Source organism: Vombatus ursinus, unplaced genomic scaffold (genome assembly GCF_900497805.2).
Source record: "Vombatus ursinus unplaced genomic scaffold, bare-nosed wombat genome assembly UNPS02014789.1, whole genome shotgun sequence".
Lineage (NCBI taxonomy): Eukaryota > Metazoa > Chordata > Mammalia > Diprotodontia > Vombatidae > Vombatus > Vombatus ursinus.
Window position 1 is genome coordinate 18,534,415 of NW_020954567.1, and position 72,089 is coordinate 18,606,503.

General features: G+C 42.0%; 1 protein-coding gene across 2 annotated transcripts; it reads left to right on the forward strand.

Annotated features, from left to right (window-relative positions):
- The first annotated feature begins 19,027 nt into the window (after positions 1-19,027).
- FAM20B (FAM20B, glycosaminoglycan xylosylkinase) lies at positions 19,028-56,471 on the forward strand. 2 transcript variants are annotated; one of them, XM_027868489.1, is made up of 8 exons: positions 19,028-19,105; positions 32,657-33,166; positions 38,613-38,699; positions 39,538-39,647; positions 46,329-46,500; positions 46,726-46,917; positions 49,995-50,054; positions 52,180-56,471. In XM_027868489.1, exons 2-8 carry the CDS (start codon positions 32,790-32,792, stop codon positions 52,409-52,411), a joined length of 1,230 nt encoding a protein of 409 aa, XP_027724290.1. In that variant the 5' UTR covers positions 19,028-19,105; positions 32,657-32,789; the 3' UTR covers positions 52,412-56,471. The 2 variants fall into 2 exon arrangements, with proteins under 2 accessions (XP_027724290.1, XP_027724291.1); XM_027868490.1 differs by lacking the exon at positions 19,028-19,105 and adding an exon at positions 19,705-19,770.
- Positions 56,472-72,089: the final 15,618 nt, after the last annotated feature.

Consider the following 72,089-nt stretch of genomic DNA (forward strand, 5'->3'; position numbering starts at 1 on the left):
GTGAACAGAACTTCTGGGATCTGGGCCTAGTGGCCAAGGGAGAATGGACCTAGCTAGGATTAAGGGTGGGAAATGGCCAGGGGACATAGGGAGGTAAGAAAATGGAGGGGAGATTGGGTGTAGCCACAATGAAAGGCCAGTTGATTATAGCCTCAGGCGAAGGCCAGAGACTTGGCCATGTGGGAAAGTTCAGGGTTTTTCCTTTCTGGGCCCAGATCCCAACCCATCATTTATTTACACTTCATCTTATTAGCTACAGCACAACTTTCTAACCTGTGGAGATCTTCTCAATGCCGATTCTGTCATCCATTGTATTAGCTAATTTTGAGAAGGTGTCAGGTCATTCCATTTAGGTTCAGTGTAAATTGACCTGAATGGCAGATCTTGTGCAGGCCTGTGACTCATCCAGGGTTGCTGAGCCAGCAGGAGAAGGTGTGGCCTTCTGATCAAGAGTGTAAACACCATCCAGGGTGGGGCAAGAATGTCTCAGACATGAAAAGAAGCAATTTGAGTTCAGAAAAGTGTTGGCTACCAACATTTTCCCATCCTAAATTTCTGCTTATTCCCCTGGCTTTTACATTCTCTGGCAACCATCTACCAACTAACCTACTGGATTTAACCCCTTGGATACCATTGCCCAACAGACACTTGAATATCTTTGGATTCATCTGCTCTTGTCTCTTGAGCTTCTTCTCAGTCCTGAAGGAGGATTGTACTTCACCCAGCCTCATATTTCCCTAATTGCTGCATGTAGCCTACATTTTCCCTATCTAGCTACTACTAGGCAGGGCTTTCCAATTCACTTATATATCATTGGGTAGAGTAGCCAGTGTGGTATACTGAATTAAACTTGGAATCAGGAAGACCTGAATTCAAGCTTGGCTTCTGACATATACTAGCTGTATGATCCTGGACAAGTCACTTAGCTCCTACATTTCCAGACTTCTTACCCTTTACTTCCCTACACAAATTCTTACTGAAATGACACTGGCCTCCTGGCTGTTCCACCAGCAAGACACTCTTGGCCGCAGGCATTTTTTCTGGCTGACTGCATACCTAGAATGCTCTCCTTTCTCATTAGCCTACTGGTTTCCATGGCTTCCTTTTAAGTCTTAACTAAAATCCCATCTTCTACAGGAAACCTTTTCCAACCCTTCTAAATTCTAATGCCTTCCCTCTCTTCATTATTTCCAATTTTCCCGTATATAACTTGTTTGTACATATTTGTTTATTGTCTTCTCTATTAGATTGTGAGCTTCTTGAGGGCAGACATTATCTTTGAAATTTTTAGAAACTTTCTAATAGCTTATAATTTTAATTTTTTTGAGCAGCAAGTATTTGTTAGTTGAACTAACTTGTGCCTATTACCCTACCCCGATTAAAATTTTTAAATTTTTAAAAATTTGAAATTTGAAGATTTGAAAAATTTTTAAAAATCTGAAATATAAATCCCTTAATTCTTATCTACATAGTCTGAGAAAACAAATTCCCACAATAGACAAGCCTGAAATGGATGTCTCTTTTTGCTTTTATAAGTTCATCACCTCTATGTATAACACAGCAAGCCAATAGAAATGGGTTAAGTGGTGGTAGAATCCAGGCCTTTACCAGGAGCCCTGAAAAGGAACTGCCATTGGTGAAGGGGAATTCCATTTCTCTGTTTCCCCAGTCCCACAACTGACCAAATAATGATATTGGGAAGTTCAAAAGATTGAAGACCTGGCATTACATCTAGTATCCATAACAATGTTCAGTAGCAATGGCTGGTATCTGTAGTCTGTCTCTTCTCTTTAAGAGACACAGAGGACATGTGGACACATCAAGGAAAGAAGGAAAAGTATTTATTAAGCCCCTACTATGTGCCAGGCACTGTGCTAAATGCTTTACAAATATTATCTCATTTGATGCTCACAATAACCCTAGGAGGGAAGTGCTATAATGATCCCTATTTTATAGTTAAGGAAACTGAGACGAATAGAGATTAAGTGACTTGCCCAGGGTCACACAGCTAGTGAGTGTGAGGAAAGATTTGAACTCAAGTTTTCCTAACTCCAACGTTCTGTCCACTGTACTACCTACAAAAAGAAAAGCTTCAGTTCTCTACAAGGACACTGACCATTGGAGCCCAGCAGAGAAGTAGACCTAAGGAGAACAACTTTATGAGGTCTCCACAAAGGGAGTAAAGACTTTCCAATAACCAGGACGTATAAGTTTGCATTTTTGGCTACATGTGATTGCTAAGTTTGAGCCCACCCTCCCCAGGAAGAGTGTGTATGAAGGGAAAGTATATCCTAGGTTTGGGAAAATGTTTCTGTAACAACTGTCCTCGATATACCTGCATAATAAATATCCTTTGTCTGGCTGATAATAGATGCGGAACATACAAGCTGAAGCTCATGAGGGATAGTACTCAAAATCCCAGGAATCCACATGAGAGTGTAGCAGCTGCCTTCTGGTACCTCAACCCATGAAGGCAAGTCCAGGTTTGGGGAATGAGTCCAAAAGGGGTGATACACTTGGATCACTGTACATAATAGGTGTGCATTTTAAATCTGCAGGTGTCCAAAACTAGGAGGGATAGCTAATACACTGCATGACAGTCAGGATCCAAGATTATCTTCCTGAGGCTAGCATTAAAAGTAGTAAAATGTAATGTAAGAGCACTAGATTTGGAGATTAAAAATGTGGGTACAAATCCCTGAGCTGCTACTGATTACCTTAGTAACTTTGAGCAAGTCATTTACCTCTCTAGGTCTAAACTTCCTCATGCCACAAATGGAAGAGTGGACAAGATGATTCTATGTAAAGTCCCTTCAAGTTTTTAACTTATGAATCTGTCTGCCTAGAAATATTGAGCTGATTACAATATGATGAAATTTATTAGAAATAAATGTAGTGTCATACTTGTGCAGTTGTTTTTTTTAAAAGCCATGCACAACATGAAGGAGGTGTGATTAGATAGAAGTTTATCTGAAAAACAGCTTGGGATTTTAGGGGCCTGCAAGATCACTATGAAGCATCAGTTTGCTAAACCAGCCAAGAAAGCTGATATTGCAATCTTGGCCTTCCTTGAGAGATACAGTGTTCAGAAATAAGGAGGTAATCATTCCATTCACTCTATCTTAGGCAGCACACACGTGAAGAATTGTGTTCAATTCTGGGCATCATATTTTTAGCAAGGACGTTGATAAGCTGGAAAAATATTCAGAAGAAGGCAGCTAGGATGGGATGGGTTCTGAATTCAGCCCTTAGAGATACTAGAGCCTGGAGAAGAAAAGATTTAGGGAAAACACGGTAACTGTCTTCAAGCATATGAAGGATTCAGACACTTCAATCATATCAGAGAGTAAAACTAAGAGAAATCCATAAAAGTTGCAAAAAATGCAAATTTGATTTTGATGGAAAGAGAAGTTTCCTAGCAATCAGAGCAGCACAAAAGTGCAGTGAGCTAGGTAGTGGGTTGCCCTTCAATGGAGAGCCTAAAATAAAGACAAGGTGACCACTTGTTGGCTGTTATAAAGAAGATTCTCAGTCTGGTTAAACTAGGTAGATCACTTCTGAATCTGAGATTTGGAGAAGCTTACAATAATGCTATCCTGTATACATCCAGCCAATGAATTTTTCAAATACTACCCACAAAAGAGAAGGGGAGAAAATGTTCTAACCACTGTACCACCTATGTTCCTCTAAGGAATTTAAGTTTCAATTCTCTACAAAGGCACTGACTGTTGGAGCCTAGCAGAGAACTAGACCCGAGGAGAGCAACTTTTGCTAAAGATGAATGGAATAAAGTGAGATCTTGCCTATCTATGGGATTATTTATCTTGGGTTTTGTTTTATGCCATTCTGTCATCAGGGATTAAACAGTTAACTTGAATTGACAGAACGCTAATGGGAAGGGTTAAATACGGGATGTTCCATTGTAGCTTAACAAAAGGGGGAGCGGTGGGAGAACAGTAGGTGGGGGCCACTCGGTGAGTGCTGGGATTCCTGTTAGCAAAATGAAAGGAAGTCGTTTGTACAGCTGAGAAAGACACGCAGAGGGAGCTGTCAGCAGAGAGCTTGATGCAGGCAGGAAAACAGACGCTGAGCAGACACAGAACAAGGCCTCCTGGCTGCGAAGAGAGGGATAGTGTGTTCTTTCACTCACTTAACCCCTGTGGCCATCCCCACACACTTCTCAAGCACCTAATACTGGAGTGCAGTGAAATACAGGACGTGCCTTCGTGGCAAACCTCCTAAACTTGCTCAAGTGTAGAATTAACTTAAGAGCCTCAGCGGAGGCTACCATGTGGGTGTGTTCATTGTGTTAAAAGCAGCTCTTTGTGTTTACAGGAACCATGGCTAATAATCTTCCCCTTATACTTGTCAGATTCTTACTAGAGTCCTTGTACTCCACAGCTAAATAGGGACAGGGAGAATTTGAAGTGGGTTCAGAAAGAGTCTATAAATAACCTCCCAAGGGCTGGGAACCCCCCCCCCCAAAGAGCCCTTATTCTCCAACTTTGCCAGACCAACAGATCTAAACTGTTCTCATGCTATTCCTCCGCTACGACACCTCCCCACCTCCTACAAGACAAAATCTGGACTTGTCTTGAAGTTGTCTAGGTGGGCTTCCCCTGATCTGTGCCCACCTCACCTTAAATCCCCACCCTCCCCATCACAAGCCTCGGGCTCTAGCAAGACTGGCCTCTTCATTATCACACTCTACAGGAGGTGTTCTGACAGTGAATGGTCCTGAAGACACACAAGGATCCATTGAAGAAAATGGGAATGTTTAGCCTGGAAAAGAAGAGATGATTCTATGAAGCTTAAAATGGCAGTCAGTCCTTGCTATATCTTTTTATGTAACTGAGGACTAGCCAAAGAGAGCCCAACCCTTAGGAGCATGTTTAGCACAGTTAGCATGATGCAATCCCCATATGCAATCCCCCATAAAAAAAATTGTTTATTCATTTTAAACTTAAATACAAAAAGACAAAAAAGTAACATTTCCATGTACACGGCACAATACAAAGAGAGAATTCAATATAAAACCATGAATTTCCATTTCAGACTTTATTTTAAAAAAAACTAGTAATAAATACTACACATTGTTTTCAAAGCTGACCTGCTTTTCTGTGCTCCCTTCTAAGTTTTCTTTTGTTCTCTGCTGTGCACTTTTTATTTTCCCCCCTCCCTCTCCACCCTGTTCTAGAGAAGACAAACACAAATATATGCATGTATATATGTATACATGTATGTGTGTGTATGTATAATACACCATACTATACATACTTCTAGTTATCAGTTCTTTCTCTGGGAGTGAATAGTGTCTTCCTTGTTAAGTCTTTTGTATTTGGTTTGAGTATGATACTCAAGATGAATTAGTCATTCAAAGTTGTTCTTAGGACAAAATTTCTGTTACTATGTATGACATTCACTTGGTACTGTTCATTTCACTTTTCATAATTTCATGCAAGTCTTTCCATGTTTTTCTAAACTCAACCAGCTCATCATTTCTTATAGCACAGTAGTATTCTATCACAATTATTTATCACAACTTGTTTAGTCATTCCCCAATTGAAGGGCAGCTATCATTTTAGCCAATCTGATAGGTGTAAGATGATATCTCAAAGTTTTTTTAATTTGCATTTCTCTACTCAGTAATGATTTAGAGCATTTTTTCATATGACTATACATAGTTTTGATTTCTTCATTGAAAAACTACCTGTTCATATCCTTTGATGATTTATCAATAGGGAAATCACTCATATTCTTATAAATTTGACAAAGTTCTTTATATATTTGAGAAATGAGACCTTTATCTAAGAGACTGTCAGTATAGCCTTCAGAATCAAGCTGCTTGACCAAATTCAGCAATAACTCAACCCAGCAAAGAAGTAACTTCAGAGGCAGCTGGTGGCACAATGGATAAAGCACTGATGTGGAATCAGGAACAGCTGAATTCAAATCTAGCCTCAGTTACTCATTACCCGTGTGTCTCTGGGCAAGTCCTTTAATCTCTGCCTCAGGAAAAAATGGAGATACTATAGCACCTATATCACCGGCATGTTATGAGGATCAACTGAGATATTTTTTTTAAGTGCCTGACAAATAGGAGGTGCTATATAAATGCTTATTCATTTCTCTTCCCTTCCCCCTTATGTTGTCCTCAGAAATGAACTCGAGAGGAACAAATGCTATGTAGCAACTACATTAAGTTTCAACTCCCTCTCCTGAGGGACAAAAGTAATATAGTGGAGAGTGTGCCCTGGAAATGTGTTTTATACTTCTGTTCTCAGTAAATGTCCCTTTGTAAAAGCTAATATATAGGAGCAGTTAGGTGGCACAGTGGATAGAGCACCGGCCCTGGATTCAGGAGGACCTGAGTTCAAATCCAGCCTCAGACACATAACACTTACTAGCTGTGTGACCCTGGGTAAGTCTCCTAACCCCATTGCCTAGCCAAAAAAAAAAAAAAAAGAGCTAATTTGTGTCCATTGATACTGATATGTTGGGAGTAAGTTAATCAATGATATTAGAGAGTGGGCTAACTGTAACTGGTGAATGATATTAAGGAAAACACACTGAAATAGAAGCTTGAACTGATAGTATAAGAAAGATACCCCCAAACCCTCAGGGAGCATCCCTAGAATCCTGAGCAGAAGATGTGACACCCAACTGGCAGTGAGAGTGAGATTTGGGATAAAGACCCCCAGGTCTTATAAAGGCTGCATATGAATCCAACTAAGAAATTATAAAATATTTTCCACAAAATAGAAAAGAGGGAAATATTAGGGCAAACGATGAAGGGGTGATAATGACTCTTTTTTACACATTTGAAGGTAGTAATGGGTGGAAGTTATAGGAAGATGAAATTTGACTTGATATAAAGAAAAATGTCCTAACAGACAAGATGTCTGAAATTGAAATGGATGTAAGTAGTAGTAGTGAAGTTAAGCAGTGAGTTCCCCTTCACTGGGTACCTTCAAATGGAAGTTATGTCCACTTGTTGGGAATGTTGTAGAGGGGATTCCTATTTGGGTAGGCATTGGACTAGATAATTTCTGAAGTCTATCCTAATGCTAAGACTGTGATTCCATTATTCCAAATAACTCCATTATTTTCATTCCTTTCCAAGCTTTTGTACTTACTATTCCTCTATATCCTCTGCCTAAGTCCTACTAATACTGTTGAGGTTTAGAGGTTTAGAGGTTTAGAGGTGCTGGGACCCCAAAATCATAACACACTGGTCCTGCCCAAATGAATTCAACCCACCCCTTCTTTTAGCCAAAGACAAGGTTTATTATTGGCCAGACTCTCAAGGAATCTAAGCATTTGTATGCTAATACAAGTGGGCCAGATCTTAAGAATCTGAACCCTTGGCTAGGTTCTTAAGGAATCTGAGCACCTTAATGGAGATAAGATGGACCTTATAACAGAAAGACTGTGGGAGGGATCTAGGAGGGGGCAAGTAGTTTGGGGTGACTAGAAGAGGGGTCTAAGGAGGATCTGAATAGGAGTGGTAAACTGGGGTGAACAGAACAGAGAACTGGACCATTTGGCCAAGGGGAAATGGAGTCTAGATAGGATTAAGGGTGAGAAGTGGCCCAGGGCAATTCGGAAGTAACTCACAGAACACAATCTATATTGGATAAACTAAACTCCCTATACTTACTCCTCTTGGGGATCTGTGGTCTCCATCACCTCTCCTCTCATGCTCTACTGGAGTTGTATTATACCCTTTCAGAAAGAGGGTAAGACTGGCAAAAGCTTTTCTACTCCTACTTCTTCAGGTCTTTAATACTGAGGCTTACCAGTTCCCAAGCAAGAAGCAGAAAGACCCAGATCATCCAAGAATTAACCAAGCATTTCCTTCTTACAACTATTCCCTGTTCAAGGTTGGGTCCTCTCAGCGTGAGAACTCACCTAAACTTATGGTGACTATCTAGTACATTTCTCAAATCTTCATCTCTTCAGATTAGGCTATAAACAGGCAATAGCCACTTGACCAATGGTCACAAAATAGTTCTAGAATTCAGGTTCCCTGGTTTTGTTTGTTTGGTTGTTGCTGTTGTAACTCTGAGGTTCTCCATTAGATCAATGCAAATTAGTGACTGAGTAAAAGGTACTAAGGCAATATTTATATTGGAAGTGAATTAGTTTTCACATGCAAATGAGCTACTCATTCCACAAATCCTTTATCAGATACAGAACGATCCACTCTTATCTGAAAGGTTCTCACCCTCCACTAAATGCAAATGCAGCCTGGGTGGGATGTTCAAATGGGGCTAACAATCACTATCTCAGAAAGATGCACCTTTATATCTCATTGTCTCTGTAATTTGCCTCCTTACAATCTAAAAATTTGCTGAAGCCTGAAAAAGGCATACACCTTTACATAACAGCAGTCACCTAAGGAACCTGTGATCTGCTCTAAAGCTGTTTGAGAGTAAATAAATAGCTTGAGCTATCTCTATGGTTGAAAGCAATGCAAAAAACTAGGTGAACTCCTCAGGTTCCTTCAAGGCCTGTGACCCCCCTGAATAAGGTCAGATAGTCACTCAGTCAGTAAGCATTTATTAGGTGCCTTCTATGTTCCAGTCACACAGTGAATTCACATCCTCTGTCCCTCTCAGAGTTAGGGAGAGGTGAGATTTTGTTTAGAATAGAGTAGAAACTTTTTTGCCTTTCATTTTTATGGTATCTCATATGGGAGAGAAAATGTCAGTTAGCTGTTTGCAAGTAAATATAGGTAGCACCTATGGGCTCTGGGCTCAGAAGTTCCGAGAGAATTTCTCTCAGTCCACCCTCCAAATAGCAGGTTGAGTTCCCAGAGCAAAGCTACTACTTCTCCCCCTCAGGGATCTAGAGATAACCTCAAGGATTTGGGGATGCCTTTTTCAAATCACTCATAAATCCCCAACTAGTGTTTTCCTCAAAACTAACCAACCAGTTAACATCTCCCTGACTTGGGATCTGGGTCCCAGAAAGGAAAAACCTTGGACTTTCCCACATGGCCAAATCTCTGGCGTTCCCCTGAGATTATAATCCCATCAACTGGTCTTTCATTGTGGACCTCCCGATGGCCCCAGGCCATTTCTCCATTTTCCCTTGGCCATCTGGTACAGGTCCCTGGAATTCTATTACCTCATAGACTACTTGGCCACTCCTAGATCCCTCCCATAGTCTTTCTGTATATAAGGTCCATCTTATCTCCATTAAAATGCTCTGATTCTTATAATCTAGCCACTGCTCAGATTCCTAAAATCTAGCCACTGCTCAGATTTTTATAATCTAGCCACTGCTGGGATTCTTAAAATCTAGCCACTGGTCAGATTCTTATAATCCAGCCAATAGTTTACTAATGTTCTGACTCCTTAAGAGTCTGCCCAATATCTTGGATGTTCTAATAAACCTTGTCTTTGGCTGAAAGAAGGCTTGGGTCGAATTCTTTCAGGCAGGACCCGCGTGTTGTGATTTTGGGGTCCCAGCACCTCTGAGCCCCTAAACTGCATCATCCCCAGTATCATTTTGATTAGTTACCATCATCCCCCATATCAATTGACAATCGATTTCTCCTCAATATCTCCTCACCATTAACCTGATTAATATCACAGCAATTGTCACCATCCTTCATTATCAACGAACCAAGGAACATCTATTAGCTTTTACAAAGGGATTGAGAAGCTATACCAAGAACCAAAGTACAAACCCTCTGAAAGTGGGAATACACTCTCAACTACTGCCTCAGTCCCTGAGGAGAAGGGGCTCAAAAGTCGAGTGGTGGCTACAAACCTTTCTTCCATTAGGTTCACTACTATGAAATAAACTTAAGTAAGTCCACGGTAGAGTAGCTGCCTTGCTTGGAGGAAATGGTGTTGGTTCCTGTTGGTGAAACTCTGCTGGTTTTTCCTACCCTTGAAAACTCACAAGGTTGTGACCTGATTTCTGATAATTATCTGCTTAAAATCAGGAAGAGGTGGCATAAAGAGGCAAAGATACAAGGGCTCCAAATGTCCACAGCCACACGGTGGCCTGGGTGGAGAAAGCCTCCACCAAGAAGGCCTCAGCAGTTCTTCCTCTTTCAAAATAGCTAACATTTATATGGCAAAGCCAAATACTACCTAGGAAGAGGGAGGTTTCTGTTTGTTTACTTTTTTGTGTACACACTTAGTTCCAGCTTGTAAGCCAATTTAAAGGCTTTTCATCACCACTCAGTAAGCCAACAGGAAACATTCAGAGAATACCCACACAGAGAGATAAAAGCTTCCTTTAGTCTCCCACTTCCTGAAGCAGGCTCACCCGAGGATTGATACCAGGCAGAATATAAATGTGTATGCTCTAAGGACTTGACTCTCACAGACTAGTCTCCTGCCCACCCCTCCCCATCCACCCCCACCATTATATATACATTTCCAGGAATAGACATACAGCAGAATCTTATTGTGATATGGCTCATTTTTATATTTTGAAGGATATATGATTTTATCTGTATGACTATTCCTTCCACTAAGACAGATTAATGCATACTTTCTCATTCTTTGTTGGGTTTTGCCCATGTTTTTGCTTTTTCTTCTTTTTCTTTATTAATTTATTTTGATTTATCAACAATCATTTCCATAAACTTTTGAGTTTAAAATTTTTCTTCCTCCTCCCTCCCCAAGACAGTGCACAATCTGATATAGGCTATATATTTATATATACATTCTTATTAAATGTATTTTCACATTAGTAATGCTGTGAGGAAGAATTAGAACCAATAGGAGGAACCACCAGAAAGAGGAAACAAAACAAAACAAAACAAAACAAAAAAAGATAGCAAATAGCATGCTTTGATTCGCATTCAAACTCTATAGTTCTTTCTTTGGATGTGGATAGCATTTTCCATCATGAGACCTTTGGAGATGTTTTAGATCCTTGCATTGCTGAGAGGGGCTAAGTCTATGAAAGTTAGTCATGGCACAACTTGGCTCTCACTGTGTACAATGTTCTCCTGGTTCTGCTCACTTCACTTAGCATCAGTTCATATAAGTCTTTCTAGGTTTTTCTGAAGTCTGCCTACTCATCATTTCGTATAGCACAATAGTATTCCATTACATTAATATACCACAACTTGTTTTTGTCCGTGTTTTTTCCATAGATAGTGGATCCACCCAATGCATTGGAAGCCTTCCATCAGTTATCATTTTAATATCTTGGAGGTACCAATACAGTACTCAACCCACCCATTTGTTGTCTCTCATTCTAAAACTCAGTATGTGCCAAATGTAACTCATTATCTTTTCCCCCAAAACCATTCTCCCTATTTCTGTTAAGGTCACCAGTATTCTTCCAGTCAATAAAGGTTTTCAATCTTATTGTTATCCTTGACTCCTTACTCACCCTCACTGGGTATATCCAGTCAATGAGCAAATCTTGTCATTCAATCTCTTTCATACATTTCCTTCTCTCTACTTATGTGGCTACCATTCTCTTCTGGTCCTTATCATCTCTCAAAAGGACTATTGGAATTGTCCTCTAATTGGTCTCCTTGCCTCGTCATTCTACTCTCCAATCCATCCTCCACATAGTGTGAAAGTAATTTTATTTTTAAAGCACAGTTCTGACTAGATCATTCTCCCACTCAATAAATTCTGCTAGCTCACTATGGCCTCCAGGATCAAATACAGATTTCTCTGCCTAGTTTTTAAAGCTTATCCCAACCTGCCCCAAACCTACCTCTCCAACTTACTAAGTTACTCCCTTCCAAACACTTAACAATCCTGCCAAACTGGTCTTTTTGCTGTTTCTTCATCTCCCATCTCTGTCTTTTCATTGGCTATCTTCTATGCTTAGAATGCTCTCTCTTCTTGCCTCTGATCCTTAGTTTCCTTCAGAACTCTGCTTGCTCAAGCAACACCTTCTCCATAAAGCCTATTCTGATTCCCACCCTAGGTACTTGGGTCATATTTCTTCTTGTTCCTCCCCCATCCACCATTTACCTTAAACTTAGTTTATATATACATATATATTATATATATTTATATTTGTATACTTATATATTTAGAGAATCTACCCCAAATATTCACATAGACTATTTGTGCCTGGCCTGTGGTACAGCATTCTGAGCTCGTACTGGTCTTATCAGCCACATTCAGACCCATTGTAAATTGACTCTAACATAGTGATGTCATTTTGGTCCTCTTTGAGAATAAAGGACAAAAACCAACCAACCAGTTTATGTACATACTTACAAACTATGTATATGTTATCTCCCTGATTGAATGCAGGTTCTTCAAGGGCAGGGATTGTTTCATTTTTGTCCCTATAACCCCAGTGCCCAGCACGGTACCTGGGACACAGTAGGTGCTTAATGAATATTTGTGGATTGATTGATTGATTGATGCTACATGGATGACCCCACCTTCTTTTCCATTCAGATATATATCCTCAGCAAAGTTGTCTATACTTCAATTCCAAAAGCATTTCTTATACCCTATAAAGTGACAGGCTTCAGATAAAGTGATTTGCCCAGGGTCACACAGCTAGTAAATATCAAGTGATTGAGTCTGGATTTGAACTCAGCAAGGCCGGAGCTTTATCCACTTCACCACCTAGCTGCCCTCAAGATTTTGACAAAGTTAAAACAGTGCTTCACCTCCTGGGGGTTTATCTTCTACCTAGGGAACTGTTGTTCAGATTAGTATTTTCATTCCTGTAGGGAACTCCTGGTGAGGAAACTCTTCATAAATACAGATCAACAAGGGTTTCTCAATTCCCAATTCTGAAAACTGTTTCCCACTGAGAGGCTTTCTTAGGGGTACAAGGCCAGTTTATATCAACTGACCAATCAAAAAAGGTATTTATTAAACACCTACCATGTGCTAAACATATGCCACACATGGGGGGAGGGCAGATACATAGAAAAATTGAAAATAGTCCCTGCCCTCAAGGAGTTACATTCTAATGGAGTGGACAATATGTACATAAATCAGTATATACAAGATAAAGAGATAGCAGAGCAAAGTGACTACCTTAGAGGGAAAACACCTGCAGCTGGGTAGGGACCAGGAAAGGCTGGCTATGGAAGGTGGCATTTGAACTGAGTCTTAAAGGAAACCAGGGATTCTTCAAGTCTGATGTGAGGAGGGAGAGCATTCCAGGTGCGGAGGTCTGCCAGCATAAAAGTAGGTGTCTTGTCCAAGGCACTGGCTGGATTCTAGAGAGCACGGAAGAGAGTAATGTGTAAGAAGACTGGGAAGATGGGAAAGGGCCAGGGCATGACACTTTAAAAGGCAAACAGAAGACTTTATATTTGATTCTAGAAGTAAGAGATTTCTTCTTGTTGTTGTTACTGTTGCTGTTGTCCTTTCTTCTTGAAGAGGACCAATGACATCACAAGAGTCTCATCTCTTGATGTCTTGATTTCCTGGTGATTTGGATTTAAGTGAGAGAGAGCTGTGCAGTCATCAGCCTCACTCTATCCTCCAGTCATCTAAGTCCAGTGGCAAGACATAAGTCAAGACGATTGGCAGTGGCCAGGGATATAGTGGGTGACCTTAGCCTTTCTAAATTAAGTCTTTCCCAGGCCTCAGTTTATCTGAGTTTATCTTCCAGTGACTCAGGTCTAGGTTGGTCTCATGAGTAAAAGGGTGAGAATAATCTGATCAGACCTGGACTTTAAGAAACATTTCTTTGGCAACTGCCGAAATAATATGGAGGATGGGAAGTAGGAAGAGTCTTGAGGGCAGGAAGACCAAATAGGAGGGTATTGCAATAGTCCAGGTGGGAGGTGATGAGGGCCTGCACTAAGTGGTAGCTGTGTGAGTGGAAAGAAGGGGAATTTATACAAGAAATGTTATGAAGTTAGAAACGAGATTCAGCAATGTACTGAATATGTGAGATAAGGGAGAGCGAAGAGTTGAGAGTGACACTGAAGGTGACATGTGAACATGTGAGATTGAAAGATCTGATGCCCTCAACAACAGGGAAAAGGCAGGTCTTGAATTCAGGTCTTCCTGATTCCAAAGTCAGCCTTCTATCTCCTCTGCCACACTGCCTTACACTGGAGGAGTTGGTTCACAGAAACAACTAAGTTAATACAAAGTTATTTGAGGGGAGAGCTTCAGGAAAGGCTTCAAGGTCCTGGAACTGAGCCTTTATTCTGAAAGGTGGCAGTGAGGAGGTAACAATTCTAGGTATCCAAAGGGACAGCTTGTGCAAATACATGGGTGGAGCTGGGTGGTGGAATCTTGAAGTCTAGAAATGTCTGGAATGGCTAATTCATCTGAACGCCGAGTGCAAACATAGAGATGCAATGGAAGATAAGGCTGGAAAGACAAATTGGAGTCAGATTTTTGAGTCTTAAGTGCTAGGCAGAGGCATTTGCATTTTATTCTAAAGGCCATAGGAAGCCACTGAAGATTCGGGAGCAGGGGAGTGACTCAGTCAGATCTTTGATTTAGGAAGATTATTTGGGCATCTTTGTGGAAGACAGATTAGAGAATGAAGGGGACTGGAGGCAGGCAGGAAGCCTTGGTCTCCCGGTCTCCAGAGAGGCCATTCTGTTAGTTCAGGTAAAGAAGACTGATTCACAGTCAAGTAGCATGCTATGAGGTCATTTGTGTTTAAGAGGCAGACTTTTGTGGCACTGAGACATTTAACAGCACTCCAGCACCCAGTAAGTGCTTAATAAATGCTTGTTGATGGATAGATAAAATCATCTACTATCCACTATGCCACATTACTATATAATTGGTGATTCCCAAATGCCAGCCATTCTCACATCTACAGAATTCTGACCTCAGCTTATTATTTATTTTCTACAGCACCTGTCCAAAATCATAGAATCATAGATTTAGACCTGGATGGGAAATAGAGGTCATCATTTCCAACCTCCTTTTTTTCTAGATGAAGAAATCAAGGTCCAGGGAAGTCAAGTTACTTGTCCCACAGATGGTAAGCGGCAGAACTGGGATTCAAATCCAAGCCTTCTGAATCTAATTCTAGTCCTTTCCCCACTGTACCATATTGCTGTTTCTAAATAAATATATTTATACTGAAGAATCAATTCCTTGACCTCTCTCTCCAACTTCATGTCATATTCTGTACAATGTATATTTTTCATCCACTTTGTTTTTCTAGTGTGGCTAATCAGACTAAGCACTTTTGAATTGCTGTCGATATCAGTAAGGGAACTTTGTAGAGTTCTTCTAAGTATCATTCATTTTATGTCATCCATTGGAAGGAAGAAAATTAGCATTTATGAAGTGCCAGACTCTGTGCCAGACACTGCTAAGATTTTTACAAATATGATCTCATTTGATCCTTACATCAGCTCTGTAAAGCAGGTGTTATTATTATCCCTATTTTACAGCTGAGGAAACTGAAGCAGACACAAGTTAAGTGACTTGGTCAAGGCCTCACAGCTAGTAAGTATCTGAGGCTGGATTTGAATTCAGGTTTTATTATCTACAAAAACTTTATAACTATACATAGTAAAACTATTGCTTACATCACTTGTTTTTAGATAGATCTTTGGCATTTAATCATATACTGGCCTGTTATGTTATTACTATTGAATGTGAGAAGTCTTAGGTTATGATTGTACCATTTTTGGGAGCACTCAGATCAGTGAGATCACAGAGCTATTGAAATGTTAAAATATATTCATGTTCTGTTTCTTAACTATATTGTAAGCTTCTTAAATACAAGGACCTGGTTTCATATAGAATTTTTTAAAATACCCCTTCAGCGCTCAGGTTGATGCTGGGCATATAATGCACGATTAATGATGTATGGAAAGCCTTTTCTAAATGAAAGTGATCACTCTCTGTTCTGAAATCTTGGAGTATGCTGTACCTTTCTAATCTCTTTTCCATAGTCTCATTTACAGAGCTGTAATTAGGAATTCTTGTACCTGAGGCAAATTCTGGTAGAAGGCTGGGGAAGATGTGAGTGGAGAGTGGTATGCAGAGACCAGTCTGACCATAAGTGCAATCATGTCCTCTACGGCTTGTGTGAGAGCAGTCCAGCTCCGTGAAAGGGGTGCCATAGCAGCATAACCCTGGTAGTGGCAGTCTAGGGGTCATTGCTTAGCATAGCAACACAGACCACAGAAAGACTGAGAGGTGAGATGCAAGAAACGTGGCTGCTGTGGAGGGAATCAACTTCTCCCATGTCAACAGAGTGGGAAAAAGCCCCATTTACCCCATGACTGTTACCATTTTTTTTTGGTAATATGATTATTAGTGTATTTGGCTCCCAGTAAGGGGTTGGTGATAGACTGCATGCATATAACCTGAGTTCCAGACTCCCTAAATCTAGAGAAGTTTATTGACATATTGGCCACAGATGGAAGATAAAATGTCAAGCTGGAAAGGGTGGTCAATAGAACTAAACTCTACAGAGAAGTCCAGAAGTCTTCTCTGCCAAAAGGCCCTAGAATTACTGGTAACTTTGGGGTTGTTTCAATTGAGAGGTGAGGTTGGGAACCAGATTGCAAGGACCTGAGAAATCTGTGGGAGGATAGGAAATGGAAAGCAGAAACCCTAGATAGCCTTTTCTAGGAATTCAACTGTGAAAGAGAAGGATGTTGGAAAAATAGCTCGAGGAGATGGGTGGATTAATTCAAGGGTTTATTTTATTTTGTTTTTTAAAAGATGGGGAGATCTAGGTATGTTTGCAGGTAGTGGGCAGGAGCCAATAGCTAGGGAAAGATTAAAGATAGGAGAGACAGAGAGAAAGAAGGGGGGTATGGGGTGGGGGAGAGAAAGAAGGAAGAGGAGGAAAAAAGAGAAAGAGGAAGAGAGAGAGATGGAAGGGAAGAGAGATAGGAGAGGGACAAAGAGAGATGGAAAAGAAAGAAAAGGGGAAAGAAAGGGGGAGGGAGAGGGAAAGAGGAAGAGAGATATAGAAGGGAAGAGACAGAGATGGAAGAGAAAGGGACAGAGAAAAGAAGAGAGAAAGGGAGGGAGGGAGAGGGAAAGAGGAAGAGAGATATCTAGAAGAGAGACAAAGAGATGGAAGAGAAAGGGAGAGAGAAAAGAGGAAAGAGGGGGAGGAGACAGAGAGAAAGAGAAAGAGAGAGAGAGAGACAGACAGACAGACAGATAGACAGAGATAGACAGACAGATCAAAAGTTGGAGCTGGAGGTTTTTCCCTGGAGCAAATTCTCAGAAGAGACAGAAGAGGACGGGATCAAGTACACAAGTGGATGGGTTAGCCTTGGTTGGCAAGAAAAAGGGCCACCTGTTCATCACATACTGGAGCAAAGGAGAGGATGTGGGATGAGGAAGAAAAGGAAGCTCAGGTAAGTAGATTGCCTCTCATAAATCCTACCCAAGTGGTCACTCCAGGTACTGGAGGCCTTCCTCTTACCCTCTAAGCATTCATTAGGTACCAACAGTATACCCTACACCACCCTGTCCACCACTTTTTCTGCACCTACATTTATCTGGTAATATCTTTTTTGTTGTTTATCCTACAGGAGAGGCAGTTTAGCTGATACAAAGACTCCTTGGAGTCAGGAAGAACTGGGTTCAGATGCTGCTTCTAAAGCTTAACTGGTTGTCACTTCACTTTTCAGTGCCCAAGGCGTCTTCCTAAGACTATAAATTACAGATGAGTTGCTGAAAACTCACACATTACCTTTCAAATCCCCCTCCCCCCATGTCAGTTCCATGCTCACCATGTATTTCAATCAATAAACATGCGTTAATCACCTACTGTGTACTGGGTACACTGGTCTTTGAGTAACACAGGATTGTGTAGTAGTCTTCATTGATTCCCAATCACCCTCTACCCTTCCTATACACTCTACATGTGTGGTCAGCCCAGGCCACAAGCTGCATGGGGGACGAAAGAGGCAGTCACTTGTAGTGGAAATACCTCAGAAAGTCCTTTCAAAAGTCAGAAAGTCCTGCGTTGAAATCCCACCCCTAACTGGCTGTGCCACCAGAGACTGGTTGCTGTACCTTCCTGAGTCTCAGCTTCCCCATCTGTAAAATGGTGATAACACCTACCCCAACCCACAGGGCTGGGCATGAGATCTGGAAAGTGCCCCATAAATGCCAAATTTACTATAATAACGTCAATAACATTATTACTAATATAACAATATTATTCTTACTATTCCTAAGGCTGCAAAGTTCATGAAATATGGAAAGTGCTCCATAAATGCCAAACGTTACTATTAAAATACCAACAATAAAATTACTAATATAACAGTATTATTATTACAATCATTAAGGCTTCAAAGTGCACGACATCTGGAAAGTGCTCCATAAATGCCAAATGTTACTATGATAATGTCAGTAATAGAATGACTACTGTAACTATTATTATTACAATTACTAAGGCTGCAAAGCGCATGAAATCTGGAAAGAGCCCCATAAATACCAGGTGTTACCATGATAATGTCAATAAAGAATTATTATTAAAATTATATTATTATTACTACGGAGGCAGAAGTGGAAGGGCCTGCTAAGGTACCGCCTGGGTGCCGGGGATAACTGGAGATCGAAGGCTGGACCAGGGTGGGGGCAGGCGGGCGCGGGTGCCCAGCGCGCTGTTCAAGACACTCAGGAGAACGTGGCCTGAGACTCGCGGGACTCGCGCGGGGCAGAGGGAGGTGAAGAAGTAGTGCCACGCAGCGGAGGGAAGGCCCACGAGGATTCCACCAGGGAGGCCGGAGCCGAGAAGGTTAAGCGCGGCTCGGCGCGGAAGAGAAGGAGTTAATGGTTAATGAGCAGCGGGGGCGGGGCTCTGGGGGAGGAGCCTGGGAGCCGTTGGGAGATCAAGCGGCCCCGCCCACGGGAGGCCTAGATGGGGAGGGGGCCGGGGGAGGAGAAGGGGCGACACCGGCTCTCTCTGATTGGCTTCGAGAGAGGCGTGACGCTAGGACGCTACCATCGCCGGGCCCGCGGAGGGGGAGGGAGGGACGGTGTGGGGACGGCGGGCGCGGGGACCAGGGGGCCGGGGATGGCCCGGCTGGGGCTGAGCACGAGCGGCGGCCGCGGCCGCGGGCGCAGAGGGCGGTGAGCGCGGGCGGCCGGCGAGCGCGGGCGGGCCCTCTCCGAGAAGGCGAGGCCGCGCCGGGCGGGCGGCCATGGATCGGGACTAGGGCCGGCGGGGCAGGCAGGTGAGCCGGGGCGGGGTGGGAGGGACCGGGGCCGGGGCCGTGGGGCGCCGCGACCCCTGCGGCCCTGCCTCGGGACGGGACCCAGGCTGAGAGCCCTACCCCGCTCCCGGGGCTGCGCTGGCTGCGTGGCCGCCGTCCCGCCGGGGCGCCATCCCGGACTCCCGGGCGCCCGGGGCAGCCCCCGGCCTTGACCTCGCCGGGGAGCGGGTGCCCGCCGTGCCCCGGCCCGAGCAGGTCCTGGCGGGAGAGGCTCAGGCTGGCATGCGTGCTGGGACCCGCGCCGGGGACCGACGCGTGCCGCTGCCCGGCCAGCCGCGGCTCTGGTCAGTTACGAGGAGGGTGTGCTCGGCCCAGCGGGGGGTGCGGGGTGGGGGATGCGCCCGGGCTGCTGGAGGTGGGCCGCACCTGAGGATGCGCCCGTGCGCCTTGCGAATGACAGAGCCGCTCTTTTTATTTTAGTGGGTTCAGGTTTTTTTACTTCCCATTGCCCCTAGAGGCTTCCTGCGCCCCACAGCCCCCCCGCCCCACCTCCCCACTTTCCACTAGAGCATCTTACTGTCGTTTTCGCTGGAGGATTTTTTGGTCCCAACTCATCTATCCTGTCACTGTGCCGCTTTGCCCCATCTGGCCGTGGGGCATTAGCTGGAAGCACCTAAAGGCCTGTGGTAAGGATTATTTTGCAGTCGCATTCCTTTGGTCTGTTTTTTTGTCATGCCGATAGTTTTCAGAGTTAGGCAGAACTTAAAAAAGGAAGGATATAGTAGATGCAAGCACGCATTGCATTTAGGGCGTCCTTTCTGGGTGTGATGGACCAGTCCCTGTTAGAATAGAAGCAAAAGGTTGCTGCTAAAGATGAATGTAAGGATTTGTCAAGGCAGGGACTGTCTTTTGCCTCTTTTTGTATCCCCAACACTTAGCACAGTGCCTGGTACATAGCAGGTGTTTACTAAGTGCTTTTTATTGATCAGTTGACACAAATTGGCCCTGTGACCCTGGGAAAGCCTCTCAGTGCCCCCCTCAGGCAACTCTTTAAGACTATAAATTGGAAAACTATGCTCTTACTAAATGTTTATTGCATTGAATAGCCTAGATATAGTTTGGTACATAAATAAATTTCAGGATGGTGACAAAGGGCAGCATCAAGTCATGAGATTATTTAAAAGATAATGCTTGCTATAGCCGAGCCAGCCACATCATTCATTGGATGGGTGAAGAATTTGTAATTTGTGGACATTTAAAAAGATGATTACCATTCTTTTGTAATTCTTAGCTATTGCTCCATAAAGCAGCAGTGACTTCCCTAAGCCTGATAGACTGCAAGTTGGACTTTAAGGCTTACAAAATGCTTTAAAATACATTGTCTAATTTATCTTCACTACAACCCTCTGGAGAAGGAGCTATAGATGACCTCTCATCTTTTTTTCAGAGAAGGAAACAGAGGTTTGCCCACAGTCACATATCTAGTAAGTGTGGCAGCTGGAATTTGAATCCCAGCTTCACCGGCAACTTCCACTGTAGGAGGCTGCATCTAAGCAGCGTAATCTTGGAAAATTCATTTAAACTCTGAGCTTCAGTTCATTTGTCTGACAAGATGAACTAACTGTGAGGCTTTGTCTACCTCAAAAATAATCTTTGAATCTAACCTGAACTGAAATTCCCTTTGTTTCCTTTGCTCTTAGAACATAGACTTCCTATATTTTGTCGATTTCTTTTCGCTTGTATAAAGCCAAAGCCAGTCTTCAGATCTTGGCTTGCGCTTCCTCTTTTTCTTTTTCTTTTTCTTTAAATAGTTAATTACAATGGTTGTCTTAGTTGATTATTGTCTCAGACTAGGAACAAGGCAAAGGCATTTGTAGCCTAAAGTTCTAGTTATTAATAACAAAATGGGACAGATGCTATTGAAGTGGGATACACTCTCCTAACGCTGGAAGTCAGGTCACCTAGTCTTAGAGCCAAGTAGTTTTAAAAGATTGAGAAGAGCAAGGCAGCAAGATATATATTCTTGGATTTTTATACTAATAAACTTGTATCCTTTTTATAACTTACATAAACCACAGCCACATTTGCCTCTGCAAAATAGGATACAGGAAGGCAGACTAGGTGTGTCTGTCAAAATAACAAATGGATATATTTTCTATACCTACCATGGGAAGTTTATTGCCAGAGTTTGTGTTTTTACAGAGTTTTTGATGTTGCTGCTATATCATTGTTAACAAACCTAGCCTAGAGATTTGGTAGCAGTCTTGGTAGACCTCCTAGGGTGGCTGAGTATCTTCTGGTACTAGATAGATGGGTCCCTTTCAACCCTTCCCCATTCCCACACGAGATCTCAGAGTTAAGGGACTCCAGAGGTCATCTAGTTCAATCCAGACAGGAAACTACAGAATATCTTGACAATTGATCATTTGAAGATCTTAGTGAAACTGCTACTTTCTAAGGTAGCATACTCTACTTTTAGATAGCTCAGATTATTAGGATTTTCTTTGCATATGAGGCAGTACTATTCTTCTTTGCAGCTTTTATTCATCGTTTCTACTTCTGCCTCCTGGGGCCAAGTAGGACAAATATAATCTTGCTTCCACCTTACAGCCCTTAAGATATTTAAATCCAGCTGTCTTGACATCTTTCACCCCCCTCCCCCAAGTCTTCTCTTTTTCAGGCTAAATATCCCCAAATACTTAAACAAAGCTCTAAGGACATGAGTCACCTAAATCTCAGACTGGATAGAGCCCTGGGCCTGGAGTCAGGAAGACCTGAGTTCAAATTCAGCCTCAGACACTTACTAGCTGTGTGACCTTGGGCAAATCTTTTAACCATTGTTTGCCTCAGTTTCCTCAACTGTAGAGTGAGGATAATAACAGCATCTACCTCGAAGGGTTATTGTGAGGATCAAGTGAGATAATTCTTGTAAAGCATTTAGCATAATTCCTGGCACATAGTAAGTAGTATAGAAATGCTAGCTATGATTACCTAATATTATTGAGACCCTTTACCCTCCTTTGGTTGCTCTCCAACTCGAGTTCTTCCTCAAGTGGGAGGCCCGGAACTGAACACGATACCTTCAGATGGGGCAAGAATACAGCAGAACTCTTAGCTCCCTGGACTTTTAATGCAGTATAAGATTTGCTTTCATTTTCTTAGCTATCAAAATCGCATAGTCAGCTTCTATTGATCGTATTGCCAGCTGAAACACCCAGATTTTTTTCAGACAAACTGCAATCTAGCCATGCCTTCCCCATTTTGTACTTGGGAAGTTTTATTTTTTGAACCCACATAAGATTATTAATTCCTAATTATCCTTCTACATCATTTCTTCCAGAGAAGCAGAATGGTATACTCGAAAAATCACCGGATTTGGTGTTAGGGGAGGCCTGGGCTCAAATTTAGCCTCTTGACACTAGCAGTGCAAATCTTAAAGCTCTATATAAATGCTAGCTAGCTGCTATACACTCCATTAATATTGCCTAAAATCTCATCTACAGTCGTATCATACTATTGGTTCATAGAATTTGTCTGTTGAAATACCCAGTAACTTATTTTTACATGTATCTAGATTTACCTTTCCCATATTATGCTTGTATAATGTATTTGTTTAACCTCAGTTCAGAACTTTAAATTTATTCCCATTAAATTTCATTTTGTTAGATTTGGCTCATCATTCTAGCCTGTCAAGATGTTTGGGGGCTAGGGGAAGGTTTTGATTCTGTCAGCTAATAGATTCTTCCCAAGTTCCTGCATCCACAAACTGTGATAAGTGTATCAACGTCTTCTTCAGAATCATCGATAAGAGTGTTGAACAGAATAGGGCCAAGTTAGTCCTGGCCTATTAGATTTGGAAGAAACCACAGAAACAGCTTTTCCCAATTCCAGGAGAGCAGCAAGCACCTATCCTTACTCTGGATCTGCTTCCATGATTAATTCTTGATCTACCAAACTAGACAAAGATATTATGAGAAGCTTTGTCAAGTGCCTTACTGAACACCAAATACATTGTGTCTATGTTCGCCTGCTCTACCAGACATAATCTTGTCCAAAAAAAAAAAGAAATAAGGTTCAACTGTCTTGACTTGTTTTTAGAGCACTTAAACTGACTTCTAGTGACCACCATATCTTTTTCAAAGTGTTTAGAAAATCAGCTATTTAATAATTCATTGTAGAATTTTATACAGAATCAATGTCAAGCTCATTGGACTGTAGTTTGCAAAATACCTTTCTCCCAGCCTTTAAAAACTGGAAGTTTTTTCTTGTTTCCGGTCTTCTATCATCTCTTCCTTTTCTTGCAGTTTCTCAATGATCACCAACAGATATCATCTCAGTTCAATTCAGCAAACATTTTTAAATGCCTTCTACATGTAAGACTCTCTATTAGGCTCAGGTTCTTTCAACATCCTGGGGTGCAGTTCAGCTAGGTCCACATACTCAGCTCATTTAGAGTTGCTGTGTGTTCCCCTACTTAGTATGGTTTCAGCCTACATTTCTTTATCTTATGCTACTCTTCTTCATGCACTCTGCATTCCAGAAAAACAGGTTTACTCACTATTCTCTGGTCTCATCCTCCCAATTTCAACTTCCTCACCTCCATGCACACTGCCCCCTTTGTCTGGTGTACTATTCCCCTCTTCCCCTGCACACATCTCTACCAACTGAAATTGTTCTCTTCCTTCAGTGCTCATCTCTGATGCTACATTGTCCTTGATTCTCACTATGTTATCTGGCCCTTAAATCTTTCATGCCAGACTTCTGTTTTAGTTATGTGGCTTTGTCTTCTCTACCTTCTGGTTCCCCTCAACTGTACCGAACGTTTCTCAAAGATAGAGGCTGTATCTTATTTCATTTTGTATCCTCTGGTGCCTAGCGTTGTACCTTGGGTCTAGTAGGGGTTTAAGAAGCTTTTGTTGCATTGATTTCTAGTGAATAGTTCCCTAGGGAAGGTGTGTATAAGGATGACTCATCCTTAGTGCAGTGAAACAGGTGTAGCCTATAAATGGTCTAAGGGAAATGTGTCAGTTGTTCATTGGGGCCAGTGTCAGTTATTTTAGTTCTACAATAGTTTAGGAGTCAGATGAATCATGATACAATGGAAATGACCTTGGATTTTGAGTCAAAGAACTTGGATTTGAACTCTGGCTGTCTGCCACTCACTCACTCTGTGACTTTAGGCAAGTCACGTCGGACTTCAGTATCTTCATCTGGAACATGAGGGGGTTGGAATAGCCAGTGAGTCAGTGAAAATTTGTTAAATGGCTACCTGCTAGCTCTCAAGGAGCTCATGCTAGATCAAGGGTTCTTAACCTCAGTTTAACTTGGTTTTTTAAAAATAATGTTTGGTAATTATATTTCAATATAATTGGTTTCCTTTCTGATCCTATGTATTGTATTTTATGTATTTTAAAACATCATTCTGAGAAGGGGTCTGCCAAAGGAGCCCATGACACCAAAAGGTTAAGCACCCCTGGACTAAATGAGGCTTAAAGTTCTATCCAGTTCTAACTCAGTAATCCTATGAGTCCCAAAAAGAGACTTCGTGCCAAGTCTACCGGTCATTCAGTCAGTAAACATGAAGTACCTACTATGTGCCAGGCACTGTGCTGGGTCTTTAGTGAGCCTGTGTAGCCAGCAAAACTTAAAGATAAAGGAAGCAGTTGTAGGGGCCTTAAAGACCTGAACCCTCAGTGAGGACTCATTTGACAGCTCTGCGTTCTTGAATGTTTTCCTTTCTCCAGGGCCTGCAAATATTTAAAAACTGAACCATTGAGTTCAAAAGAAATCCCTGCCCAGGTCTCTTCCCCACCTTTGCTAACCCACAGCTGGAACCACACATCTTGAGCCGTTCACACCTGCCCCCAGGATAATCACTCTTGTGCCTCCTATTTTTGAAGGTCACAGAATCATAGAATCCAAAGAGACCTCGGAAACTATGTAATCCAGCCCATCCCTTGACAAAAATTCCTTCCGCAGCATTTACTGGCGGTCATTTAGCTTTTGCTTTAAGATTACTAGTAAGAGGGAACCCATCCACTACCACTTCCTCCTAAGGTAGCCCATTCCTCTTTGCAATAGCTCTGATTGTTAGGGAGGTGGTTTCCCCCCCCCACTTCCTAATTCCTAACAATGTCTAATTTTTCTTTGTAACTTCTCAGTATTCCTAGTAGGATCAGATTAAGCTACATGAAGTATATAAATGATCTTTTTTCTTTCTTTTTTTTTTTTTTGGACCCCAACTGTGATGTGGTAAGGAACTCTATGGGTGGAGATTAAAATCTACTATGCAAAAGCAGGTTAAGCAGACAGCCAGTATATGTCAGAGACAGGATTTGGACTCTAGTCTTCCCAACTCTGAGGCAGCTAGATAGCTCAGTGGATAGAGCACTGGGCCTGAAGTCAGGAAGACTGTTCAAGTGTGACCTCAGACTCTTAACTTTGTGACCCTGGGCAAGTCATTTAGCCTCTTTTTGCCTTAATCCACTGGAGAAGGAAATGGCCAACCACTTCAGTATCTTTGCCAAGAAAACCCCATGGACCACATAGTATGGGGATGGGGTCATGAAGAGTCAGACACAACTAAACAACTGAACAACCACAACAATTTCCCACTTCCAATCCAGCTGTTTCCGTTATATCATACTGTCCCTCAAAGATGACGATATTTGGCTCCAACAGTAAATTTGGCAGTTCCTGTAATTTTACAAATATAAATTATTGTACTTGTTTATGCACTAAATACCACTTTCATACCTTTCCGAGGGTTATGAGATCAGAAAGTGCTTTGTAATCCTGAGTGTTTTGTAAGTGAAAAGGTCTATTTCCATACTATCCCAGAATAACATTATAAAATAAAACTTTTAAGAAGAAATGGTTACATTCTAACAGTAAAATGAATAAAACAGAAATCTTCACTATCTGGACCATTTAAAGGAGAATGCTGCTTCTGGAGCATGCTTTTAGATGACTGAAACCCATCCACAGTGGATTTTTAGCAGACCTTACAGCAGCAACAAGTTTTATTTCCAACCCCCCACCCACCCACCTTCCCACACCCCCCAGTAAGCCCCAGGAAGAAAGCCTTCTTCCTTGATTCCTGTCTAGTCTAAAAGTGGATTTATATGGTCAGGAAAATTGAGCACTTTTAAAAACGGGACACTTAGAGATTCCTTTATTCTCTTCCTTCTACTTCTACCTAAGGGACCAGAATATCTTCCATTGAGGCCTCAGTAACCAGTTCTGCTAAGCTCTCCTAACATTGTGATTATTACCATGTTTCCTGGACAGTTCTCTGGAGTTTAATATGCAGTTTCCATTTCTTTCTTACTCCAGAGCTTACAGGCTCAATCTGAGTAAATGTTTGAATGAAGGGGAAGACAGCAGGGAAGGTTTAACCCTGGGACCAGTCTGGGTGGGTGCCTGGGAGAATCTGACATTTTGTTCCAATAACTGCAGATGTGGTGCTATTCCCAAGGCATGTTAAAAAGCTTTACATTGAAAAGCCTATTTATGTTACAGTGGGAGAGGGGATGTCCAAGCTTGTCATTTAGAATACAGATCAATTCTTTTGAAGACTGGTGGACTGACTTAGATTTCTGCCCATCCACTTGCTATGGAGTAAGTCCTTGCTTCCCAAGTACTTCAGGCAATAATAGAGGTAAGAGAACAGGCCTGGGCACAGGGAGGGGGGAGCAGGCTAGGCAGGATGTGGTCCTAAGGCTCTGCCTTCCTGTTTGGAAGGAGCCCATCCTAAGACTACCTCTCTAGGGAGGTAATGCTGATAACAGTATTATTTACCTATAATCTTCATTTGGGAAGGGGAGAGAGTGAACATTTATAAAGTGCCTACAATGTGCCAAGCACTTTACAAATATTATCGCATTTGACCCTCACAACAACTCTTGAGGTTGCTGCTGTTACTATCCCCAGTTTACAATGGAAGAAACTAAAGTAGAGGTTGAGTGACTTGCCCAGTCACACTGCTAGTAAGTATCTGAGACTGATTTTGAATTCAGATCTTCCTCACTTCAGACCCAACACTCTATTCACTCTGCACTACTATGAATCATAGTGTATCAATTTCTATCACATAGAAAAGGAAGTTTTTGTTCACATTTCCAGAAAGATTTTCAATGTATGCATAAATTCAGCTCACTTACTTATTTTCTCTAGTTAATACATTGAAGTGCTGAGACTTGGGTTGGGGGAGTGGTCTAGTGGGGGCAAGAAACAAGAAAAACTCTAAGGGGTGCTTAGACTGGTTGTCTTACTCAGGTCGTAGTGGTTCCTCTCCCTCCCCCATCACCATTGAAGGTTTCTAATCTTAAGCCTTTGCCCTCAAAAATGGTGCTGGTATGGCAGGGAGCATGTTATAATGGGAGAAGGTAATATGTATGTATTAGGGACTGATAGAGGCAATAAACATTAAGGCTATTTGGTATTATTAACTTGGAAACACAACAAAAGCCCAGTCTCATATAGCTCCTAATTCTATCATTTTTAGTTGCTGCGAGGGTAGAAATTAGACTTCACCTGAGGAATGTCTTTAGTAATGTTGGAGGTATAATTGGAAGTCCCTTGATGAAACCCGTGGCCCAGGCTAATAATAATAAAAGAAGGTCAGAATTCATGCTCAAGAGAACACTGCTGTTGATGCTTCTCAGGAGACATCTGTGCGGTCGGCAACCCAGGCTGTAGGTGACCAATAGGACCTCAAGTTACTGTTCTTGTGTTACCTTTTCTCCCTTTAATCACCAACCTATATTGCTTCTATATAGCCATCGACTTAGGATTTCAGAAGGAAAAACTGATCACAGGCCCACTTTGCAGAGCTTCAACCTGGGAGTAAAAATGCCTTATTTTCTACTGTTTCTAAAGTTACCATTTGTTCCAACTTTTATATTAAAATCTTTTAATAAAATTGCTTTATCACCGCAAGTCCTAGTTTCCCTTTGAGTTGAAACTTTGTCCTGAATGCCACAAAGGTGAAAAGTCTAGAACATTACTGGCCTGTGTTAATTTCAAGAGTTTTTAGAAGGAAGAAGAGAGCTAGTACACTTGAATTCCATTCACACCTCTGCTGATTACTGCCTGTGTGACTTTGGCAAGCCCCTTAGCCTCCCTGGGCCAGAGGAGGGGGCTCGGCTAGATGACCCCTAAAGTACCTGCCAGTTCTAGATCTGTGGGTCTAGAGAGTGGTACATGAAGGAGATCAAGCAGATTCCTCTGGAAAGAAGGGGATGGGCAACAGTGGCTGCCCTGCTTTAATTTACTTTGAGCCTGATATGAGAGGTGGCAATAGAAGTCTTTTCTAGAATTTGTGAAATACTTCTGCTCTGAAATAAGAATATCTTGTACCCCTAAAAGGGTCCAAAATAGTGAGAAACATGGTGCCTTTCTGTTTACGCTAACTAGAACGTGCTTAGATAATGAAATCAATGCACAACTAGCGTTCTAAGCTCCTTATTGGATATCCCTACAACCTTACTCACTTGGTGCACGAAATTCACCACCACTAATCCGGTTACCATTAGTTCCTCCAAATATTTTGGCTTGCCTTTCTCTCTGAGGGAGCAGCTGCTACTCTACTAGAAGAAAATATCTTCTGGAACTCATGTCTATATTTCCTTCAAGAAGAGATGCTCATCTCATTCCATTTTGTCAGAACAGGCATTTGGAGGATGGTGGAAGGGGCTCAATTGAGCCAGCACTTGGAAGCAGTTCAGATTGCATTTTTAATCCTTTATTAAATACTGACAAGAGGCAGCAGAGTGTAGTTGATGGAGAGCTGGCCTTGGAACCAAGGAAAATCTGGGTTCAAGTCCCCACCCCTACCCCAAACACACAACCGGCAATCACTTTACCTTTCAATGCTCAAGGCCACAGGGATCAAACATGCAGCCCTTGAAAGCTGCCAGTATAATTATGTACATTGTAAAGTGCAGAAAAATTTCAGTTTTTAAAATGGCTGAAGTTGGTTGAGTAGGACAGTGATGGGGTCAGACCTGTGTTTAGGAAAATTGCTTTAGCAAGTTGTGCAAAACAGCACCCAGTGTGGCCCAAACCAGATGGAAATGTTATGGGAAATAAGTAGCAAAATAAATAAAAATACAATAAAACATAGATAACATTACTTTTAAAGTTAAGTCAACTTATGGCCCACAGGGACTCTTTTGTATGTATTAGTGGCCCTTATTTCTATCCAAGTTTTGAGTTTGACATATCTGATGTGAAGGATAGCTCAGAGAGAAGAGGTTTGTGGCAGGGAGAAGCAAAGAGGAGGCAGTCGTACTAGTCCAGGTGAGGTGATCCTGGCTTGATCTGGTGCGATGTCCATGTGACCTATGTAAGAGCTTTTGTGGAAGAAGAAATAACAAGATTTAGCACCTGATTGGCTATGCAGAGGGAGGAGGTGAGGCTGGGAACTTGGGTAAGTAGAAATATGGTGTCTTCGCCAAAAATAGGGCAGTTCAAAAGAGGGCTGGGCAGAATAATATGATGAAAGCTGCAGTCGGTCACAACCCTCCACGCCTGCTAATCCTGTGGGACTCATGTGTGTCCCAGTGAAAATGCAAAGGGGATAGGCAGAGCTCTTTCCTGTCACTATCCTCAGTCACTATTCCAGAGTACTAGGCCTGCTCTGAGGGTGCCTACCCCACCATGGGATGTTCTGGAGGATGGTGAAGTAGCTATGCCAAGAGGAGCAGAAATTTCCCAGTAGCACCTGTGCAGTTGCCATGGGTGCCCATAGAGTGGTTGAAGTTATAATTTCTGAGGGACCCATATCGCCTGATAGGCAGAGGGATGAGTGGTGTGGGTGAAGTTTGGACGATATGGATAGGTGTGGTCGTGTTGGAGACGAGCCTTACAGTTGTCTCTCATGGAGTGGGTGGGGTGTGACCCATTTTCACACCCTTTGATTTACTGATCACATCAGACTATAGTCCCAACTAGTGAGATCCCAACTCAGTAGTATGACCTTGAGCCCCCGCCTTCTGGGCACACTCACCGCTTTGTCATTGGCTGCCCTAAATGGGCGCCCAGAACAGCACAGTAGTCCTCCAGCTGAGAGCTGATCAGGGGTAGCCCGTGGAATTGAATCAGACCAGGAATTAAGATCCTATAGTTACTGTCGTTGACTGAGATGGTTTCAGTACCCAAAAGTGGAGTCTGTGTCTGTCATCTGGCTTTAAACATGCTAAGATTAATAACAAATTAACATGAAAACAATGTTTAATCATCAGTACTTTGTACTTGCCCTCTCTCCAGCTAAATCCTGAAATGACTAAAACCAGCAGTCATTTAAAATCATATGATGTGCATTCTTATCACAGTTTAGTGGCTGTTTACAATGCCAAATAGATCGAGTGCATTCATTTATGAAAGGTCTTATGTATTTTTAAAAACAAGCAAAGGTACTATTATAATTCAGTGTTCTTGATTTGTAGTCTTCTAAGGAAATGGTTTTCAGTGACAATGTAATATATCTCTTCCTATTGTTCCTTTTTGCATTGGAAAGAATCTTAACATATGTTATAGGTATTTCATTACTGGAGAATGATATCCTTAAATAGTGTTATTTCCTTTATTTATAAAGTTAGCCAAATGAAGAATGTTTTTGTATTAATCGTACTTCAGAAAATATTGAAGGATTAAACTAAATACATTCTTCCTTCTTCCTTCTTTCTTCACTTCCCCATCCCCACAGTGGAAACAAGGCAAACTTTACAGGTCCTCTTGTGCCCATGTTACCTATCTTTGTTCCAGAGGACCCCAGGCCAAATCTGTGAGTGCTCAAGATACAGTAGCAGCAGGTTTGGTTCTGAAACTTCTAGAGGTGCTTTGTGCTGATGTGATTTCAAGAGTTGTTTTGCAAATAATTGAACTGTTAAAATTGTTCAAGATGGTGATGGAACCAGCAGAAAAACCTTTCTGAAATCTGGTCTCCGTGGCATTGCCTTGATCTTTCTTCTGTCAGTAATCACAGGCAGCTCATTTTATTGGATTTCACACTAAACTTGTTATAGTCACAGTCACATTTTAGATGTACTTGAATTGCCTTTGACTGTTTCAGCTAATAGTGTCATACACTTTCTGTGTAATGGTGAAGAAACAAAACAGGTGGCTGGGGATAATTAGAATTGGAATTTAGCTCTCACCTTCAGTTCTCCTGACTTAAAAAAAGAAAGAGGAAAGGAAGAGTGTGTTAATCACTGAATAACCTGCACAGCTGCTAGCTCACCAGTTGTGTTCCTGCTTAGAATTAAGGGAGCAGTCCCAAACTTTGGGCTGGAGTGACTTTATTTGAACAGTTTATCACTCTCCTTTGTATTGTGTTCACTTTCTTTGATGGATGGTCTTAACTATTAAATGTGCTTGGACAGAGTTTGTGATCTGTGCTCCGATTCTGCAGCAGAACCAATGGCAGATTATGATTGCTTTTCCATATCCAGTTAGAATGGAAAGAAATTTGACTAAGTATTAGGATGAAATTGATTCATAAGCTTTTGATTCTGTTGTGAGCTCTTAAATATAAAAGGTTCACGTAATGATTCCTGCTCAGAATATTATTTTCAATCCAAAGAAAAAAATATTTCATTATATGACAGTTTTGTCTGTTATTTTTATCACCAGTTCATACCAATGGCCCGATGGTGCTGTCTTACCAGTTAGCATTAGCTTTCTGGTCATGTTCTGCCAATAGCCAGATGGTGTAGGAATATGTTTTTCTTTCACCTAATTTAAATGGAGTTGATTATCCATATATTACAGGGACTTTAGTTTTGGAGAATAATTAGTAGAGACTGATTAGGGAGATATATCTGGGAATCTTGTTTAAATACATGAGCATTGATCGTGGCATGTGTGGAATTGTTTACAATTTGGATTTTTGGTTGAGATGCTGTTCTCCTTTCTTACCTTATTTGATTTTTGTTAGTTTACACTAAACTCTTGGCTGTCTGGGGCATTTAGAAGGTATTTGTAGAATTCATAAGGTAAAAAAAGTGTTGATGAGTTTCACTTTACCTCTTAATGATAGATTTCAAGTCTTGCCTCTCATACATACTTACTGTGTGACTGGATCACTTAAGCTCTCAGTGACCCAGGCAATTCCCTAAAACAAAGTTACAGAGGAATAGTCAATCTGTATTAGAGGACAGAGTTTCTACACCAATGAAATCACACTGCAGGTTCCTGTCTCCCCTCACCACCACCCACAATGATATTCTTTGGTCTAATAACTTTCTTCTTCCTGCCACTATTTTGATTTTCAACTTTATTATGTATTTGTAGAAGATCAGTAACTGTATTATGCGTACATGTAATATTACAAATACTGAATTATTCATTTTTAAGCATTTTAAGCATAAATCTGTACATAAAAAGGTAAAGATTAGAATTTTTACTAATTAGAACCATCTAAGCCAAATACTTAACCAATGAGACAAATTCATTTAAAATAATTGCCTTTCTGAAGATTGGAGTAAATAATTTGCCTGAAGTTATACCAGAAATAGATGCAGGTCTGCCAATTAACTTTAACCAAAGGTTTTGTATTTTGACTTGCAGGAATCCTAGGAGATGCTTTAGTGATGGGATGGACTAGTTCAAATGATAGTTATGCACTCTCCACATTAATTGCCACGTCCTCACCCTGACCAAAGAGAGAGCCTGGGCTGGGGGAGAAGGGAAGACGGTCGCCATGAAGCTGAAACAGCGAGCTGTCCTACTGGTCATCCTCCTTGTCATCTTTATCTTTACAAAAGTTTTCCTTATTGACAACTTGGACACTTCAGCTGCTAACCGTGAGGACCAGCGGGCCTTTCACCGAATGATGGCCAGCCTGCAGGTGGAGCTGGATCCTCGCCTGGAGCACACATTGCAGTCTCCTTGGGAGATTGCTGCTCAGTGGGTAGTTCCCCGGGAAGTGTACCCAGAAGAGACCCCTGAGCTGGGGGCCATCATGCATGCTATGGCCACCAAGAAGATTGTTAAGGCTGATGTGGGTTACAAGGGAACTCAGCTCAAAGCCTTATTGATACTCGAAGGGGGACAGAAAGTTGTCTTCAAACCTAAGCGGTGAGTCTTTGTCAAGGCAACACGTGGAACCCAGTTGTTGCACCTTCTGTAAGCCATGCATCTGTGGATGTAGCAAGCTCTCTTTACCTCATTTTCTTTATTTCTAAAAGGAAAGCTTTGGACTAGGTGACCTAAGACCCCTTCTAAGCTTTTAAAACTCAAGGGTCCTGGGGTTTTATCTCCCATTTTAAGGAAAAAAGCTAAGCCATGCAGCTAGCACCCAAATGACTTACTAAGCTATGGGATAAAACTAAGATAAATAAAAACATAAATAATAAATATGACAATATAAATATTAAAATAAGTATAAGATAAAACTAAGATAAAAATTGAGACGTGGAATGGTTGACAGTGACACCTTCTGGCTTATGTTGGGAATAGCAAGAATGATTTCCAAGGACGTTTATGGCTTTATTAGCCAAAGCTTAGGGCCTTGTCATAAAATAGTATACAGTTAAAGGGGACATATTTGTCACTATGTGTGAACTTGAACTATGGCTAGTTCCTAATTGGTATGAATCATGAACCTCCTATAGTGGTTGAATGTATTTGATTTCACACTAGTCAAAGATAATGATGTAAAATATGGTCTTTGGTTCCAACCTAGTGGAAAGCTACAGTTCAAACAATGGGACTGCGGTAGGGAATTCATTATTCCCAGTAATAGGGACCTAGCTGTAATATGGACTGCTAGGGTATGTATGTGCTTTTTTACCAGTAAGACCAATGAAATCCCTCAAAATCTATGGTATCCTCAGAGTACTTTCTCATATTGAGGACACTTTCCAATCCCATGGTGCTAGCTTTTGAGAGAAGTGTGATGTATTTTGCAGTTTGAAAGGACAAGATATGGGAGCAAAGGAACATTAAGGAGCATTAAACCTGATCCCTGTGGCAGACAGACACAATGCAGCTGAAGGGCCTGATGGAGCCTGAGGCAGAGGGGGGACACCTGCCCCTCCAACAGCTGGGGAGTGCAGAGTACAGTAAGGAAGTAACTGAGAGGTGAAGGGATGTCAGCTGGCATTTAAAGTTTTGTGTTTGGCAGCTAGTGAGGGTGCAAAGGAAAATGACACAGAACTAAGAAACTTTGGAGCTGGAAGGAAGCTTAGAGATCATCTGATACAATCTTCTCATTTTATAGATGAGTAAACCAAGACCCAGAGAAACCCAGTTAGTTCCCTTTCTACTCGACTATGCAGGAAATATATCTATTAAATTTGTTTTTCTCTCTAATATAGGAATTCCTCCAAAGGTACTAAGCAGGTACTTTGCAAAGCCAGTGGGAATTGTATAGAATCAGTTCTACTCCCTGACAGTCTGAGAGACTGTGCTGAAGGAGGGTCTACAAAAAGTGAAATTATGTGTGTGGAGGAAAGGAAACAAGTGGATTGCATACATTCAGACAAGAGGGGATGGCCAAGTGGAAGACTTTGTGTCTTGCCACGTCTTGTGTAGATTTTGAGAGTAAGATGCAGTATGAGTGAAGACTTGCAATAATTAGATGTGAATTTACCTGAGAGGAGAAAACAAATTAGTGATTAGGAGAGATAGCAGTAGGTTTAACATGCACTGGTGGGCCAAAACCAAAGACTGGCCAAGACCCTGCCTTCTTGTGATCTTTTAAATGCCCAAGTCAAGACATATAGCACACCTTTGGACCCTAACTACAGCAGCACTCCTATTTCAACTAATCCTTCCTACATGTTATAGTCAAAATAATCCTCCCCAAACACAAACTAATCTCTCTACTGCCCCTACTCAGAAAATTTCAGTGACTCTGGTTAATCAGAGCAGCTAAGTGATAATGGATAGAGTACTGAACCTGCAGTCAGGAAAACCTGAATTAAAATCCAGCCTCAGAAACAAGTCACTTAACCTCTGTTTGCCTAAGTTTCCTCATCTGTAAACTGGAAATAATAATAGTACCTACTTTCAGGGTTGTTGTGAGAATCAAATGAGATAATATTTGTAAATTGCTTAGCACAGAGCCTGGTATATTTTAGGCATTATATAAATGCTAGTTGTTATTCATTTCTGAACAGACTACAATCTAGTCCCACCTCATCCAACTTTTATTTTTTTCCTCTGAACGTAGTGGGTCTGCTCCCACTTCTAAACCTCTGCCTTCCTATACAATCAGGATGGTTTGCTACTAACTTGGAAAACTGAGCACCAGTTGGCTCTTAATTAGGTGGGTCTCCATATGCAGGAGATTTGGTGAACTAAGGAAAGTGGAGGCTTGTGAAGTACTTATAGACTTTGGTTGCTCTCCTTGAACGGCCAGTAAATTGTCATTCTGACGCCTAGTGCTTCAGAAACTGGTTCATCCCTGGTGTGAGAGCAGATTAATGACCTGAATTAGGCTCTGACGTTCTTTCCCAGAAGAATGAGGGTAATATAGTGGCAGTTATGGGATGAACTCTGCTGTTCTGTCAGTGACTTAAGATGAATAACTCTGTGCTGAGAGGATTGGGGCCCTCAGCACCATCACACAAAGAAGCCTGTCTCTCTTCAGGTCACCAGTGATGTTGCTTTATAACTCTATTTGGAGGGCCAGGTTCCTGATTTCCTGATGTTCTAGCAGTAGAGTCTGTTTGTTAAAGGCAAAATGTCAAAACACAGCCCCCTTTTTTTCCTCAGGCATTGCCTTAACTATAGAGGAGCTTTCTGAGTCTCTGAATCCACAGCAGGGAAGCAGTGATTCTCTGTAAGCACTAATGGTAGCCATGGAAGGTAGTGTGGTGTAATGGATGGGGAGCTGGAATGAAAGCAAAAAGGCCAAAGTTCAAGTCCTGCCTTTGATATACACCCTGCCTGAGTGACCCGGAACAAGTCACTTAGTCATGGTCAGTGCTCAAGGCAATTCTTGAAGATGAGAAGGTGCTGGCCTGCACTGGTAAGGGGAGTTTCCTGACCTGAGACGTAGACCTGCCAATGGAATCACAGGCCCAGTCCTGATTCCTGTCCCATAATTGTAGCTATACTATAGAAGGAAGACACTAAAAGGTGGCTCAGAATTGGGCTGTGGTCTGTGTTTGAGGCAAAGAGAGAAAATGTCACAATATTTGGTTGCTTCCATCCTTCCCACCCAAGCCCACCCAAGTGGATTTCTAGTAAGAGTTTACACTTCAGGCAACTTTAGAGCAGTCAGAGGGCTCTCTGATCTTTCATCAAAAGAAATGCACTGTAGCTCTCAGCATGCCTTCCTGTGGTTGGTTAGAGCTCTGCTCAGTGAAGTATTCAGGCTCTGGCCCCTCTCCCCCAGGCAGAGCAGGCTGCCCTTCAGGTGGGGTGGGTGTGGGTACTGCCTAACCAGATGCACTGTCTGCTCTGAACTCTGTTCTTCCTGAGAGGAATTGATCCCTAACTCCAAGGCAGTGCATGCTTTTTTTGTTTCTGTGCTTGTTTTTTGTTTTTTGTTTTTTTTTTTGACTAGGCAGTAGGGTTAAGTGACTTGCCCAGGGTCATACAGCTAGTAAGTGTTATGTGTCTGAGGCTAGATTTGAACTCAGATCCTCCAGACTTCAGGGCCGGTGCTTTATCCACTGCACCACCTGGCGCCCCTTGTGTGCTTGTTTTGAAGCATAAATGTTTAACTACTTTGCCTTGAAGGTGGGCTTTGGTGTCTGTTTTTGCACTGTATATACCACATCTATGCCAGTTACAAGAATCTGCTTTCGTGGTCCTCTGTGCACCTCATCTCTCTGCTTCCCCACAGTTGTCTCTGCATTGGAGGTGAGAGGGTACGAAGGGGAGCCGTGGCAGCTTACTTCTGTCTCAGTGTTTCTTTGTTTCCCAGTTCCTAAGTGAGGCCTTCAAAGTCCACTTCCAATTTAGGAAATGTGGGGAAGGTGAGCAGTAAAGATGGTAGGCAGTTACAGATTTCCATTATACTTCTCTTGTACTAGGGAGAAGGGAGTGTACAGAATGTCTCTTCTCTCTGTTTATTTAGTTCCATTCATAGGATGCCTCTGTCAAGATGACCGTAAGAACCCAGGATCAGAGAACCAAAGAACTAGAAAATGCTTTAAAAATCATTTAGCCCAACCCCCACGTTTTACAGATGAAGAAACTGAAGCACAGGAAATTTACAGTTTCTCCAAGTTGACATAATTAGGTAGTGGCAGAGCCAGGATGGGAATCCAGGACTCCTAACTCTGGTCCAGCATCCCTACTACTAGACAACATTTCCTGGAGTAGGTCTGAGAGAGGGAGAGAGCAAAAAAAAGCAAGTTTACTGCCAGGCATCTGAGAGTAAATTGAGGAGACTCTGTGCTACATTTACTCCATAAATTTTGTCTTCTTAGAAACCTGGGCAGTGGGGTATTTGTACTAGATAGGCAAAACTTTGCCTTACCAGCATAATCACTAATGGCAGTCCCTTATAGGAAATAAAGGCGTCATTAGTTCTCCAGTTAATAAATGGCCAAAGGATATGAACAATCTTCAGAAATATTGCAAACTATAAATGACTGCAAAAAGACACGCCCCCCAACTCCCTAATAGTAAAACAAATTCAAATTAAAATAACTCGGGAAGTTTCATCTCATACCATTTGCAAATTGGCAAAGATGGCAAAAAATAGAAACAGTCAGTGTTACAGGGACTCTGGAAAAACAGGCAGACTAGTGGATTGCTGGTGGAGCTCTAAATTAGACATTAATTTGGAACTACACAAGAGAAATGAGTAGCCTGTCCATACCTTTGACCTAATAATTCCACTACTGGGCCAATACCTCCAAGGAAGTAAAAGATGGAAACAAAGGTCCAACATATACAAAAATATCAGTGGCAGCACTCTTTATGGTAACATAAAACTAGAATCAATTGGGAAATGACTGAAAATCTATGCTATATGAATGTAATGTAATACTATTGTACCGATATTAGGATTTCAAGAGGTATAGGAAGATTTGTCTTAACAGATAGAAAATTAAATAAACAGAGCCAAGACAGCAATATCAGCAATAACTGCCAGAGTAGGAATGAAAACATCACTAAAAGGAAGCTGAAGTCTGGGTAATCAGAAAACCAGTGAAGGTCCCAAAGAGCAGATAATGGAACATAACTTCCCTCACATGAAAGAGACAAGGCAAATGACTTGCGACAAAGTATCGTTTTTATTTCCAATGAGGTCACTGGATTGGATATTTTTCTTAATTGTTTTTCTTTGTCACAAGAGAGTTTCCCTAGGTGGTTGAGGAGGAGGGCTGAAACGACTTTGATGTAAATACTAATGGCCTTAATAAAATGTAATTTAAAAAGAAATAAGATGTCTTATCCTGGGGAGTGACTGTGGAGGCCTTCTCTGATGCTGCCATCCTGTAGCAATGCATGAAGATCCTGAATTGTTCCAAGGGTTGACCAAAGCACAGTCTATGGGACAAATCTGGACTGGATGGGATTCACCTCCTGCCTCTCTGCTTGGGCCTGTCTTTTGCAGGTATAGCCGAGACTACGTGGTCGAAGGGGAGCCATATGCTGGTTATGACAGGCACAATGCAGAAGTTGCAGCCTTTCACTTGGACAGGTAAATGACTAGGTTTTTACATACGCTTGGGATTTTTTCTTTTAATCTTTCTCTCTTAGAAAGCAGTTGCAGAAGTTTTCCTGAAGCATGTTACTCCAATAATTTTGGCTTAATTCTCAGTTCATTCTAAATGAATAGGATCCTATTGATTTTGCATTGTTCACATCTGCATGACAACATTGGTTTCCAAGTGAATATTCTGACTCATGTGAACCGTTTCAGTTCCTGGTAAGGCCTTTGTTGATTATCAAGAAATTATGATATATAATTGCTAGATTTATTTATAAGAACTAGATACTGACCAAGGAAGGTTTTCCTTTCCAGATAACGGCCCAGCAAAATCGGAAGTCCAAGGTTAAGCCAAAATAGCATATTTGAGCTAGTTATTAAATGAAAATATAACATTGCAGATTTCTAGCTTGAAGGTCCTGTTTTTTGGTATTAGAACAAGTAATAATGGCTTTACTCCATGTTTCGAAACATAAATTGTGACACGTTTATGAGTCTCTGACATCTCAACAAAAAATCCTAAGCTGGATTGAAACTAAGAAGAGTGCATTTGCTATATTGCCAGTCTTGGAAAAAATAAATTAACAGTCTTCAGTCTTTTCAACCAAAGAGTAATGGCTCCATTGCCATTAGAGAAAAATCCCTTTTCAAATATTAGGAGACTTGAAGTGAGTTGTTCTTTGGGATTTTAGTTTCAGGCAAACTTACTGTAATTTTTACTTAGTGAAATAGCCCTCACTGGAAGTTTTGTACACATGTTTGTGAATCTAAAAGTGTCCTTCAAAATACTTTACTAACGGCTTGCTTTTTCTTCTTTCTTTCTTGATAGAATCTTAGGTTTCCGCCGTGCCCCCTTAGTGGTTGGGAGATTTGTGAATCTTCGAACTGAGATCAAGCCTGTTGCTACAGAGCAGTTACTGAGCACATTCTTAATTCTTGGTAAGGAAATTCAAAGAAATATTTAAATAGGGGAGTATTTAACTTAGTGACTAGGAATGGAATAGACTAGATCATTCCTCTTATCAATCTAACAGTAAGGAGTGGGCCCTCTGTGCTTATAGACCACATCTGGATGATGACGTTCATTTCTGGGCATCACATCTGAAAAGCAATTGTCAAAATAGGTTATGGCCAGGTGAGAATGATGAGGATGGTGATGAATCACAAAATTTTAGAGTTGGAAGGAATTACCAGAAAGAATCCCCCCTCTTCATACCTGCCAAATGATCATCCAGCCTTTGTTTGAAGCCCTCCAGTGACATGGGATTCACCACCTCCAAACACAGTACATGTTACTTAAGGAGTCTGGACTCTGTCGTGTGAGGAATAGTTGAAGGAGCTGGGTATCCCTACCTAACCCTGAGAAGAGACGACTAAAAGTAGATGTGAGAGCTGTCTTCAAAGGCACGAAGCGCCGTTTGTTTTGTTGTTCAGTCAGCAGAAAGTGCAAAGAGGCCATTTTACATCAGCATAAGGATTTTGTAATGACGCCGTCTGATACATGTAATGAGCTTCGGTCAGAAGTCCTGAGCTCCTGTTCAGCCCTTGAGACATTCAGGTAGAGTTTAGGTTCCCATTTGAGAGAGGAGGGGAAGTGTGGGAAGGTGTGGGAAGGTGAACCAGATTATCTCTAAGCTTCCCTTGAGCTCAACTTTATAAGGCTCTAACCTTAATTTACTTCTTTCTAAATTGTTTTATCCAAAAACCCACCAGATTTCCTTTTAACTGTGTTTTCTGTTGTCCAGTTAAAGTGTTCCTCTTGCTGTTCCTCATACGCACAGCTCCCTCCTACCTCCCCGTGTTTGCACTGGCATTTTTCCACGCTCACACTGCCCCTCTATTTCTTAGATTCCCTTGTTTCTCTCAAAACTATGCTCAAGCAATTTCTACATGAAACCCGTCCTGATTACCCAGCAGCCGATGCCCTTGCCCTAAAATGTATCTTATACGTCTTTTGTGTGTACGTGGCATCTCCCCCAAATAAGGTCTGATCCTTCAAGGCAGGGACTATTTCATTTTTATCTTTGGATCTCCAGCATCTAGGACAGTGCCTGGCACAAAGTCAACATTTACTAAATGCTTATTGCTTGATTGTGTATTCTACGTGTAACCAAAAGCACACAGCGTCACTGACTTGTCTCAGACATTTTGTTCTACTTAGTTGGTAGTAACAAGATTGCTAACCTCAATCCAGGTATTTCTAATGCCTATATAGGAATAACAGGTAGAGGTTTAGACATGCAGTCGGGAGGATCTGGGTTCAAGTCGAGCCGCTGACATCTGGCTTTGTGACCATGGGAGTTATTTCACCACTCGATCCCTCTGTCAACTCTAATGTTGTAAATTACTGATCTATCTAACACTGTTAAGTTATAGAGGAGTTGCTGATCTGCATCTGTGAAAGGACTGTCCACACCTGGATTTCCCAAAACTGATGGAAGTCACGAGTCTGGACCAAAAAAATGCTATGAATAATTCTGCAAAATGGACTTTTTTAGGGAAGTAATCGTTCAAGCCAAGGGCAGAAGTATTATCCAAGTGCGGTGTCACACAAAGAATTTGTTCCCTGAATGAAGCATTGAGTTGATCAGTCTCTCCCAGAGATTTGTTGTTTTCTCAGGCATCAGTAAGTGATCTTGTGTCTTAAAGCCTGGGGTCTGGTGGGGTAGAATGCCCTTTTATTTCTATAATCCCAAACTATTTCTTCTGCTCTTTGGATAGTAATGCAGCCCTCTAAGAATGTATATATTTTCATAGCATCCTCAGTCTTCTGATTGAAGCCTTATTGTAAAGTTTCCTTTGGGGAATTTCTAATTCTTAAATGATGGAATAATTGAAGACCATTGGCAATTGATTAACTCTTTTGTTAAACAGAAGGTTTATGCAGAGCACTGAGAGGTGAGAATAAGGACAAGTAAAAACACTGTTTCTGCCCTTAAGCAGCTTGAAATCTAGAGGGGAGATATAAGACACCCACTAATAATGACAGTACAAGGTGGTTTGTGCTAAGAGTAGGTGTTAAGAGTAGGAGCTCACATTTATCTGGTGCTTTCAGGTTTTCAAAGAGGAGTATATTGTATGAAAGGGGTCCAGAGGAATAAGAAATAACTTTTACTTTTGGTGTTCAAGGAAGGCTTCATGGAGGAGGTGGCATCTGAACTAAGCCTTGAAATAGAAGTAGGAGTTTCCTAGGCAGAGATGGAAGAGAGGCAGGGTGATCTAGGCAGAAGATTTAGAATAAGCACAGGGATGGGAAAGGGCAAAATGTTTTCAGGAAATGGCCTGGAGTCCAGTCTGACTAAATTGTGGAGTCTGAGCGAATAGTAGGAGAAAAGGCTTGGAAGATAGGATTGTGGAGGATGCTGAACACCAGGTCAAGCACACTGTACTTCAATCTGTAAGTAGTAAAGGCCATTGAAGGTTTTTGATCAAGGGAGTAAGAGATTCAGAGTATACTGTGTGAAGAGAAATATGGTGGCGATGGCATTGGCAATGCCATTGGCAGGCTGGATTGGATTGAGGAAAATAAGTCAAAAAGCTATTTTAATGGTTCGGGCATGAAGTAATCCCAGAACCTTGGGGGATGGGAGCAGGAGGAGCTAGCAAAAGAATCACAAAAAGAAAGTGTTCAGAGAAGTTGCTGGTCGACGAGGAGTCGACAGGAGCATTCATTGTCACAGAGCTTTAGAAGTGGAGCGGTGATGATCAACAGTGTCGAGCTGTGCAAGGCATTTATGCTGTGTGCCAAGGCTACAGAGAAGGTAAAAGACCAGATCTCACCGCTCAAGAAGTAGGTAGTCTAGGCAGAGAGAGGACACATACATGATAGACAGGCATGTACCGTATAACATTGCCCCAGCCAATGCCATTTAAATTTTTAAAAACTTATCATTTTTATCATTTATCTTTTTTATAACACCTTCGTTTCTAAATATGCTTCTCTCCCTTCCACTACCCAGAAAACCATCTTTTGTAACAAAGAATTTTTAAAAGTTTTTTTTTAAGGCAATTGGGGTTAAGTGACTTGCCCAGGGTCACACAGCTAGTAAGTGTCAAGTGTTTGGTCTGAGGCCGTATTTGAACTCGGGTCCTCCTGACTTCAGAGCCGGTGCTGTATCCACTGTGCCACCTAGCTGCCCCAAAAGTTATTTTTAACAAGCCCTTATTGTCTCTCCTATCCCCCTCTATGAAAATGTTTTATAGTAAGAAATATAGACAACCCAGCAAAACCTATTTCCACATTGGCCATGTTCAAAAATCTATGTTTCATTCTGCATTTTAAGTCTAGTAACCTCTGGCAGGAAGTGGGTAGCTTGCTTCATCTTCGGTCCTCTGGCCTCACGGTTTGCCATTAAGTTGATTAGAGTTTTAATGTCTTTCAAAGTTCTTTTCCTCTGTAATGTTGTTATTATTGCATAGATTTTTTTTTTTTGCCTAGTTCTGCTCACTTCACTGCATCACATAGAGGTCTTCCCTATTTCATCATTTCTTTTGGTACAATAATATTCTGTTCTATTCGTATACCACAGTTTGTTTAGCTGTTTCCCAAAAGATGGACACTGCCCCCCCCCCCCCTTAGTTTCCAGTTTGGGACCACTATGGAAAGTATTCTATAAATATTTTTGTGCATACGTCCTTTTCTTCATTCTCTGATTACTTTGGGGCAGAAGCGTAGTAGTAATTTACCTGGGATTTACACACTTTAGCTTCCCTACACCCCTGGCCAGTATGAGCATAGTTCCAAAGTGCTTTTCAGAATGCCTGGACCAGTTCACAGCTCAGCCAATAGTGCATCAATGCGCCTGTTTCCCCATAGCTCCTCCAGCATTTGTCATTTTCCTCTTCTTTGCCAATTTGATGAGTGTGAAGTACATTTACTTAGTAATTAATGATTTGAAACATTTTATCGTGTGATTATTTAATAGTTTTGATTTCTTCTTTTGAAAAATTTGTGTTCATATCCTTTGGTAATTTATCAGTTAGGAAATGGCTTGTGGTGTTATAAATGTGAGTTAATTCCTTATATATCATGAATAGGAGACCTTTATCAGAGAAATTTGCTGCAAAGGTTTTTCCTAATTACCTGTTTCCCTTCTAATTTTAACTGTATTAGATTTGTTTGTGCAAAAACTTTTCCCTTTTATATAATCAAAATTGCCATTCTATCTTCTTTGGTTTTCACTATTGTTTAGTTGTGAACTCTTCCCCTGACTAATGATCTCAAAGGTAATTTCCTTACCCTTCCAATTTGCTAATGATGTTGCCTTTCATGTCTAAATTATGTATTCATTTGAAGTTTATCTTGTTACATAGGGTGTTGGCCTATATCTAATTTATACTGAATTGCTTTCCACTTTTCAAAAAAAAAATTAGTTCAGCAAAACTAAGCAACATATCATTTGATTCTGATAGTGTATGAAATATTCCACATCCATAGTCTGCTACCTCTGCAAAGAAAGGAGAGAGATGTATTTTGTAAACTCTTCTAGGGCCATACTTCTTGGTCATTATAATTACATAGCATAGAGCCTGGGTTTTGTTTTTTGTTTTTTGTCCTTTTCATTCACATTATTTTAGTTTCTGTATATATTATTTTCCTGTTTTTGCCTAATTTGCCCTGCATCAGTTCACATAGGTCTTCCTATACTTTTCTGAACTCTTCATATTCATCATTTCTCATGGCATAGTTTCCGTTTATATTCCTATGCCACAAATTGTCAATTTGTTTGGTTCTTCCCTAATCACTGGGCACCTACTTTGTTTTTTAGCTCTTTGCTACTACTAAAAGTATTACTGTAAACACTTTGATGTATACAAAAAAGCTATATACTTCCTTTTTTTTTTTTAATTTGTTTTTTGTATACTTCCTTTCATTGGCCTCCTTGGAGTGGATGCCTATCAGTGGGATCTTGCTCTGGACATTTTAATTGCTTTTTTTTTTTTTTTTTTTCAAATCGAATTCCAAGTTGTTTTCTAGAATGGGCAGGACCAGCTCATATTTCCATCAAGACTGTAGTGTGTATTAGTCTTTTCACAGCTCCTCCAGCATCGACAAGCATAGTTCCATTTTTTGTCATCTTTTGCTAGTTTGGTAGGGATGAGGGAAAACCTCAAGTTGTTGTAATATGTATTTTATCATTGATTTGGAATAATCTTCAATATTATTAATCATTAACAGTTTGCAAATCCTTTTGAGAATTGTTTGTTTATAACTTTTTTTTCTTTTGTCCATTGAGTAATAATAACCAATGTTATTTTGCATGAAATTCCCACTGGAAAATCAATCTAAAGAGGAGAGGAAATTCAAAGACAAGAAACTCCTTTTCTTTTTCGTCTTCTCTTTATACTTTTTCTTTAAAGATCTCTTCTATTCCCATGGTTTCAACTATTGCCTTTGTATAGGTCACACCCAAATCTCTGTCTTTATCAGTCCCACATATTTACATTTGCATGTCCATTTGATATTTCATACTCAGTTTACCTAAAATCAAATTAAGCTTCCCCACCCACAACACCTTTTCCTGAATAACCTGTTTCTGTTAATTTCATATTATTTTCCAGATAGTAGGCTTTGAAAACTTTACTGTCATCTCTATCTTCTCCCTCTCCCTCTGTTTTCACATTCTATCGATAGCTCAGTCATGACAGCTCTTAGAAATTGCCTATCTCCATTCCTTATGGGCCTCTTAATGTAGGTCTTTTTAAAAAAGACCCTTTCCTCTTCTTATTCTTTAATCTCTATTGTCCAAAGTAGGAAATGGTCTGAAGTAGAATTTTCTTCCTTATTTCTTCCTTTTCTTTTCTCTCCTTTCCCTCTTTTCCCTTCCCTTTTCCCCTTTCTTCCCTCTTTCTTTACTTCTTCCTTTCCTCCCTTCCCTTCTTTCCTTTTTCTGTTCCTCTCTCTTCCCTCCTTTCCTTTTCCCTTCCATCTCCCTCCATCTCCATCTCATTGGTGAGAGGTAGTGTTATACAATGGAAAGAGCATTAAGCTGGAAGTCTAAAGGAAGATTTTTCTCTCTCTCTTTCATCCCTTCTTCCCTGGCTAGTACTGTTCCCAAAACTTACTGCCACCTGTAATACTGTTTGTTCTACCAGGGATGGGGGAACCTGTAGCCTTGAGGCCATGTGTGGCCTCTAGGTCCTCAAGTGCTGCCCTTTGACTGAATCCGAACTTCACAGAATAGATCCCCTTAGTAAAAGGATTTATTCTGCAAAACTTGGACTCAGTCAAAAGGCCGCACCCAAGGACCTAGAAGGCCACATGTGGCTTTGAGGCCGCAGGTTCCCCACCCCTGACCTAACCTGTATGTTCATTTGTTTTGTGAAATCAATTGACAGCGTATATTTGTATTTTATAATATACGATGGTTAAGTAAGCCTTTGAAGTACATTTTCAACAGACATTGAACTCCTGCTCTGTACATGGCAGTGGGTTTGATATTTGACCTATTTGGCAGTCATGTATTATGAAAAGGACAAAGTTTATTTGTCTTTAAACCAAATGAAAGGAGTTCAGGACCTCTGTTCATATCACGGAGCTATCTTATGATGTTTTTTGTGGGGTGACTTTGAGGTTTTTCATTTCTCCCACATTATATTTGGCCTTTTTCTCTCTCTAAGGTAACAACACTTGCTTTTACGGGAAGTGTTATTATTGCCGAGAAACAGAGCCCGCCTGTGCGGATGGAGACCTAATGGAGGGGTCTGTTACCCTGTGGCTTCCAGATGTCTGGCCTCTGCAGAAGCACCGACACCCATGGGGCAGGACTTACAGGGAGGGGAAGCTTGCCAGGTAAAATGACTAGAGCTTGGGGGCAGGCTGCTAATTAATTCCATCTTGGGGCTTAGTCTGGTACCCTGCTGCCTTGTAAGCTTCTGGTGTTGAGAGGCTCAGAAGGGCTGTGGCAGCCAGGTGTGAGCCTGCCGGGCAGGGACTCTGGCTTCTCTTTGTTTTGAACAGTGCCAAGCACAGTGTTGACGCTCAGTAAATAACCCTGGTGATGCTGCCTGCCTCCAGGTGGGAGTACGACGATAGCTACTGTGACGCTGTGAAGAAGACGTCTCCCTATGACTCCGGCCCCCGACTCCTGGATATTGTGGACACTGCTGTCTTTGATTATCTGATCGGCAACGCTGACCGTCATCACTATGAGAGCTTTCAGGATGATGAGGGCGCTAGCATGCTTATTCTCTTGGATAATGCCAAAAGGTACGTATGGGTCATGGTACCGTGTTTATGAGAGAGTGGCTCATGTGCCCAAGAAAGGAACCTAGACCAGAAAGGTCAAACACATGGCAACAAAATTTTATTGGGAAATGTTTAACAAAATAAGTAAAAATGCATAGATGATGTTAATTTGTGGTTTTCTAAGCCAATTTGCAGCCCACAAGGATGGTTTAGTGGCCCCATTTCTCTTTGAGTTTGGCACCACTGCCCTAGAGTTCTCTTTGTTTCTTTGTGTTTCACAGCAATATAATCATCTTAATGTCGTTTGAGTTAGGGCAGTCAGGGAAGATGGAAATAGGTGAGGTCTCCTTGGGAGTGCTAGGTAGAAGGGGACAGCAAAACCAGGAAAGCCCACTGGGTTTTTATAGTTTCTTCTCTGGGTCAAGTAGGATCAGACATTGGAGGACAGAGCAGGGGGCCTGGATCTGGTACTCAGTGGTGCTGATTCCTGCTGAGGGGAGTTCCTGAGGAATTGATGATATTCAGACTCCCTGCCGGTAGGAAAAGGGGCTTTTGACCATTACCACAAGCCTTTAGGGGTTTGAGCTTCTTCGAGATTTTCTGTTTAGTGGGACAGAGAGACTACTGAGGTCCTTACAGCAATGGGATGCTTTGAGCAATACAGAGGTCCTTTTCAACCCTGGAAATATTTAAGGGGAGTTTACTATATCTGTTGCTGTGATTTCAGATAGAGCCCCAAGTCCAAAAATCTCCAAACAGTAGATTGGGTTACTGGAAGATCTCAAGACTTTGCCTAGTAGAGTCTTTCCAGGTCTTAGGTTGGTGTTGCCGTGGACAGTGTGCTGGGCCTGCAGTGAGGGAATTCTGGGTTCAAATCTACTACTTGCCAGCTGTGTAACTCTGACAAGTCATTTAATCTCTCTCTGCCTCAGCTCCTGCAACTGAAAATGGTGATAATAACAGCACCTATCTCCCAGGGTTCTTGTGAGGCTCAAATGAGATCATGTTTGTAAAGTGTTTAGCACAGTGCCTGGAGCATAGTAGGGGCTTAATAAATCTTCCCTTCCTCCCACTTCCCTCCCTCACTCCCTCCCTTCCTTCTGTCCTCTTCTACTTTTCTTCTTTCCTTCCTTTTTCCTTCCCTCCTTTCTTTCCTTCCACTTTCTTCTTTCCTCCCTCCCTTCCTTCTTTCCTACCAAATGAGAGAATTCCCCTCGATGCAGGTCCCTTCCACTCTCGACCTGTGATCTTGTCCGCTCTAAGCTGCTTGCTGCTGCCGTATTCCCCTAGCCACCCCTCTCTATGGCAGGGGAAGTAAAACTGGAGGTAGTGTTCCCCATCTCACCCTGTCAGCACCCCTTCCTTCTCCCTGCTTACGTTCAGAAATGGCCTGCCATCTTTGCCCTTTCCAAACACTCAGACTCTCAGTGAAATGCGCAATAGCTCTTCCAAAGTTTGGGGGGCCTGCTTCTTCTCTTGACAGTGGGTCCAGGGCCATGCCAGGGGCGCTGGACAAGTTTGCAAAACTGAGGGTGCACTGGGCACTGACACTTCTTCAACCTCAGATTTCATTGTCCAAAGGTACAAATAATTTAACACCTGAGTTGTTCTCCATTTGGCTCTTGTCATGGCCTTCTTCATAGCCCTCTGGCAATCAGGAGAAGAAGGAAGACTGAGCCATGAGTATTTAACAGAAAAGCTGTTTCCATCCCTTTCTTTGGCTAGGAGATCTTTAGGGATAAAGAGAAGCTTGTTCTTACCCCCTTTTTTTTTTTTTTTTTTTTTTTTTTTGAAAGATTTGGGAGCGGAGCTGAGCCGTGTCTCCCACCGTTTCTGGGGCAGGGCCTCACATTTGGTGGTGGCAGCAATGAGATGTTTGGCACTCAGAACATAGCAGGTGCTACGTCACTGCTGCTGCTGGGGATACAGTGAAGCTGCTCCTTAAGAATGAATGCACAGCATTTGCCCACAGTGCCACCATCTTGTACAGAACACCAGGTGCCCTGCGCTCTGTGAAAGATGGTGGCAGCAGCCTAGAGTGGGGCTCACCAGCACTGCACAGTCAAGCCGGGCTAGAGTGGCCATATCCCTTGAAGCTTTCTGATACTTGCTTGGACCCTAATTATTTAGAGCAGAATTTTGCCTTGGAATCATCACTGTAGCCATTTTCTCCTTTTAAGACACAGATTATGCTGAGCACTGGTACAATGTGACCAGGGGCTTGTTCCATTTCCAGAGTGGAATGTGGAGAATGTTTCTAATGTGGTCACTCATTTCTGTCTTTAAGTTACCTGCCAAGACCATTTTAACACAAATGCTTGATGGGCAGTGAATCAGGGTCTCCTGTGCCTCTGTGAAACAGGGAGAACGCCAGTTTGGGAGAGGGAGTACACTAGCACGCAACAGGAGGGCTTTCCCATGTGTCATTTTGGTGGACAGTGAGGCAATCCTTTTTTTTTTTCCACTTAATAGTAACGTATAGATAGTTTTCAGTATTCACTTTTTACAAGATTTTGAATTCCAGATTTTTTTCTCTCTCCCCCCTTCCCTCCCTCCTCCCTAAGACAGCATGTACAATCATATTAAATGCATTTCCACATTAGTCACGTTGTGAAAGAAGAATTGGAACAAAAGGGAAAAACCGAGGCAATCCTTTGGAAACATGCTTGATTGTGAAACAGTCTGGAGGGAGCCTTTACTTTTCTCCTCCCCTTTCTTGGTAACTCCTTCGAACAACTGAAATTGAACCCCTCTCTCCCTCTCCTTTTTTTTTTTTTTTTTTTTTTTAACCCTCACCACTGTTTTAGAGTTATATCAGTCAATTACCTTGGTGCCTGAGCATCTTGGGAGATCTTGACAGGGTAAGGGAGCCTAGAAAGGGATTGTCATTTTTGTTTGTCAGATGCTCCAGAACTGGCCACTGGGGATCATGTGTCTGATTGGTCATGCCCTGTTTGTTTTTTAATTTAAGTGATTGGACCTGGTGTAGCATGAAATTATCTGGTACCAGTCTGGGGATTCTTTATAGAACTTGCAAAGGTTGGAAGGAGTGCAGGCTCTTCTGAAGCTAATTCACTGGGTTATAATTTATTTTTCAGCTTTGGAAACCCTACGCTGGATGAGAGAAGCATCCTCGCCCCTCTCTACCAGTGTTGCATGTGAGTTAAACATCCCTAAGATGAGGAGTGGCATTTCACACCCCTGGCACATTGACCCAGGCGGGACATAAGCCTCCTGAGCCACACTTCTGTGAGTCGCAGAAGTTTTAAGGCAAAGCTGAAGGCAATTTTACTTTCATAGTTTTCATGTTTGATATTTTTTTAAAGCATATTCATATTAGATCCTAAAAGAAAGTGGGTTGCTGGCTATAAAACCTTTTCCTAATTTGTCATTGCTAATTTGAATATTCAAGAGTATCTAGTAAGATTTCATTCGATAGAGGAGAATAATAATAATAATGATAGCTAACATTTCCATAGCATTTTAAGATTTGCAAAACATTTCATGTGTGTCACTGCATTTGATCCTAACAGAACCTGGGAAGCAGGTGCTCATGTGACCCCATTTTACAGATGAGGAAACTAGGCCCACGAGAGGTTCAGTGTCTTGCTCAGGGTCTCAGAGCTCGCTGGGACATGTCTGAAGCAGGATTGGGATTGAGTTTTTCCTGACTATAAACCCCACGTCCTCTCTATTGTACCGCCGGATGCCTCCCAGGGCAGACTCAGGAGTGTTACTGATGGTCAGCCTACTCCCTAAAACTCCCACAATCCACAGGACTGGATGCAGTAAGCAAGAAATCTTGTTTTTCTCCTTTAGATCAGGTTCATTAGCAGTTGACAGTGGAGTGTAGTTGGCTCTGGGTTTTCTGCAGATTGACCAAAGCAGAGACACAGACTAGCCCTGAAGTTATATTTGACTTTAGCAAACTGTTTCTCTACTCACTATTCAAACGTGTTTTTTCTCACGGTGTGGGAAGGCTGCTTTGCCCATGTGTCAATGACTGAAAAGGGATGCCTCGGCCGGGTGGCCTGGGGACCATAGGGACTGCAGCTCCCTCACTGATTCTGTCACTTAGAATTTCCTGCCCTTTTCCCCGCAAGGGAAAAGGTAAAATTTTGTGGGTTGGTTTCAGAACCCAGTCACCATTTATGACGTGGTTTGTGCACTTGGAGTTCTAAAATATTTTTAGAGTTCCAGCCTGGCTTACAGAATGCATTTTTGGAGCACACTCCATTTATAAGTTGAAGTCTCCCTGTATGCTGACTAAAACCATACCTTAAAGGTTTTGCTTTAGCTCAGTCAGCAAGTGTTCATGAAGCACCTGGGCACTGTGCTACACTGAGGATACAAAGACAGAAATGATTTATAGTCCTTGCCTTCAAGGAACTTACATTCTTTCATTGAGGCTGAAGTGTTGGGGCTAGGGAGAGTGATAGAGTAGATGGAGAGATAGATAGGCAGATGAATGGATAGATAGATAGATAGGTGTACGTGTAAGTGTAGGTATGTACAGAATAAATCCAAGGTATTTGTGGGTGAAAGAAGGCATTAGCAGCTGGGGTTCTGGAAAGGCTTTTAGTTGCTGCTTGAGCTGAGTCTTGAAAGAAACAAGAGATCTAAAGAGGCAGAGGTGAGGCATAGGAGAGAGCCAGTTAAGAGGCACACACCAACATAGGAGATGGAGGGTCATGGGTGAGGAAGCCATTTTGACTCGGCTATAGAGTATGGGAGGCATAGTAACGTAGAATAAGACTGGAAAGGTCCATTGGAGCCAGCTTGCAAAGGGCTGTAGATGCCAAATAGGGGATGTTGGAGGCAGTGGGGAGCCCTTAGAGTTCCTTACCTGGCCCTGGGCTCCCTTCTCCTCTGTGGGACCCCTGAGACTAATAGAAAGGACTGTCCTTGAGCAGATCCACACTTTTCCTTCAAACTTGGCTGGATTTTGGCTTAAAAGGCCTGTGCTCTTGCTAGTCTTAGATTAAATAAAAGATCTCCTTAGTCAACAAGCATTTATCAAGAGCCTATTATGGACCAGAAGAAAAGCAAAAGTATGTCCCTACCCTCAAGGAGCTCATCTCCTAATGGGGACTTGTTTGTGTCAGTGAAACAATAAAAAAGGGAACGGTGACAGTTGAAATGGAAAAGCAAGCTTTGTCCCTGACGAAGAGCTGAAAGGAAGGCAGAAACAGCTATTAGAAACATACATAGTTCAAGCAGGCTGCTGAGTCTTATTGGCCACAGAGAGTTGCCAGTGACCTGTGCTCATCTGTTGTTTTCCAGAATTCGGGTCTCCACCTGGAACAGGCTGAACTACCTAAAGAATGGTGTGCTTAAGTCTGCCTTAAAATCGGCTATGGCTCATGACCCCATCTCCCCTGTGCTCTCTGACTCCCACCTGGACGCTATGGACCAGCGGCTCCTGAGTATCTTGGCCACCGTAAAGCAGTGCACCGATCAGTTTGGGACAGATACTGTCTTGGTGGAGGATAGGATGACTCTCTCCCACTTGTAATTTTAGTGGGAAACAATTGAAACTTCTTTTTACAAATGATAGAAAAACAGCACAATTGATTCCAAACGGATGGATGGGAAAAGACTGAAAACAACCAACAGAGCTCTCTGGTCATAGGGAATGGGGTGCCTTTGGGTATCTGGTGTTTTTCCCTATGAGAAGCTAAAGCACCAACTAAAAGCTGTAGACCGTTGAGAGGTCCCTGCACAGCCTCCCGACATCCTTGGCACTGTTCTTTTTTTGTTTGTCCATTTCTAGTAATGGGCATCACACTCGGAAAAGCTGGATTTCCAGTTGCACAGGACTAAAGAAGCATGGAATTTGAGTGTGAATACCAGAATGGTTCTGGAGTGTGTGTGCGTGTGCGTGTTTCAGTTGAACCTTCCCGTCCTTCTTCCATCCTTTGCCCTCTGTGCCCAATCTTCCCTCCCATTTATCATCGAAAGAGACTTTAATCGTTTCAGGTGCAGTTTAAGCAGCTTCGTTCTTATTGGAGAAGGTACTTGCCACCTCTTAAAGAGGTGGTAGTGGTGGTAAGTAAAACCATCACTAAGCAAAAATAGCACATCCCTTCAGAGGGTTTATCTCTGGAGGGTCTCACTCTGCCCTTTAAAAAAAGAAAAACAACAGCAGCAAACCCTATGGAGTTGCACGGAAGGGCTGGAATGAATCTGCCCTCAAAGAATCAAAGCAGGAAGTGTGCCCTTATTTGTAGACAGGTTAGCTTCCTCTGTATTCTTTATTGCTGAGAGAAAGATTCCGTCGAGTATTGTAAGACATGTAAAAGTGTCCAACACCACCCCCAGGATAAAATTGGTCTCTGAAGTAAACTTTCTTGGGCTTTCTAATGTATCCTGAGCATAGACTTAACTTTGCTCCAAGCAGGCAAATGCCTTCCTGGTGAGCCGGGCTGACTAAACAAAAACCCTGAAGAAAAAAGAGTGGGGTGGGCTGGGGCTCTCATGTCGTGTTGTCTCTGCATCTGAAAGAAAACAGCCATGTTGTGTTGTAGGAGGGTGACTGCCATTCAGGGGCGGCTTGGATCAGATGGCCTCAGAGGTCCCATCTACCTTGGAAAGTCTGGGATTTCTCCCCTTTCTCCTGGGCTCCTCTTTACCTCTGCCTTTAAGGCCCAGCACCATGAAGGATCCAGAGTCCCTCAGAGGAGAGCATTCCAGGGGCTGCCTCTTTGGTGAGAAAAAAACCAGCTCTCTTCTCGAAACAGTAGTGGTCACTTTTCTGACAACGGGACTTTGCAGATGATTTGTGATTGGGGGCCATAGAAGAGAGTAGAAAGAATTTGCCATGGCTTTCTGAGCCTTTCAATTGGATTCAGTATTGCTGCGTGCAGCTTTTAGGACTTGCTTGTTTCATACTTCCATCTGACCCCTTATTCCCATCTTATGTCCCGAACCTACATTGTAATATTCTGGCTGTGTTTCCATAGCTCCAAACGTTGTGGCACTTAAGGTTGTTATAACTAGGCCTGTGTTTGTATTCTGATAAAAAGGCTCTGGATATGTGAGGTAAGCAGGTCCAATGGACTCTCAGCCCCCTAAATAAGCTTGGTGCCAACTTGCCTGGGTGTGTGTGTATGTCACTCGTGTTTCCTCTGCTTCTAGTCCTTATTACTTTTCTAGGTTTATACTTCCCTTGTTTAAAGACTACTATTTATATGATATAACAGAACATGTTTGATCCCAGCCACTGGGAATCAGGTTAAAACAGAGTCTTGAAACAGATTTAGGAGATTTAAGACCCAGTTTTCTGGATTTGAGATATAATATTGAGTATCCCTTTGGCAATATCATGGACGTTGGGCATTTTTAAAATACCTTGTATACATCATCTGAGACCAGGATGAGAATGAACTGTTAGGAAAAAAGGGTCTTGACACACAAGGAGAAGGAAAATACTCACACAAAATGCTATCATTGTGTCAAAGGGAGAAGAATGCCTATTCCAGTTTCAAGGTTGTTTACTGTGTGTATCCAGGAAAGTTCTCACGTAGGCCAAGAGTCATGTGGATGGCACCTGTCCTAAAATCTCTGGGAGATAGCTGCAGAGATAAAGTTGGATCTCAAGACTATTAGCCTTGCTCTCTGTGATAAATGCTACTTTCATGCTATACAGACACGAATGAATAAAAGAAGATTCTATGATCACATCCTTCCAGACATACCTCTTGCCTTTATGAGGTCAAACTGAAAAGAGAGGAAACTTCTGAAAACTTGGGAATTTCATTCTGGTGATTGAAAGTAAATTATTCTGCTAAAGGAAGAAGATAGAAAATAGAAGTGGCTTGATTAAAATGGGCCTTTTTTTTTCTTTCCCCAAACATCGATTCACTTCCTTATTACAACAAATTCATTGTTTCATGTTCTATTTCTTACCAAGCACAAATTCATGGACCTTGAGACTCAGAACCAGAATAGTAGTTAAAACTAGAGCTCTGTTGCTAGAATTAGGTTTTTCTACCGTTGGTGTCCTATGTTAGGATTGAATGGAGTTGGGGGGGAGGGGCGGCGCGTTTAGAAGACTCTAAATGAGAATCAGCCATAAGGCAGTGACTCCCAATTTCGTGCACAATAAATTCACCTTGAAGAATGAGATCCCTGTTAACAGTCATAATGACAATAATAATTAAATGCTTCTGGGCTCTGGTCCACTTCTTTCAGATTCTGAGCTGCTTGTGATCGGCGTGTGTACAGTTCAGCCATTGTGTGGTCATTAGTGTCAGGGTTGCTGGCAGCAGCCCCAGTGTGCATTTGAAATAAAAATCTAAAGCTAAATGTAAGGTCCCCCACAAAATAAGGTCTTAGAGTTAAGTGACTTTGTCCTGATTCTTGCTGGTTGAAACCTCAATTTTTAAGTTTAGGGAAGTGTTTTTATTCTAAATCTGCTTGTTAACATGAGGTGTTGCTTACATTGTGAGGAGAAAAAAAGTAAATTAAGTTGCCATACAAAGGAGATTACTGGATAGGATTTTATTTGCTCACAGATCATCTCCTCCCAGTGAGTCATTCTCCCTCTCTGTTCACACTTGAAGCTAACATGTTGCATGTCAAGAATTGAACATTAAGGAGAGAGTGGAAGGACTGGTGACTGGGCTGTAAATTCTCTGGAGGTCTTTGTAGGAAAAATGAACCCTGCGCACGGAGTAGATAATGGAATGATTTCAGGGCGTTACCAGTCAGCATGCTCGTCTCCCATTGGAATTTATTTTTCTTTTCCAATGCAGAGTACATTCCCCTCCCTTTTTGCCCATCTCCCATATACCACCACGCTTTTGTCCACTAGTGTTTTAGAAACACTAGTGAGTTATAGTGTCCAAATAAGAGAGCATCTCTTGTGATTTTAAGGTTTCAGGAAGTTGATTATGTTGGAAATGGAGACTTGGATTGGGAATTCAGAGGAATGAGGTACTGGGTGACCTTTGGGAAGTCGCCTTTACTTCTGTGGTATGGGCATAAGCTTCCTCGTATGTTAGATGAGAGGGTTGACTCAGGTCCCCAAATTACAATTTGAAGTTTCAGAGTACAGGCACAGGAAAATCCTTGCATGTCCCAGCCACAGTCATAGCCAACAGAAAACACTTAACTTTGGCACAGTCCGTGTTCCTGGAGGAACTGACATTGAAGTGGGTAAAAGATCCTTTCCAAGTCCCTTTGAATAAGATCTAGGTGCCCAGGTCTCCAACTTTTGTCTCTGAGAGCCTGACAGAGAACAGGGGTTAGGAGGAAAGGAAGGAGGGCCTGCCAATCAACTCTGCAAGAGACTGAATGGATTGTGTCATCATTCATTCAAACGAATAGGGGTGGGGTGGGGGATAATTTATTGAGAAGGTAACTTATTTACTAATGGCAGCTTGAAAGGGAGGGCAAGAACTCTGCTTCAAGCTGCCTAGAAGCCCCAGCTGCACAGCTAAAGGTCATTCTTGGTCTAAAAAAAGAGAGAGATGCTTAATAGAAAAGAAAACAAACGTCTCAATTTTTACATGTGTTCTGTTGGTTCAAGTTCTGAATCAAGAAATGTGAAGCAAATAAAGATTTTAATAAATGCTGGCGTATCATCTTTCTCCTTCTCGGGATGTTTCCAGGGGCCTGTGTTCCTTTTCCTACCTGTTTCATGAGGGAGCAACAATGGCAGTGGATTGGTTCTCTTGCACCATTTTTAACACTTTAATTCATTTATTTATTTTGTTTTGTTTTTGCTTTTTGGTGAGGCAGTTAGGGGCTGAGTGACTTGCCCAGGGTCACACAGCTAGTAAGTATCAAGTTGTCTGAGGTCAGATTTGAACTCAGGTCCTCCCGACTCCAAGGCTGGAGCTCTATCCACTGCGCCACCTAGCTGCCCCCAACACTTTAATTTCGTAATGGATGAGACTGTAAAGTCATTTGTTCCCAAGAGGCCAACATGACCTTGTAGCAGTGCCCAGGTGTACACTCCAGGATGATTGTGTGTGTACTTTTGTGTATTTAGTTGGCACTTTTCCCAAAGGTGAAGAATTGTGAATGCTGATGGATCAGCCACCAGCCGAGGTGAGGCCTATGGGCTCTTGGAAGAGGCAGTTATGGAGGGAAGTTGTAGTTACCAGATCATAACTCTTAGAGCACCTGGACATCTCCCTCAAGAGAATTAAGCTAAGGGTCTTTCCCCCATGTTACATCTTCTCCAAACAAAAAATTATTACTGGGGGGAAAGTGGAAAATAACTAGGACTTGGGGCTTTTATGGAGCCTCCATCAAGATTACACCTGCTGAGTTCAGTATTATTTGTACTTGAAACGTGTGGGAAAATTCAGTCCTTGTGCTTGCTTTGTTGACTCAGTGTGGTGAGGTCAGTGTAAGCCCTTTATCAAGGTCTAGACTTCAGTCATCCATCATTTCTCAGTCACAGCTCCTGTATGTATGAGAGCCTGTGGTTAAAAAGCTGGGTAGTGTGGCAAGGAAGGAGGGGCTCTCTTTGACTTAATCTTTTATTCATAGTGACTTGTAAGGAACAGCTCACGTTCTCTGCTTCTGAATATTGTAGGCCAGGGGATTATCTTTAACACTAGAGAACTGATTCGGTTTGAACCTGAACCAGTACCCAAGCATTAGGATGCTACAGAAATTCTAGGGCAAGGTTCAAGTAGACGTTCATAATCATAGTATTTATAAAGTCCTCAGATTTTTAGAGAGCTTTACAAATACTTTAACCCCACAACCACCCTGGGAGGTAGGTGCTTTATAAGCCCCCTTTTTTTTGCAAATGGGGAAACTGAGGCAGACAGAGGTTAAGAGACTTGCCTACACAGCTAACCAGGTTTGTCATTTCCTTCTTTAGTGGATGGAGGTTAAGTGACTTGTCCAGGGTCACACAGCTAGTAAGTGTCTGAGGCTGGATTTGAACTCAAGTCCTCCTGACTCCAGGGCCAGCGTTCTATCCACTGAGCCATCTAGCTGCCTCCCCTGGAGGGTTAGTTATGAGAAAAATTCTTTGTGAATCTGTAGGTATTATAGAAATGGAAGATGGTTGGCATCAGAAAGCCAGCCTCATGCTGCCTAACCCTCCATATAAATCCACTGACAGGTCCCGAGTATCCACTCCCAAATGCTCCACAGCAGGAGGTCACTAGTTTGTAGGTTGTGGGGCACCAAAGGGTTATTTTAGCATAATTCCATCAAGACTTGTTTTCCCACAAGAGAGGGCATCCGTGACTGTCTCAAAAGAGACATCTGATCTCGCCCAGAAATTGTTTTCATGTCAGAGTTAACTGTCTTCTTTAAGGTTGTTAGGAAGATGCTCAAAGTTCCCCTTGAAAGACTTTGAGCTGGAAGTATTACGTTCTTGAAAGAAGATTAAAAGACTTGTTGACCCTTTGTGATTTGGAGCCCTGATTCTCTAGCTTGCTCAAGAAATCATGTAATGTCCATAACAGCCTCTAGATGGCCTAAGAGAATCGGGGAATTCGGAGATTCAGTTAACAGCTCAAAGGGCTGAGTCGAAGGACCAATGCTTTTAGAGAAACTAACGAAAGCAAAACGGTGACTTTTTAGTTATGCCAAACGAAAAGTGAAGATTCAAAGTAAGAGTGTGAGAGAGTAGACTCATAGCTGAAGGTCTGAGTGTGATGGGTGTGCATTTGAAACGCCCACACTAATGTGAGAATTGCTTTATTGTGGAGCAGTAACCAAGTAGGTTTAAAGCGGACCATCCCCTGAGTCACATTCGCACACGTGCAGTGACGGACTGAACTATGGGAGCAGTTCACCAAAGTCCACTGACTGATGGAGTCAAAAGGCCTGCTTAGGTGTCCGTGTTCCTACCGGGAACTCTTTAGAGTCAACAATTCCCTTCTTAAAATTCTATGATTTGCTCACAACCCTCAGAGCATTGCCCACCCTCCTCCTACCTGGGTAAATCATTTTGCTCAGACCCTGTGTAAATCCTCCTGGAAGGATCACAAAAATAAGCCACTGGAAAACACCCTTGGAGTGTGGAGTTCTGCCTGTGGAATGGTATCCCTCGACACAGAATTCCAAGGATCGTGTTTTAAGAAATCTTTACAATGATGTACCTTCCCAAAGAATCTATGTCTTTTGGACAAGTTCTTTGAAGCCATGAACTCACTAAATAATGTCTGCTACACCTTCAGGTAGTGGGTTTCATCTTGCAAAAGGAAAACTGGGTAGCAGGTCCCAGAGTGTGGGTTACTCCTCTAAACTCCAAAGTAAATATAACCCTGTCCTCATTTAATCACCAACCTCTCTCCAAAGCTAATTGCACACAGAGCTGTGCTGTGGCCATTCCACACATACATCCCCTGCCCTGAAGGAACTTTCAGTATATTTCAGTACAGGGAAACAGAGGCAACATCAAGGTTTTCAGTGTGATTGACTTTGTTAAGGCTGCAGATAGATTAGAGGGGCCATTGGTAAAGGAGAAGTTGAGGAGGGTGATCATTACTTTTCCAGCTAGGAAAGCTTTTCTGAAAGGGCTCAGAACTCAGTGACTGAGTCAATGGGAAAGGATTTTGGCATGATGCTTTGGAGGTGTAATTCCAGACATAGGGTAGGGCCTGGATGAAGACATAGGCAAGACAGAGATGAGTAAGCGGATGCCTTGAGCACATTTGCCTGGGACATTTATGGGGTTTGTTTCCTAGAAGCTCCAAACCCAGCCAGGCAAAATCTGCTCCTGGTGTTGCCTCAGTAACAGAGTCATCCTCCAGAGGCCATCTCACCCAGAGTAGGATGAGAAATAGATCTGGAAGAAGACGTGGGAATCCGAATCCCTGCTCTGACACCGGCCGTGTGACCTGGGCTCAGAATCCAGATCTCTGAGTCAGAGGGGACCTCAGGGTCATCAAGGCCAACCCATACCTGAGCTCTACAATATCCCTGACAAGTGCCCCACCAGTATCTGCTTGAAGATCTTATTCTACACCTGCCTGTAGTCCAGCACCTCTCCACCAATTGTGTTTCATTCTTAATCCTCTGGAGTCAAGACTGGCCATAGCTTTGGCCTGGATTTTGATGTCTTAGAGTTGGTTTTGTTTTTGTTATTGTAGTGGGTGCCCGTTGTCCAAGTCTTTTTTTTTCTTTTAAACATATACTGCCATCCGGCCATGCCCCATCCTGAACTTGTGCAGGGTAGTTTTTGAACTCAAGCATAAGATAACATTTAACTCTATTAAATTTCACCTTATTATGTATGGCTTGTTTTAGTTCTGGGATCATAGATTTAGAGCTGAAAGGCACCTTGAAGATTGTTTCCTGCAACCCCCTCATCCATGCAAACTGAGACTCGGAGAGCCTTAAATGACTTACGCAAGGTCACACAGGTAGTAAGTGGGAGAGGTGGGATTTGAACCCTGGCCCTTTGACTCTAAATTCATTGCTCTCTTCACTATACCACACTACCTAAAGTCCGTTAAAATGGTTTTTTAGATTCTTTAGTAATTCTTCCCAGTTTTGTGTCATTTGCATATTTGATAAGTATATTTTCTGTTCCTTCAAATTATTAACAAAAGTGCTAAATGGCAAAGGACCAAAAAGAGACACACTAAAGGCTTCCCCCTAGGTTGTCACTGAGCCATTAATGATTGTTTTTATCTCTGGTCATTCGACCAATTCTGAATCTAACTTGGTATCCACACCACTTCTGTCCCTCCTACTTGCAAAAATATCAAAGTGTCTGTATTTGTACATACATTTTCTCATCTGATCATAAGACTTAGAATCCTAGCTGAAATCCAGATATACTAGGTCAGTGGCATTCTCCTGACCTATCACTCTAGCAACCCTGTCAAAAAAGGAAATGAGGTTAGCTGGCCGTGTCCTGTTCTTAATGAACTCATGATGGCTCTTAGTAACCAGAACTTCCTTTTTTAAAATGCTCACACAGCATCCTTTAAAAATACATCCGAGAATTTTGACAGGAACCAAAGTCAGCTTCGAGTTTCCAATCTCCCTCCCCCTTTTTCCTCCTTTCAGAAATTGGGTTGTTTCCCCATCTTCTGTCTAGCGGCACCTCTTCTTTTTTCTTTTTTTTTTTTTTTTTGCCCAAAGACTCCTGACAATTTACCAATCTTAAACATTTTTTTTTCTTTTGAGTTCTCAGATGTGGTTTGTCTAGACCTGGTGACTTGAACTAATTAATTAAAGGCTTCTAAGATGCTACCTTCCCAATCTCCCAACTTATCCTGGATTTCCATCCCTTCCTCAACATTTTGATTCACTTCTTCCTGGTCTCAGTATTCATTGTCCTTGGTAGAGAAAACAGAAATGGAATAAAAGTTGAAGAGCTGTGCTGTCCATTAGCGTCGTCCCATCCTAGCAGTTTTGTCTCTTCTTTGATCTGCCTCAACCTTCAACTTAGCTCAAAAGGTTTTTTGTGCCGTCTGTACCAGCCCCAGCTGATTCTAAGGTTTGGTGGAAATGATGCCCTTCTAATCGGGAATCATGGATGTTAAAACTGGAGAGGGCCTTGGGAACCATCCTGTCCAATGCCTTCATTGTAAAGAAACAGCCCTTGGTTAAGTCCCACTGCCCTAAGGCATGAAGTCAGTGAGTGACAGAGAGGAAATCTGAACCCAAGTCTTCAGAACCAAAGCCCAGTATTCTTTCCATTATCTACATATTTCTTTCTACTGTGTCTATTTCCAGTACTCTTTTCCACACATTTATGTTCATCCCCAAATCCCTGGCCTTGCGTTCATCTTCTTTAATGTTGTTCAGTCATTCAGTTGTGTCTGGGGTTTTCTTGGCAAAGATACTGGAGTGGTTTGCCATTTCCTTCCCCAGTGGAATAAGGCAAACAGGGTTAAGTGACTTGCCCAGGGTCACACAGCTAGTAAATGTTTGAGGCCAAATTTGAACTTAGATCTTCCCAATTCCAGGCCCAACCCTCTACCCACCGAACTACCTAGCTGCAAACAGAGTTAAGTGACTTGCCCTGCACACAGCTATTAAGTGACTGAGCCGAATTTGAACTCAGGTCTTCCTGACTCCAGGCCTAGTGCTCAATCCACTGAGCTCTCTAGCTGCCTTCATTATCTTCTTTACGTGTATAGCATTTTTTCTTCATCAGATTCTTTCGTTATATTTGTATTATCAGAATTTTGTCCTTGAGCTTACCCTTTATCTCTTGAGTAGAGTTATTTTCTGATATTCTTTTTTATTGTGAACATAGTAATCATCAACAAACAAAAACATTTCACAAAACTGAGAACAGTAAGGAGGATTACAAATGCAACTAAACTTTTGTTTGTAACACCGGTGGTTGACAATGTGGAAGATGCCCGGTTGCACACTGCACAGGAAAAGCTGAATGTCCCCTAGGCTTCGTTTATCTCACCTAAGTATCACACCTGTTTCCACCCTGCCCCTTTTTCTTACCTTGGAAACTGGAGAGTTAATTAATTATCAACATCCTTTTACAATAGCTAGCTCGGTTTTTAGCCTGGGGGCATCAGTTCTCAAACATTTTTTGGTCTCGGACCCTTTTAAGTTCTTAAAAATTATTGAGAACCTTTTATGTGGATTTTATCTATTGATATTTAGTGGATTTGAAATTAAAACCTGTTAGTGTGGAAACAGTTTTGACCTCTCTAAATTTCCTAACGTCAGGAAAGAGATTTGGCTCTTTGTGCTGATTTGTCTCTCGCTTCTCCGTCCTAGGTCAGCCCCCATTGCGGTTGTTTCCTGGCAATTTCTCAAGTGCTAGGAGAGAGAAACTCCAGCGGTCCTCTCTCCTTCCTCCCAGGCTCTCTTGCAGACGGTGTGTGTTCTCCTACAGGAATTCCTCAGGATAAGTGAAGTCTTCCTTCTGGTTCAAAGACTGTGATGGTGCCAAATCATTCTCAGGGCTGACAGGCTATGCTTGTCCCTCTGAATTACAAATCTCATAAATACTAGTATGTTTTTACCCCAATTACATGTCATATACTGCTTTTAAAAGAAATATACTAAGTTTAACAAGATAGTAAAACACTGCTCTATTTGTGTCCCCTTGTATGCTTCTTTTTTTTTTCTTCTATGCATTTTAAAAAATGTTTTATTGTTACTCTTTTTTTTTCACATCGATCACTGCCCACCTCCTTGACCCCGGGCTCTAATTGGTGAGTGAGCATTCACAATATCTTGCTTGGTTTTAGGTCTGCCAGGCTACTTTCTGGCCATCTTCATATCACCAAACCCCTCCCCCCCCAACAATTCCCTCCCCACTCCTACCCCTACTCACTACTCAGCTGCAGTTTTGAGCACAGGAATCAAATCAACACTACTTTTCCTGGAAAGAACATGTCAATAATTTGCCCAATGACTCCGTCACCATTTCATGATTTCTCTGTCCACTGCTCCTGTAATGTTTTGTCTTCACCTATTAGAATGAAAGCTGTTGGGACAGCAAGGTGGTTAAGTGGGTAGAGCACCGGCCCTGGAGTCAGGAGGCCCTGAGTTCAAATCTGGCCTCAGAAGCATAACACTTATAGCTCTGTGACTCTGGGCAAGAAATTAACCCTAATTGCTTCGCCCAACAAACAAACAAACAGAAAGAATGAAAGCTGTTTGAGGGTAGGGACTGTCTTGCTTCCTTGCTTGTATTTTGTATCCCTAGTGCTTAGCACAGTGCCTGGTATATAATAGGTGCTTAATAATTGCTTTTTCATTCATCCATTCATGCCCACATCCCACCTATACCCCATTTAAATATAAATATGTCATGTATGTATGTATGTATGTATGTATAGTGAAGTGAAATATACCAACACCACATTGTTCCTGACTGAGAATCTGTCTGATTCTGTACTTCATATACATCATATACATCACTTCTCAGCCAAAAGGGGGGATGTGTGCTTTATCACCAATCTTTTAAGGTCACGGTTAGTCCCAGATAAGGAGAATTTTTGGCTACAAGATCCTACCAATACTATTCCTGAATTCCGGGAAATCTTCTTTTCCAAGGGCAGGTGTGCTTCATGCTGTTTCCAAGTTTTCCCTCTTGTATCACTCCGGTAACACTAACTTGAGGAATGTCTCTCTAACCTTTAGGTTATCAGGGGCAATGAAATGTTCCTTAAAACACACACACACACACAAGAAGAAAAGGTGATTTAAAGTGGCAGGAGTAAACATTGACCTTTTTCAGGAGGTCAGAAAGTAGAACAGCGCCCAGTGGGAGGAAGGAAAGGAAAAGGAATACTGTATACTTGGTCTATAAAAACCCATTGGAGGCTCTTTTTTTTCTTTTTTCTTTTTTTTTAAGCGAGGCAGTTGGGGTTAAGTGACTTGCCCAAGGTCACACAGTCATGGAGGATCTTCTTAAAGAGAGATCTCAATGCACAGAGAAGGAGGCAGCTGCTTATCCTCCAAGGAATGATAAAGTGGAGCCACAGCTCACTCCTCAAGTTCACAGATGTAGACTTTACTTTGTACCACAGAACAACACCATCCCGAGATGCTTGGACCACAAGCACAGGCTTTATGGGAAAGATGTGAGAAGCTACTCTGGAAGACACAGCAAACAATGAGAGGAAGCCCCTTCGACTGCATCGACTTTAACTATGAAAAGGGGAAGGAGTAATATGTAAAGGACCTCTCCAACCAGAAGCAGGAAGAGGAGGGCTTCAGCTCCTCTAGATCAGACCCTTGGCCTGCTGAATACCCAGTTGCAGGCCTAAGGCTGTCCCGTTGACTTCCCCTTCCTCTCTGCCTACCCAGCCCAACTCTCTTCCAGGCCCAAGCTCAAGGCCTCCCCTCACTACACCAGCCTCCCTATCAACGGCAATGGTACACATAAGAGCCTGGCCCAGGCTCTCCCGATTAATAAAGGTTTTCAAAGAAAAAAAGAAAATTATGATAGTGGTTGCTGACTTCCTGTTTGGATATAGAATTATGTCTCTGTTAACCTGGTAACAATAATAGAAAGGTTTTATTCTCCTCCCCAGGCATCCATCCAAGACATGATGGAAACCCTCCCAAGACTTGTCCAGACACATAACTGCTAACCACTTCTAATGATTCACGTCATTACAAAAGATGCTACCAGAAGGGACCTAGAATATAGCACCAAAGATTACAAAGTCTTGGGTAAGAAACTGAAGACCACAGGATCACAGGTTGTGACGTCCTGGTTGCTGCTCAATCTTGCACCAGAAGGTCAGATCCCAGAGCGTGACTACTACTCCCCTCAGGGTTCTAGGAGTGACCTTGGGAGTTGGGGGGTTTTCTCATAGTTGTTCTTGAGCCCCCATTTGGTGTGTTTTCTCCAATATCAATCACCAGTCAATGACCCCCCCCAATTTCATGAAATATTATCGATTAGCTTTTTACTGATATTATTGATAATATACATAAATATTGATAAATAAGCAAATATAATACAAATATAAATAGTATAAATAAAAAATGTTAATTGATAGCATAAATATTGATCATATAAATATAAAGATAAATAAATAAATAGATATTTACTGAGAAGGAACAACAAGAACCAAAATGCAATCTCCAAAACAAGGAGTCCACTCACTACCACCTTGGTCCCCAAGAAGAATGGGCTCAGACATAAGGCAATTGCTGCAAAATGTTCCTCGGATTTCAGAAGTTCACTTCTGGCATGACAGAGCCAACGGATGAGTCACTCAGTCCCTTGCCTACAGGATAAGGTGTCTCAGCTGCCATGTTGGTTCACTGCTGGGCTGGGGTACGCAGGTTGCTGCTCCGGGCTGGCTCCTCACAAGATTTAGCGACTGCTGTTGCTACCAGTTCCAGTTGCTAAGAGGATTTTTGATGGCTTATGACCTTTCAAAGCTCACAAGGTCATAACCTGGCCTGTCCCATCTCTGGTACTCATTCACCTAAGATCAGGAAAGAATAAACACAACTGAGGCAGAAGACAGGGGAGTAGCCATGTGTCCACGGGCACATGGCCGCCCAGTGGAAGGCTGTTGCCACATCTACCTCTCCCCTATTGAGAGACTCACAGTAGTGCTCACTAGCTCACACCAGAGACAGATTTCATCTGTTTGAGCATTTTATATGCAGGCTTAGCTCTGTCTCAGAAGCTAATTAAAAGGCTTTCTGGTACCACACAGTTTGAAGCAGAGAAGGAAAAGGTCTTGCCATTACAAAAGTCCAGGAGCAGGTTTACCAAGCTTCCACGTGGATTTACAACCAGGAACCCTATTGGATAGAGTGATGAAGTCAGGAAGGTTTGCATTCAAATCTTCCCTCATATACCACTAGCTGGTGGCCCTGAATGAGTCATTTAATTCTCAGCCTCAGTTTCCTCATCTGTAAAATGGGGATAATAGCACCTCCCTTCTAGGGTTGCTGTGAAGATTAAATGAGATTATATTTGTAAATGCTAGCTGTTATTGGCAGTAGCAGCTAGGTGGTGTAGTAGAGACAGTGCCAGGCCTGGAGTCAGGAAGATTCATTTTCCTGAGTTCAAATACTGCCTCAGACATTTACCAGCTGGGTGACCCTGAGCAAGCCACCTAACCTGGTTTGCCTCAGTTTCCTCATTTGTAAAATGAGCTGGAGAAGGAAATAACAAACCACTCTAGTGTATTGGCCAAGAAAATCCTAAATGGGGTCACAAAGAGTCAGACACAACTGAAACAACTGCACGACATTATTGACAGCAAGAGCATATTGTACATGCTCTAAGGAATGAGTCTTTATTGGTCAATCCCCCCATTGCAAAGTCAAGGCACGTGGAAGAGAAAATTTAATTTGGTAAACGAACAGACAGCTTAGAAGATAATATTTTGAAAATTGGATTCATATTTGTGAATCATGTCTCAAAATATTGGAATGACAAACTTGTGCAGGGATGTAGTATACATAATAAGGTCTAGTAAGGATGTATTCTCTGGGTATTTTGCAAATCTAATCAAAAGGACTTTAAAACAAAAAGAGTTGGGGTCAGGGAGAAAACCACTTACGTGTATCCACCATACTAGATACCATGTTGAATAGGCACAGTGAGGGAAGAAGACTGGCATTTGAGACCCCTCGACATTCACAGGAGACAAAATCCAAAAGAGGAGCCAGTAGTGGAAAGCATGGCCTCAAATGTCTACAAATTCCCAAAGGCTAGGCAACAATCAATTAAGATGAGCTCTTATAGATATCATTGAGAATTGGTTCCTGGCACAGTAGGCACTTAATAAATGCTTGTCTACTGACTGCATGACTGACTGAAACCTGGAGTACAGCTCTGGATTTTGCCATAAGAAAATGTATTCATGAGGAATTCTAGGAACAAGATCAGGGAAGAATAGTGGGGAACATTTGTGTGAAGTCCTGTGGGAGAAACAGAAGCAATTTTGTCATTAGAGCACCCTACAGAATACCTGGACAGAAAAATAAGAAACTGCCACAGACCTGGTACAGAATCATGGTATGATAGTAAAGATATCTGCTAGACTTCTCCTTCTATCAATGACAAAGCAGCTAATAACTTGTCTTAATGATAATTTCATTTTTTCGAAAGGTGGAGAAATCAACAAGAAGGCATTTTAATCTGTAACCAATTCTCATTAGCAGGGAGGAGAATTGGTTTCTGAGAAAGAAATGACGGGAATGTTGGGGAAAGTGACCACTTCCTTCCTAGAATTCTTAATAAAGAAGAGGAAATCCAATCATAGCCTGACAGGCACCCTGGATAATAGAGAAGCAGATGTCGAAGGGTTCAAAGGAAGAATAAGGAGTTGGGCTAAAATTCTTTGGGGGGAGTCAGACCAGGAGGGATGAGATACTCTCAAGAATTAAATTCTGAAGAGACCCTTGGCCCAGATTAATTTAGGGACCGAAAGAGCTAGAAGATATCATTGCGGAGTTGGATGATATCGATAATATGCGAAAGATAGTAGAAAAAGGAGAGGATAGGCAGGACCAGAGAAGAGTAAATGTCACAATTTTCGGAAAAGGGAAGAAAATGAAGTCATCCCCCACCGACATTGAGGCTTCCTCCTAAGTTATCACTCCTGACAGTGAAGGATCAGTGGGGAACTGCGTGGGGGGTAGCTTTCCCTCTCCAGGTCAGCAGCATGGTGGGAGGCTGATGTGGGGGGAGAGAAAGTGAACCTGCCCAACCCCATCATCCCCACAGTCACACCCCTTCTCCCGTCAGCGTGCCGGACCTAGATGGCTTGGACTCACAGAATGCCTATTCTGGGTACCTGCGCTATGCGAGATATCAATATCTTGATATAGAGATGATGGTCTAGATCAGGGGTCAGCAAACTACACCCCGAGAGCCAGGCCCCCAGCTAAGAATGTTTCAATTATATTTAAGTTCCCCTAAATAAATTTTATTCTACGTTAAAATATTTAAAAAAACAACCACTATTCTTAGGTGAATAGTAGAAAACCAGCCCAGATTTGGCCCTTAGCTGTAGTTTGTTAACTCCTGGTCAACAGGATCAATAATGATGGCAACAGATGCTGGGGCTCCGGGTGTCCCCCAGGGTCTCTGTCCCCTTCTTTTCTCCCGACTGAGTTCGCCTCAAGTGCCAGAATTCCCAGTGACGGCCCCTTTTTTCCTTCTCAGCATCAAGTTCATCCGTCGTCTTCTACCAGAAGGAATTAGGGATCCCACTTGCATCACAAGCTCTCCCCTACCCTAGTGAGAGAAAGGGCAGCTTTCGTCCAGCAGGTGGTGCAAGTTTTCTTCTCTCCAGGTCCAAGTTCTCAATTTGCCGGTCTGTGGCTTGGTTAGGGGAGCCCTGGAGCAATTTGAGGCAGGAGTGTTAACCACCCATTTAACACTGCTGTTCTTTGCATTTGGTTCATGTTGCCCTATCCTTTTGTAAGCAGTCTGCTCCAAGATGGAGAAGACCCCAGCTGTCTCCCCAAATTGGTTAAGGTCACTAGGATTCCTGGGATCTTTTTAAGGCTCAGGTCATAATGTGTCTGCAAGGTTGATCCTTACAAAATAATGACACCATTTTGCTTAAGAAAGAGATGGATTTACTGGTGACTGAGAAGCACAGAATGTAGAAAAATTCTTGGAGGATTCTTAGCTTACTAATCAACATGCCAGTCTTGAGAAGTTGAACCACAAATCACATGGACTTTCAGATGACCTACTAATCCAACTACCAACATCCCACTTTGTTGAATGTGGCTCCTGTATAGAAAGGAATCTTCCACCATAACCCTGAAGATGCTTTGCCCGCATGTATGAAGGTAATCCAGGCTACAATGGACTAATGCTGAAGTTCTTAACTTTTTTTTTGTGTCATAGATCTCTTGGGAATACTGATGAGGCCTATAGACCCCTTATCAGAATAATGTTTTTAAGTACATAAAGTAAAATACATAGGATTATAAAGGAAACTAAAGGTTAGTGAAAATGAAGATGTGGTTTTCTTTTCTTATCCAAGCTCATGGACCTTCTGAAATCTATCCACAGACCCCTTGAGGGTCCTCTGACAGCAGGTTAAAAAGTTCTGCCTAGCAGAAGTCAGATTACCTATACCTGATTCCTTACCATCCCTGATATTGATCATCATTTTCTAGACTAGGAGTTAACAAACTACAGCTAAGGGCCAAATCTGGACTGTTTTTCTACTATCCACCTAAGAATGGTGGGTGGTTTGTTTGGGATTTTTTTTTGATATTTTAATATAGAATAAAATTTATTTAGGGGAACTTAAATATGAAAAAAAAATTCTTAGCTGGGGACGTAGCTCTCTGGTTGTAGTTTGCTGATCCCTGTTCTAGACCATTATCTCTATAAGCCAATCAGGGTTGATTGTTGGATTGCTTAAAAAGTGCACTGAATAAAAATGTAACTGTATTAGAAGTTAAACAACAGACTTTGTTTTCTTTCTTCCTTTCCCCCAGGCTTAGGAGAATGGTAGAGGCATTAATGCTTACCTCTAGGTCTGTCTCCCAATTTATCAGTAGCTGAAGGTCTCAATAGTCATGTTTCCTAAACCTCCTCAGCACCAATGACCTTCTCCCACATCCTGCAGCTATACACCTTAAACCTCACCACCTTTAACCCTAGCCTCCTAACCTTGCACCTCTCCCACTTATTCATTTTACTAAGCCTGTTGTTCGCCATCACTGTTACCTCTGGTCCACAGGCCCCTAGGATTCCTCCAGTCTATCTCTGCCACTCTGACTTTCCTTGCTTCCATTCCTAGCCTTGGCCCCGTAGTCATTCAGTTTAATGTTTCACTAGTCAATGCTCTGGAATCTCTAACTCGACCCCTGACCTATAGTCATTTTTGACCTGTTAAGCCTGGACTCACCCAATTCCTCCACATCAGCTCTCAGGTTGCTAACTGCTGCGAGGAAGTCATGAAATCCAGTTGATTCACCTAGTAAAATTTATGTTGCATAACCACACCTGGGTCCTCAATAAACTTCTATTCTACTGGTGGGTGGTGTTTGGGATTCTTTATCTTTTACCACATATCCAATGTTTCAAATTGTTTTTTTCTTTACCCTCAAGCTCCTCACCCCCAACACTAACTACAGATGATTTGATAATAGTTAACAACTATATAGCATTTTACAGATGTGAGAAGCTGTCCCTTTAAAGCACTGCCTGTTAATACAGAGCAGCTTTGTCCTGAAGGGAACAGAATAAGGATTTTTACGTAGAGAGAAAAAATAAATCAATGAGTAAGGGATGTAAGACATTACCTCTATTATCTATGAAAATTTTCATACCTAGGGGCAGCTAGGTGGCACGGTGGATAGAACACCGGCCCTGAAGTCAGGAGGACCTGAGTTCAAATCCAGCCTCAGACCAAACACTTGACCCTTACTAGCTGTGTGACCCTGGGCAAGTCCCTTAACTCCAACTGCCTAAAAAAAAAAAAAAATTTGATGCCTAAAAGGAGTAGGAAAAGAACTTTGGTTTAATAAAAACTACTAAAATCTATATGAACTGATACAGAGTAAAGTGAGCAGAAACCAAATACTTTATTAAGATAACAGTAATATTGTAAAGATAAACAATTTTGAAAGACTTAGGAACTCTGATCAACATAATGTCCTACCACAATTCTAGAGGATTCAGTGTGAAACATGCTACCCATCTTCAAAAAGAGAGATGATAGATTCAGAGTAAAGATAATAGCATGGTTTTGTTTTTTGTTTTGTTTTGTTTTGACATGACCAATGTGGAAATTTGTTTTTCATTATTGCTATGTAAATGGTTATGTTTAAGATCTAAAGGTGTCATTATTGTAAGAGGCTGGTTTGTGTACATGGAAATGCATTGGTGGGAGCTCAAGAGCTAAAAAGGCGAGAAGGTCAAGTGTATTCCTCCTCAATAGGGTTACCCCAAGAGAATTTGAGTGTGATTTCATTAATGATGGTCTTTCTCTGGGAACCTAGACCTGCCAGTATGGGCAGATTGGAGTGAATAAGGCAACCCAAAGAATAAGGACATGTCCGCATGCCTAAAATATGAAGCACTATAGTGCATTTGTGAGTGACACAATAGCACTGGCCAGTTTATAACACTAATAGTAACAATAATAACAATTATTTATATAGTGCCTTAAGGTTTTCAAAGCATTTTGCAAATATCTCATTTGACCCTCACAATTTCCTCTTTTTACAAATGAAGACACTGAAGATATAAGGTTAAGAAAGGTTAAATAACTCACCCAGGGTCAAAAGCTAGTAAGTGTATGTTGTTGTTTTTTCCCTAGGCAATGGGGTTAAGTGACTTGCCCAGGGTCACACAGCTAGTAAGTGTTATGTGTCTGAGGCCAGATTTGAACTCAGGTCCTCCTGACTCCAGGGCCAGTGCTCTATCCACTGTGCCATCTAGCTGCCCCATGTTGTCATTCATTTTTGAAGAAGATCAATGACAGACATCACGATGTTGGGGTAAAATAGTGGATGATGGATGATGTCTTCGCTTTTACTTGAAATGGATTTGAGTGAGGCAGGGTTGTGCAAAGTCAGTAGCCTCTCTCTCTCTTCCAAAGGCATCGAAGTCCAGTGGCAAGACAAATCAGGATTACTGGTGATGTCCCAGGATGCAGCGGATGACCTTGGCATCTTCTAAGTCAAGGTCATTTCCTGGGCCTCAGTTAGTCTGAGGCAACACCCATTCAATAACTACAGCCTAGGCAAGAATTGAGACAAAAGATGGCCTAATTTACCATCACAAAAATATCAGTCTGGGAGGGGAAGATCTTCAAAATTTC

Coding starts and splice junctions, on each gene's coding strand:
- FAM20B (XM_027868489.1), top strand. CDS start 32,790: ATGAAGCTGAAACAGCGAGCTGTCCTACTGGTCATCCTCCTTGTCATC. Junction 33,167..38,612: donor GTTGTCTTCAAACCTAAGCG/GTGAGTCTTTGT, acceptor TGTCTTTTGCAG/GTATAGCCGAGACTACGTGG. Junction 46,501..46,725: donor AGGGAGGGGAAGCTTGCCAG/GTAAAATGACTA, acceptor GCCTGCCTCCAG/GTGGGAGTACGACGATAGCT.